Source organism: Nothobranchius furzeri, chromosome 17, assembly GCF_043380555.1.
Source record: "Nothobranchius furzeri strain GRZ-AD chromosome 17, NfurGRZ-RIMD1, whole genome shotgun sequence".
Lineage (NCBI taxonomy): Eukaryota > Metazoa > Chordata > Actinopteri > Cyprinodontiformes > Nothobranchiidae > Nothobranchius > Nothobranchius furzeri.
This window is the reverse complement of record NC_091757.1, coordinates 58,586,086-58,658,174: the sequence shown is the minus strand read 5'-3', so window position 1 is coordinate 58,658,174 and position 72,089 is coordinate 58,586,086. Positions and strand designations below refer to the sequence as shown.

General features: G+C 43.2%; 1 protein-coding gene across 3 annotated transcripts; it reads right to left on the bottom strand.

Moving 5' to 3' along the window:
- Positions 1 to 40,713: 40,713 nt before the first annotated feature.
- LOC139063712 (uncharacterized) lies at positions 40,714 to 68,291 on the bottom strand. Of its 3 annotated transcripts, XM_070546398.1 has the most exons (17): positions 67,993 to 68,131; positions 62,908 to 62,926; positions 53,979 to 54,095; positions 53,748 to 53,851; positions 53,000 to 53,272; positions 52,821 to 52,914; positions 52,631 to 52,698; positions 52,320 to 52,538; positions 52,152 to 52,217; positions 51,953 to 52,084; positions 51,754 to 51,816; positions 51,514 to 51,666; positions 51,337 to 51,402; positions 51,142 to 51,258; positions 50,958 to 51,008; positions 50,817 to 50,879; positions 40,714 to 50,731 (listed from the first exon to the last, which is right to left on the bottom strand). In XM_070546398.1, exons 3-17 carry the CDS (start codon positions 54,085 to 54,087, stop codon positions 42,593 to 42,595), a joined length of 9,717 nt encoding a protein of 3,238 aa, XP_070402499.1. In that variant the 5' UTR covers positions 54,088 to 54,095; positions 62,908 to 62,926; positions 67,993 to 68,131; the 3' UTR covers positions 40,714 to 42,592. The 3 variants fall into 3 exon arrangements, with proteins under 3 accessions (XP_070402499.1, XP_070402498.1, XP_070402500.1); XM_070546397.1 differs by lacking the exon at positions 62,908 to 62,926 and having other exon boundaries at positions 67,993 to 68,291; XM_070546399.1 differs by lacking the exons at positions 52,631 to 52,698; positions 52,821 to 52,914; positions 53,000 to 53,272; ... (2 more) ...; positions 62,908 to 62,926; positions 67,993 to 68,131 and having other exon boundaries at positions 51,953 to 52,028; positions 52,320 to 52,391.
- Between the last annotated feature and the right edge of the window lie 3,798 nt (positions 68,292 to 72,089).

Sequence of the window (72,089 nt, the reverse complement as noted above, 5' to 3'; positions counted from 1 at the left end):
ACACCATGGAAATACGTTTGCCTCTCCTTTCTTCAGTTATCGTGATATCACTACGAAACTTCTGGTGAGTGATCCTAGTCTGACCCCCAAGAGAAATATACAGCTGAAGTTTGTGGGTGTGGCCTATTCTCTTAAATAGCGCCCCCTAGAGCCATTAAAACTGTCAGCCCCAAGCCATGCTTTGACTGAGGATTACGAAATTTGGTACACTAATGTGGTGTCTCAGGAACTACAAAAAAGTCTCTTGGAGCCAAGTGCAAAGTTGCACAGGAAGTCGGCCATTTTGGTCCAAATACTCGATTTAGTGGTTTTCGCACACACTGTTTGGACAGTGATGCTCCATCGTCCTTTTCACCAATCTCCTTCAAACTTCTGCTATATACTCTTAAGACATAGAGGGAAAAATTCAACCGTCGGATTTTTCAAAAGTTGAAAGGTGTGGGCGTGGCTAAGCATCAAACTTTAACCTTTCGCCATTACATTACATGACTTAGTAACTCCCAAGTGCATGATCAGATCTATTTCAAACTTTGTCTGTGTGATCACTGACCACATCTGAAGACAGTGACAATGTGGACAGCTGACATCACCTAAGCCCTGCCCCCTGACAACAGGAAGTCTATTGTTTTATGGTGAAATGCCCATATTTGTCCCCTCTAATTTAGTGAACATGACACTAAGGTCATACACTGTCTTCATGATGTTGTAATGACCATTCAGATCTGATAGCTTTCCAGAAAGGGAGGGGCTTTGATGCCATGGTGAATGCTGGTGTGACGCCATGACCTTACATTTGACTGTAACTTCCAGAAACGGCCTCCGATTTGCCCGGGACTGAACATGGCAATGAACAATCATGCCCTTTAGCCAATGAGGCACAAACGGTTGGTGAATGTTATATAATGTTACCAAAGCTGACCTCAATGGGACTTTTCTGTAGTTGGTCACAGCGCCCCCTAGATAACGTTATCCTTCGATAACTTTAAAAGACATGGTCAGAATAGCATTAAAGGTGGTCACTGTCATCACACCACCAGTGTGGTAAAGATAGAGGATTCCCTAGTGGTGAGACGTAAAATACAATGGTGGGCTCAAAGGGGATGCTGAGTCAGTGTGAGGTGCGGACAAGGTGGCCGTTAGCAGTTTCTGGTGTCGGGGTGGTCGACGTTTCTGTTTCGCAGACGTAGCCTGGTGCCCCGGGCTGCCAGCCAGGCCGGAGCGGCGCGGAGCTGCGAGGGCCGAACGACGCTGCTTGCAGCTTTAATTCTTTCTTTTTTTGTTATTCCGTGCCCCCTTTGAATGGCTTTTTGGGGACCTTAACATACCCCAAAACTCACAATATTTTGCAAACTTGTCAGGCCTGTTGAAAAATTTGATATTTTAAAGGTCCCAAAAAAATCGCAAAGAAAATGGCTGAACAGCGCCCCCTACAATGTGAAAAAAACCCCTCTCCATAAAGCTTAGTTTATCGTACAGTTATGAAATTTGGTACACTTGTAGTACTCAACAGTCCGCACAGAAAAGTCTCTTGCAAGCATGGTCAATATCAAACAGGAAGTCGGCCATTTTGGGTTGAAATGGCGATTTTTAGCCGTTTTTGCAGTTTTTAGGGTCCGTTTCTGATTGGATTGCTCGATCATTTTTCGCACGATCGTCTCAAAGATTGTGTAAAAATGCTCAGAAGGGATGGGCAAACAAAATGAGATGAGGATTCTGAGTTTTCGTATATGTTGAAGGGGCGGGGCCAGGCCTTGAAGTTTGACTACTCGCCAATTTTTTTTTAATTGCTATAACTTCATAACTGAATAGAATAAAGTTACCAAACTTTCTGTGGTCATTCATCATCCACCCACAAAGTAATATGAATGGTTGGATGATGACATCACACAAGCCCCGCCCGCTCAGGACCAAAAAGGTCAAGTTTTACTGTGAAAGGTCCCAAATTGCCCCATTTCACTTAATCACCACAAATTTGTAGCTGGTAACTCAAGACAAGTGGGGGTTGCTTGGCGTCACTTTATGGGAGTTTTCGGCAGAGGGCGGGGCTGTGGCGGCGCGGCGAAGTCAGACGTACCGCCGTGGCCTTACGTTTGCCTCCCATTTCGTCATTTCTAAAGATATCGTCACGAAACTTTTTGTGAGTAATCCTAGTCTGGCCCCTCAAACAATCTGATGTCAACATCCGGTGGGCGTGGCCTATTTTCTGAATTAGCGCCCCCTAGGACCATTAAAACTGTCAGCCCCAAGCCATGCTTTGACTGAGGATTACGAAATTTGGTACACTAATGTGGTGTCTCAGGACCTACAAAAAAGTCTCTTGGAGCCTAGTGCAAAGTCGCACAGGAAGTCGGCCATTTTGGTCCAAGTACGCGATTTAGTGGTTTTCGCACACGTTGTTTGGAGAGTGATGCTCCGTCTATGTACTCGTAAGACATAGGGAAAAAAATTCAACCGTCGGATTTTTCAAAAGTTGAAAGGTGTGGGCGTGGCTAAGCCTCAAACTTTGACCTGCCGCCACACCACTCTTTTTTTCACAGCTCCCTACTGGACTCCTTTTACCCAATCACCAGGATTCTGTGGGAAACAGCAGTAGACAACTTGAGGTTACTTGGTCTCCAGTACTGGCAGGTTTTGAAAAAAGGCGGGGCTTTGGGAGCATGGCGAAAATCGCCATCACGCCATGGAAATACGTTTGCCTCTCATTTCTTCAGTTATCGTGATATCGCTCCGACACTTCTGGTGAGTGATCCTAGTCTGACCCCCAAGAGAAATAGACAGCTGAAGTTTGTGGGCGTGGCCTATTCTCTTAAATAGCGCCCCCTAGGACCATTTAAACTAATAGCCCCAAGCCAAGCTTTGACTGAGGATTGCGAAATTTGGTACACTAATGTGGTGTCTCAGGACCTACAAAAAAGTCTCTTGGAGCCAAGTGCAAAGTCGCACAGGAAGTCGGCCATTTTGGTCCAAGTACGCGATTTAGTGGTTTTCGCACACGTTGTTTGGAGAGTGATGCTCCGTCGCCCTTTTCACCAATCTCCTTCAAACTTCTGCTATATACTCTTAAGACATAGGGGAAAAAATTCAACCGTCGGATTTTTCAAAAGTTGAAAGGTGTGGGCGTGGCTAAGCCTCAAACTTTGACCTGTCGCCACGCCACTCTTTTTTTCACAGCTCCCTACTGGACTCCTTTTACCCAATCACCAGGATTCTGTGGGAAACAGCAGTAGACAACTTGAGGTTACTTAGTCTCCAGTACTGGCAGGTTTTGAAAAAAGGCGGGGCTTTGGGAGCATGGCGAAAATCGCCATCACGCCATGGAAATACGTTTGCCTCTCATTTCTTCAGTTATCGTGATATCGCTACGAAACTTCTGGTGAGTGATCCTAGTCTGACCCCCAAGAGAAATAGACAGCTGAAGTTTGTGGGCGTGGCCTATTCTCTTAAATAGCGCCCCCTAGGACCATTTAAACTAATAGCCCCAAGCCAAGCTTTGACTGAGGATTACGAAATTTGGTACACTAATGTGGTGTCTCAGGACCTACAAAAAAGTCTCTTGGAGCCAAGGACAAAGTCGCACAGGAAGTCGGCCATTTTGGTCCAAGTACGCGATTTAGTGGTTTTCGCACACGTTGTTTGGAGAGTGATGCTCCGTCGCCCTTTTCACCAATCACTTTCAAACTTCTGCTGTATACTCCTACGACGTAGGGGAAAAAATTCAACCGTCGGATTTTTCAAAAGTTGAAAGGTGTGGGCGTGGCTAAGCCTCAAACTTTGACCTTTCGCCATTACTTTACTTGACTTAATAACTCCCATGTGCATGATCAGATCTTTTTCAAACTTTGTCTGTGTGATCATTGACCATATCTGTAAAAAATGACAATGTGGACAGCTGACATCACCTAAGCCCCGCCCCCTGACTACAGGAAGTCTATTTTTTATGCTGAAATACCCATATTTGTCCCCTCTAATTTAGTGAACATGACACTAAGGTCATACACTGTCTTCATGATGTTGTAATGACCATTCAGATCTGATAGCTTTCCAGAAAGGGAGGGGCTTTTATGCCATGGCGAATTCTGGCGTAACGCCGTAACCTTACAATTCAATTTAATGGTGAGCTCAGAGGGGATGCTGAGTCAGGGTGAGGTGCGGACTAGGAGGCCATTTGCGGATTCTGGCGTCGGGGTGGTTGACGATTCTGTTCTGCCAGACGTGCCCTGGTGCCCCGGGCTGCTGGCCAGGCCGGAGCGGCGCAGAGCTGCGAGGGCCGAACGACGCTGCTTGCAGCTTTAATTAGGCCCGAGCAGTGAAGCTGCGAAGGCCTATTGTATCTGCTCCGTTTATTATTACGCTTTCTTTCTTTCTTTTTTCTTCCGCGTCTTTGACTGGCCTTTAGGGGGTCTTAGCATATCCAAAAAGTCACCAAATTCTGGCCCAATATTGAAAGTGCGTGAAATTTACGTATTTCACTGGCAATGTGAAAGTTCATAAAAGAATGGCTGAACAGCGCCCCCTAGAAAGTGAAAAATACCCCTCTCCATAAAGCTTAGTTTATCGTACAGTTATGAAATTTGGTACACTTGTAGAACTCAACAATACGCACAGAAAAGCCTCTTGCATCCATGGTCAATATCAAACAGGAAGTCGGCCATTTTGGACTAAAGTGGCCATTTTGACCCTGTTTCGGCCATTTCTTGGGTCTATATTTGGTTGAACAGTTTGGTCATTTTTCGCACGATCGTCTCAAAAATAGTGTGCGATCGAACAGAAGCGACGGACGATTAAAATGAGACAATAAAATTGACTTTTCGTAAATACTGAAGGGGCGGGACCAGGCCTCAAAGTTCGAGCACTCGCCAAAAAAATTCAAATTGCTATAATTTCATAAATGAAAGAATTACAGTTAAAGTAACTTTCTATGGACAATCATCATCGCCCCCCGAAGACAAATGAATGGTCAATTGATGATGTCACATAAGCCCCGCCCCTTCAGGACTTAAAAGGTCAAGTTTTACTGGGAAATTTTCCAAAATTTGCCCTTTCAAATAATCATCCCAAATTTGTATCAGGTAACTGAAGACAAGTTGGGGTTGCTTGGCGTCACTTTATGGGAGTTTTCTGCAGAAGGCGGGGCTGTGGCGGCGCGGCGAACTCAGGCGTACCACTTAGGCCTTACGTTTGCCTCCCATTTCGTCATTTCTAGAGATATCGCCACAAAACTTCTTGTGAGTGATGCTAGTCCGGCCCCCCAAAAAATCTGATGTGACATTCCGGTGGGCGTGGTCTATTTGCTGAAATAGCGCCCCCTAGGACCATTAAAACTGACAGCCCCAAGCCATGCTTTGACTGAGGATTACGAAATGTGGTACACTAATGTGGTGTCTCAGGACCTACAAAAAAGTCTCTTGGAGCCAAGTGCAAAGTCGCACAGGAAGTCGGCCATTTTGGTCCAAGTGCGTGATTTAGTGGTTTTCGCACACGTTGTTTGGAGAGTGATGCTCCGTCGCCCTTTTCACCAATCGCCTTCACACTTCTGCTATATACTCTTAAGACATAGATGAAAAAATTCAACCGTCGGATTTTAAATAAGTATAAAGGTGTGGGCGTGGCTAAGCCTCAAACTCTGACTTGTCGCCACGCCACTCTTTTTTTCACAGCTCCCTATTGGACTCCTTTTATCCAATCACCACCAAACAGTGGCAAATAGCAGCAGACAAGTTGAGGTCACTAGGTCTATAGTACTGGCAGGTTTCGAATAAAGGCGGGGCTTTGGGAGCATGGCGAAATTCGCCATCACGCCATGGAAATACGTTTGTCTCTCATTTCTTCAATCATTGTGACATTGCCACACAATTTCTGATGAGTGATCCTACTCTGACCCCTAATATAATTGGACAGCTGAAGTTTGTGGGCGTGGCCTATTTTCCAAAACAGTGCCCCCTAGGACCATTAAAACAGTCAGCCCCAAGCCATGCTTTGACTGAGGATCACAAAATTTGGCACACTAATGTAGTGTCTCAGGACCTACAAAAAAGTCTCTTGGAGCCAAGCGCAATGTCGCACAGGAGGTCGGCCATTTTGGTGCAATTACTCAATTTAGTGGTTTTCGCACACGTTATAAGGAGAATGATATCTCCTCGCCTTTTCCACCGATCACCTTCAAACTCCTGCTATATACTCTTAAGACATAGAGGAAAAAATTCAACCGTCGGATTTTAAATAAGTATAAAGGTATGGGCGTGGCTAAGCCTCAAACTTTGACCAGTCGCCATTACTTTATTTGACTTAATAACTCCCATGTGCATGATCAGATCAATTTCATACTTTGTCTGTGTGATCACTGACCACATCTGAAGACAGTGACAATGTGGACAGCTGACATCACCTAAGCCCCGCCCCCTGACTAAAGGAAGTCTATTGTTTTATGGTGAACTGCCCATATTTGTCCCCTCTAATTTAGTCAAGATGACACTAAGGTCATGCACTGTCTTCATGATGTTGTAATGACCATTCAGATCTGATAGCTTTTCAGAAAGTGAGGGGCTTTGATGCCATGGCGATTTCTGGCGTGACGCTGTGACCTTACGTTTGACTGTAACTTCCACAAACAGCCTCCGATTTGCCCGAGACTGAACATCACATCACCAGTGTGGTAAAGATAGAGTATCTCCTAGGGGTGAGACATGTAATGGTGGGCTCAGAAGGGATGCTGAGTCAGGGTGAGGTGTGGACGAGGAGGCCTTTCACGGTTTCCGGTGTTGGGGTGGCTGACTTTCTGTTCCGACAGGCATGCCCTGATGCCCTCGGCTGCCGGCCAGGATGGAGAAGCGCGGAGCCGGGTTTGGAGAGCGTCGGGGATGGAGCGGAGGGGGTGCTGAAGGAGGGTGAGCAGCTTCGCTGCGAGGGCCGAACGACGCTGCTTGCAGCTTTAATTATTATTCTTTTTTCTTCGGCGTCTTTGAATGGCCTTTAGGGGGTCTTAGCATATCCAAAAAGTCACCAAATTCTGGCCCAATATAGAAAGTGCGTGAAATTTACGTATTTCACTGGCGATGTGAAAGTTCGTCAAAAAGTGACTGAACAGCGCCCCCTAGAAAGTGAAAAATACCCCTCTCCATAAAGCTTAGTTTATCGTACAGTTATGAAATTTGGTATACTTGTAGTACTCAACAGTCCGCACAGAAAAGTCTCTTGCAACCATGGTCAATATCAAACAGGAAGTCGGCCATTTTGGAGTAAAGTGGCCATTTTGACCCCGTTTTGGCCATTTCTAGGGTCTATATTTGGTTGAACAGTTTGGTCATTTTTCACACCATCGTCTCAAAAATTGTGCGAGATCGAACAGAAGCGATGGACGATTCAAATGAGACAGTAAAATTGACTTTTCGTAAATACTGAAGGGGCGGGGCCAGGCCTCAAAGTTCGAGCACTCGCCAAAAAAATTCAAATTGCTATAATTTCATAAATGAAAGAATTACAGTTAAAGAAATGTTCTGTGGACAATTGTCATCGCCCTCCGAAGACAAATGAATGGTCGATTGATGATGTCACATAAGCCCCGCCCCCTCAGGACTTAAAAGGTCAAGTTTTACTGGGAAATTTTCCAAAATTCGCCCTTTCCAATAATCACCCCAAATTTGTAGCGGGAAACTGAAGACAAGTTGGGGTTGCTTGGCTTCACTTTATGGGAGTTTTCTGCAGAAGGCGGGGCTGTGGCGGCGCGGCGAATTCAGGCGTACCGCTTAGGCCTTACGTTTGCCTCCCATTTCGTCATTTCTAGAGATATCGCCACGAAGCTTCTTGTGAGTGATCCTAGTCTGGCCCCCCAAAAGATCTGATGTGAAATTCCGGTGGGCCCAGTCTATTTTCTGAAATAGCGCCCCCTAGGACCATTAAAACTGACAGCCCCAAGCCATGCTTTGACTGAGGATTACGAAATTTGGTACACTAATGTGGTGTCTAAGGACCTACAAAAAAGTCTCTTGGAGCCAAGTGCATTGTCGCACAGGAAGTCGGCCATTTTGGTCCAAGTGCGCAATTTAGTGGTTTTCGCACACGTTGTTTGGAGAGTGATGCTCCGTCGCCCTTTTCACCAATTGCCTTCACACTTCGGCTACATACTCTTAAGACATAGATGAAAAAATTCAACCGTCGGATTTTAAATAAGTATAAAGGTGTGGGCGTGGCTAAGCCTCAAACTTTGACCTGTCGCCACGCCACTCTTTTTTTTCACAGCTCCCTATTGGACTCCTTTTAACCAATCACCACCAAACAGTGGCGAATAGCAGCAGACAAGTTGAGGTCACTTGGTCTATAGTACTGGCAGGTTTCGAATAAAGGCGGGGCTTTGGGAGAATGGCAAAATTCGCCATCACGACATGGAAATACGTTTGTCTCTCATTTCTTCAGTCATTGTGACATCGCCATACAAGTTCTGATGAGTGATCCTACTCTGACCCCTAATAGAATTGGACAGCTGAAGTTTGTGGGCGTGGCCTATTTTCTGAAACAGCGCCCCCTAGGACCATTAAAACAGTCAGCCCCAAGCCATGCTTTGACTGAGGATCACAAAATTTGGCACACTAATGTAGTGTACCAGGACCTACAAAAAAGTCTCTTGGAGCCAAGCACAATGTCGCACAGGAGGTCGGCCATTTTGGTCCAAGTACTCAATTTAGTGGTTTTCGCACACGTTATTAGGAGAATGATATCTCCTCGCCCTTTCCACCGATCACCTTCAAACCTCTGCTATATACTCTTAAGACATAGAGGAAAAAATTCAACTGTCGGATTTTAAATAAGTATAAAGGTGTGGGCGTGGCTAAGCCTCAAACTTTGACCAGTCGCCATTACGTTACTTGACTTAATAACTCCCATGTGCATGATCAGATCAATTTCAAACTTTGTCTGTGTGATCACTGACCACATCTGAAGACAGTGACAATGTGGACAGCTGGCATCACCTAAGCCCCGCCCCCTGACTACAGGAAGTCTACTGTTTTATGGTGAAATGCCCATATTTGTCCCCTCTAATTTAGTCAACATGACACTAAGGTCATGCACTGTCTTCATGATGTTGTAATGACTATTCAGATCTGATAGCTTTTCAGAAAGGGAGGAGCTTTGATGCCATGGCGATTTCTGGCGTGACGCTGTGACCTTACGTTTGACTGTAACTTCCACAAACAGCCTCCGATTTGCCCGAGACTGAACATCACATCACCAGTGTGGTAAAGATAGAGTATCTCCTAGTGGTGAGACGTGTAATGCTGGGCTCAGAGGGGATGCTGAATCAGGGTGAGGTGTGGACGAGGAGGCCGTTCACGGTTTCTGGTGTCGGGGCGGTTGACTTTCTGTTCTGCCAGACGTGCCCTGGTGCCCCCGGCTGCCGGCCAGGATGGACAAGCGCGGAGCTGGGTTTGGAGAGCGTCGGGGATGGAGCGGAGGGGGTGCGGAAGGAGGGCGAGCAGCTTCGCTGCGAGGGCCGAACGACGCTGCTTGCAGCTTTAATTAGGCCCGAGCAGCGAAGCGCTGCGAAGGCCTATTGTATCTGCTCCGTTTCTTTTTCTTTCTTTTTTTTTTTTCTTTTTTTTTCTTCCGCGTCTTTGGATGGCCTTTAGGGGGTCTTAGCATATCCAAAAACTCACAAAATTCTGGCCCAATATAGAAAGTGCGTGAAATTTACGTATTTCACTGGCAACGTGAAAGTTGGTAAAAAAATGTTTCGACAGCGCCCCCTGGAAAATTTAAAATACCCCTCCGCTTTGACCTTTTTTCATAGTAGAGTGATGAAATTTGGTACACTTGTAGAACTCAACAATACGCACAGAAAAGCCTCTTGCACCCATGGTCAATATCAAACAGGAAGTCGGCCATTTTGGACTGAAGTGGCCATTTTGACCCCGTTTTGGCCATTTCTAGGGTCTATATTTGGTTGAACAGTTTGGTCATTTTTCGCACGATTGTCTCAAAAATAGTGTGCGATCGAAGAGAAGCGATGGACGAATCAAATGAGCAAACAAAATTGACTTTTCGTAAATACTGAAGGGGCGGGGCCAGGCCTCAAAGTCCGAGCACTCGCCAAAAAAATTCAAATTGCTTTAATTTCATAAATGAAAGTATTACAGCTAAAGTAATTTTCTATGGACAATCGTCATCGCCCCCCGAAGACAAATGAATGGTCGATTGATGATGTCACATAAGCCCCGCCCCCTCAGGCCTTAAAAGGTCAAGTTTTACTGGGAAATTTTCCAAATTTCGCCCTTTCAAATAATCAGCCCAAATTTGTAGCAGGTAACTGAAGACAAGTTGGGGTTGCTTGGCGTCACTTTATGGGAGTTTTCTGCAGAAGGTGGGGCTGTGGTGGCGCGGCGAAGTCAGGCGTACCGACGTGGCCTTACGTTTGCCTCCCATTTCGTCAATTCTAGAGATATCGCCACAAAACCTCTTGGGAGTGATCCTAGTTCAGCCCCCCACAAAATGTGATGTGAACATCCGGTGGGCGTGGCCTATTTTCTGAAATAGCGCCCCCTAGGACCATTAAAACTGTCAGCCCCAAGTCATGCTTTGACTGAGGATTATGAAATTTGGCACACTAATGTGGTGTCTCAGGACCTACAAAAAAGTATCTTGGAGCCAAGTGCAAAGTCGCACAGGAAGTCGGCCATTTTGGTCCAAGTACTCGATTTAGTGGTTTTCGCACACGTTGTTTGGAGAGTGATGCTCCATCGCCCTTTTCACCAATCGCCTTCAAACTTCTGCTATAGACTCTTAAGACATAAAGGAAAAAATTCAACCGTCGGATTTTAAATAAGTATAAAGGTGTGGGCGTGGCTAAGCCTCAAACTTTAACCTGTCACCACGCCACTCTTTTTTTCACAGCTACCTATTGGACTCCTTTTACCCAATCGCCAGCAATCTCTGGCGAATAGCAGCAGACAAGTTGAGGTCACTTAGTCTCCAGTACTGGCAGGTTTTGAAAAAAGGCGGGGCTTTGGGAGCATGGCAAAATTCACCATCACGCCATGGCAATACGTTTGCCTCTCATTTCTTCAATTATCGTGCCATCGCCACAAAATGTCTGGTGAGTTATCCTAGTCTGACCCCAAATAGATTTGGACAGCTGTAGTTTGTGGGCGTGGCCTATTTTCTGAAATGGCGCCCCCTAGGACCATTAAAACTGTCAGCCCCTAGCCATGCTTTGACTGAGGAGTACGAAATCTGGTACACTAATGTGGTGTCTCCGGACCTACAAAAAAGTCTCTTGGAGCCAAGTGCAAAGTCACACAGGAAGTCGGCCATTTTGGTCCAAGTACTCGATTTAGTGGTTTTCGCACACATTGTTTGGAGAGTGATACACCATTGCCCTTTTCACCAATCACCTTCAAACTTCTGCTATAGACTCTTAAGACAAAGGGGAAAAAATTCAACCTACGGATTTTAAATAAGTATAAAGGTGTGGGCGTGGCTAAGCCTCAAACTTTGACCTGTCGCCACGCCACTCTTTTTTTCACAGCTCCCTATTGGACTCCTTTTAACCAATCACCAGCAATCACTGGCAAATAGCAGCAGACAAGTTGAGGTCACTTGGTCTATAGTACTGGCAGGTTTTGAATAAAGGCGGGGCTTTGGGAGCATGGCGAAATTCGCCATCACGCCATGGAAATACGTTTGTCTCTCATTTCTTCAATCATTGTGACATCGCCACACAATTTCTGATGAGTGATCCTACTCTGACCCCTAATAGAATTGGACAGCTGAAGTTTGTGGGCGTGGCCTATTTTCTGAAATAGCGCCCCCTAGGACCATTAAAACTGTCAGCCCCAAGCCATGCTTTGACTGAGGATCACGAAATTTGGCACACTAATGTAGTGTCTCAGGACCTACAAAAAAGTCTCTTGGAGCCAAGCGCAATGTCGCACAGGAGGTCGGCCATTTTGGTCCAAGTACTCGATTTAGTGGTTTTCGCACACGTTATTAGGAGAATGATGTCTCGTCGCCCTTTCCACCGATCACCTTCAAACTCCTGCTATATACTCTTAAGACATAGAGGAAAACTTCAACCGTCGGATTTTAAATAAGTATAAAGGTGTGGGCGTGGCTAAGCCTCAAACTTTGACCAGTCGCCATTCCGTTACTTGACTCAATAACTCCCTTGTGCATGATCAGATCGATTTCAAACTTTGTCCGTGTGATCACTGACCACATCTGAAGACAGTGACAATGTGGACAGCTGGCATCACCTAAGCCCCGCCCCCTGACTACAGGAAGTCTACTGTTTTATGGTGAAATGCCCATATTTGTCCCCTCTAATTTAGTCAACATGACACTAAGGTCATGCACTGTCTTCATGATGTTGTAATGACTATTCAGATCTGATAGCTTTTCAGAAAGGGAGGAGCTTTGATGCCATGGCGATTTCTGGCGTGACGCTGTGACCTTACGTTTAAATGTAACTTCCACAAACAGCCTCCGATTTGCCAGAGACTGAACATCACATCACCAGTGTGGTAAAGATAGAGTATCTCCTAGTGGTGAGACGTGTAATGCTGGGCTCAGAGGGGATGCTGAATCAGGGTTAGGTGTGGACGAGGAGGCCGTTCACGGTTTCTGGTGTCGCGGTGGTTGACTTTCTGTTCTGCCCGACGTGCCCTGGTGCCCCCGGCTGCCGGCCAGGATGGAGATGCGCGGAGCCGGGTTTGGAGAACGTCGGGGATGGAGCGGAGGGGGTGCGGAAGGAGGGCGAGCAGCTTCGCTGCGAGGGCCGAACGACGCTGCTTGCAGCTTTAATTAGGCCCGAGCAGCGAAAGCGCTGCGAAGGCCTCTTGTTTTTGCTCTGTTTATTCTTTCTTTTTTATTATTCTCGTGCCCCTTTGAACGGCTTTTTGGGGACCTTAACATACCCCAAAACTCACAATATTTTGCAAACTTGTCAGGCCTGGTGAAAAATTTGATATTTTAAAGGTCCCAAAAAAATCGCAAAGAAAATGGCTGAACAGCGCCCCCTAGAAAGTGAAAAAAAACCCTCTCCATAAAGCTTAGTTTATCGTACAGTTATGAAATTTGGTACACATGTAGTACTCAACAGTCCGCAGAGAAAAGTCTCTTGCAAGCATGGTCAATATCAAACAGGAAGTCGGCCATTTTGGGTTGAAATGGCGATTTTTAGCCGTTTTTGCCGTTTTTAGGGTCCTTTTCTGATTGGATTGCTCGATCATTTTTCGGACAATCGTCTCAAAAATTGTGTAAAATTGCTCAGAAGGGATGGGCGAACAAAATGAGACGAGGATTCTGAGTTTTCGTATATGTTGAAGGGGCGGGGCCAGGCCTCAAAGTTTGACTACTCGCCAAAAATATTTAAATTGCTATAACTTCAAAACTGAAAGGAATAGAGTTACCAAACTTTCTGTGGTCATTCATCATCCACCCAAAAAGTAAGTTGAATGGTCGGATGATGACATCACACAAGCCCCGCCCCCTCAGGACCAAAAAGATCAAGTTTTACTGTGAAAGGTCCCAAATTGCCCCATTTCACTTAATCACCACGAATTTGTAGCTGGTAACTCAAGACAAGTGGGAATTGCTTGGCGTCACTTTATGGGAGTTTTCGGCAGAGGGCGGGGCTGTGGCGGCGCGGCGAAGTCAGGCGTACCGCCATGGCCTTACGTTTGCCTCCAATTTCGTCATTTCTAAAGATATCGTCACGAAACTTCTTGTGAGGGATCCTAGTCCGGCCCCCCAAAAGATCTGATGTGAACATCCGGTGGGCGTGGCCTATTTTCTGAAATAGCGCCCCCTAGGACCATTAAAACTGTCAGCCCCAAGCCATGCTTTGACTGAGGATTACGAAATTTGGTACACTAATGTGGTGTCTCAGGACCTACAAAAAAGTCTCTTGGAGCCAAGTGCAAAGTTGCACAGGAAGTCGGCCATTTTGGTCCAAGTACTCAATTTAGTGGTTTTCGCACACGCTGTTTGGAGAGTGATGCTCCGTCGCCATTTTCACCAATCTCCTTCAAACTTCTGCCATCTGCTCTTAAGACAAAGAGGAAAAGATTCAACTGTCGGATTTTTCAAAAGTTGAAAGGTGTGGGCGTGGCTAAGCCTCAAACTTTGACCTGTTGCCGCGCCACTCTTTTTTTCACAGCTCCCTACTGGACTCCTTTTACCCAATCAGCAGGAGTCTCTGGCAAATAGCAGTAGACAACTTGAGGTCACTTGGTATCCAGTACTGGAAGGTTTCAAAAAAAGGCAGGGCTTTGGGAGCATGGCGAAAATCGCCATCACGCCATGGAAATACGTTTGCCTCTCATTTCTTCATTTATCGTGATATCGTTACGAAACTTCTGGTGAGTGATCCTAGTCTGACCCCAAAGAGACATAGACAGCTGAAATATGTGGGCGTGGCCTAATTTCTGAAATAGCGCCCCCTAGGACCATTTAAACTAATAGCCCCAAGCCATGCTTTGACTGAGGATTATGAAATTTGGTACACTAATGTGGTGTCCCAGGACCTACAAAAAAGTCTCTTGGAGCCAAGCACAAAATTGCACAGGAAGTCGGCCATTTTGGTCCAAGTACGCGATTTAGTGGTTTTCGCACACGTTGTTTGGAGAGTGATGCTCTGTCGCCCTTTTCACCAATCGCCTTCAAACTTCTGCTATATACTCTTAAGGCATAGGGGAAAAAAATTCAACCGTCGGATTTTTCAAAAGTTGAAAGGTGTGGGCGTGGCTAAGCCTCAAACTTTGACCTTTCGCCATTACTTGACTTAATAACTCCCATGTGCATGATCAGATCTTTTTCGAACTTTGTCTGTGTGATCATTGACCATATCTGTAAACAATGACAATGTGGACAGCTGACATCATCTAAGCCCCGCCCCCTGACTAAAGGAAGTTATTATTTTATGCTGAAATGCCCATATTTGTCCCCTCTAATTTAGTCAACATGACACCTAGGTCATGCACTGTCTTCATGATGCTGTAATGGCCATTCAAATCTGATAGCTTTCCAGAAAGGGAGGGGCTTTGATGCCATGGCGAATTCTGGCGTAACGCCGTAACCTTACAATTCAATTTAATGGTGAGCTCAGAGGGGATGCTTAGTCAGGGTGAGGTGCGGACTAGGAGGCCATTTGCTGTTTCCGGTGACGGGATGATTGACGTTTCTGTTCTGCCAGACATGCCCTGGTGCCCCGGGCTGCCGGCCAGGCCGGAGCGGCGCGGAGCTGCGGGGGCCGAACGACGCTGCTTGCAGCTTTAATTAGGCCCGAGCAGCGAAAGCGCTGCGAAGGCCTCTTGTTTTTGCTCTGTTTATTAGGCCCGAGCAGCGAAAGCGCTGCGAAGGCCTCTTGTTTTTGCTCTGTTTATTATTATTTTTCTTTATTTATTATTCCGGTGCCGCTTTGAATGGCTTTTTGGGGACCTTAACATACCCCAAAACTCACAATATTTTGCACACTTGTCAAGCCTGGTGAAAAATTTAATATTTTAAAGGTCCCAAAAAAATCGCAAAGAAAATGGCTGAACAGCGCCCCCTACAAAATGAAAAAAAACCCTCTCCATAAAGCTTAGTTTACCGTACAGTTTGGAAATTTGGTACACTTATAGTACTCAACAGTCCGCACAGAAAAGTCTCTTGCAAGCATGGTCAATATCAAACAGGAAGTCGGCCATTTTGGGTTGAAATGGCGATTTTTTGCCGTTTTTGCCGTTTTTAGGGTCCGTTTCTGATTGGATTGCTCGATCATTTTTTGCACAATCCTCTTAAAAATGGTATAAAATTGCTCAGAAGAGATGGGCGAACAAAATGAGACAATAAAATTGACTTTTCGTAAATGCTGAATGGGCGGGGCCAGGCCTCGAAGTTTGACTACTCGCCAAAAAAAATTAAATTGCTATAACTTCATAAATGAATGGAATAGAGTTACCAAACTTTCTGTGGTCATTCGTCATCCACTCACAAAGTAAATTGAATGGTCGGATGATGACATCACACAAGCCCCGCCCCCTCAGGACCAAAAAGATCAAGTTTTACTGTGAAAGGTCCCAAATTGCCCCATTTCACTTAATCACCACAAATTTGTAGCTGGTAACTCAAGACAAGTGGGGGTTGCTTGGCGTCACTTTATGGGAGTTTTCGGCAGAGGGCGGGGCTGTGGCGGCGCGGCGAATTCAGGCGTACCGCCGTGGCCTTACGTTTGCCTCCCATTTCGTCATTTCCAAAGATATCGTCATGAAACTTCTTGTGAGTGATCCTAGTCCAGCCCCCCAAAAGATCTGATGTGAACATCTGGTGGGCGTGGCCTATTTTCTGAAATAGCGCCCCCTAGGACCATTAAAACTGTCAGCCCCAAGCCATGCTTTGACTGAGGATTACGAAATTTGGTACACTAATGTGGTGTCTCAGGACCTACAAAAAAGTCTCTTGGAGCCAAGTGCAAAGTCGCACAGGAAGTCGGCCATTTTGGTCCAAGTGCGCGATTTAGTGGTTTTCACACACGTTGTTTGGAGAGTGATACTCCGTCGCCCTTTTCACCAATCACTTTCAAACTTCTGCTATATAGTCTTAAGACATAGAGGAAAAAATTCAACCGTCGGATTTTAAATAAGTATAAAGGTGTGGGCGTGGCTAAGCCTCAAACTTTGACCTTTCGCCACGCCACTCTTTTTTTCACAGCTCCCTATTGGACTCCTTTTACCCAATCACCAGGAATCTCTGGTAAATAGCAGCAGGCAAGTTGAGGTCACTTGGTCTCCAGTACTGGAAGGTTTTGAAAAAAGGCGGGGCTTTGGGAGCATGGCGAAATTCGCCATCACGCCATGGAAATACGTTTGCCTCTCATTTCTTCATTTATCGTGATATCACCTCGACCATTGTTGTGAGTGATCCTAGTCTGACCCCCAATAGAAAAGGTCAGCTTAAGTTTGTGGGCGTGGCCTATTTTCTGTATTAGTGCCCCCTAGGACCATTAAAACTGTCAGCCCCAAGCCATGCTTTGACTGAGGATTACAAAATTTGGTACACTAATGTGGTGTCTCAGGACCTACAAAAAAGTCTCTTGGAGCCAAGTGCAAAGTCGCACAGGAAGTCGGCCATTTTGGTCCAAGTGCGCGATTTAGTGGTTTTCACACACGTTGTTTGGAGAGTGATGCTCCGTCGCCCTTTTCACCAATCGCCTTCAAGCTTCTGCTATATACTCTTAAGACATAGAGGAAAAAATTCAACCGTCGGATTTTAAATAAGTATAAAGGTGTGGGCGTGGCTAAGCCTCAAACTTTGACCTTTCGCCACGCCACTCTTTTTTTCACAGCTCCCTATTGGACTCCTTTTACCCAATCACCTGGAATATCTTGTAAATAGCAGCTGACAAGTTGAGGTCACTTGGTCTACAGTACTGGCAGGTTTTGAAAAAAGGCGGGGCTTTGGGAGCATGGCGAAATTCTCCATCACGCCATGGCAATACGTTTGCCTCTCATTTCTTCAATTATCGTGACATCGCCACAAAATGTCTGGTGAGTGATCCTAGTCTGACCCCCAATAGAAATGGGCATCTGAGATTTGTGGGCGTGGCCTATATTCTGAAATAGCGCCCCCTAGGACCATTAAAACTGTCAGCCCCAAGACAAGGTTTGACTGAGGATTACGAAAATTGGTACACTCATGTAGGGTCTCCGGACCTACAAAAAAGTATCTTGGAGCCAAGCGCAATTTCGCACAGGAGGTCGGCCATTTTGGTCCAAGTTCTCGATTTAGTGGTTTTCGCACACGTTGTTTGGACATTGATGGCCCGTTGCCCTTTACATCGATCACCTTCAAACTTATGCTATGTACTTTTAAGTCAAAGGGGAAAAAATTCAACCGTCGGATTTTAAATAAGTATAAAGGTGTGGGCGTGGCTAAGCCTCAAACTTTGACCTTTCGCCATGACATTACTTGACTTAATAACTCCCATGTGCATGATCAGATCTAATTCAAACTTTGTCTGTGTGATCACTGACCACATCTCAAGACAACGACAATGTGGACAGCTGACATCACCTAAGCCCCGCCCCCTGACAACAGGAAGTCTATTGTTTTATGGTGAAATGCCCATATTTGTCCCCTCTAATTTAGTGAAAATGACACTCAGGTCATACAGTGTCTTCATGATGTTTTAAAGACCATTCAGATCTGATAGCTTTCCAGAAAGGGAGGGGCTTTGATGCCATGGTGAATGCTGGCGTGATGCCATGACCTTACATTTGACTGTAACTTCCACAAACGGCCTCCGATTTGCCCGAAACTGAATATGGCAATGAACAATCATGCCCTTTAGCCAATGAGGCACAAACGGTTGGTGAATGTTATATAATGTCACCAAAGCTGACCTCAATGGGACTTTTCTGTAGTTGGTCACAGCGCCACCTAGATAACGTTATCCTTCGATAACTTTAAAAAACATGGTCAGAATAGCATTAAAGTTGGTCACTGTCATCACACCACCAGTGTGGTAAAGATAGAGGATTCCCTAGTGGTGAGACATAAAATATAATGGTGGGCTCAAAGGGGATGCTGAGTCAGGGTGAGTTGCGGACAAGGTGGCCGTTAGCAGTTTCTGGTGTTGGGGTGGTCGACGTTTGTGTTCTGCGGACGTGCCCTGGTGCCCCGGGCTGCCGGCCAGGCAGGAGCGGTGCAGAGCTGCGAGGGCCGAACGACGCTGCTTGCAGCTTTAATATTATTAGGCCCGAGCAGCGAAAGCGCTGCGAAGGCCTCTTGTTTTTGCTCTGATTATTATTAGGCCCGAGCAGCGAAGCGCTGCGAAGGCCTATTGTATCTGCTCCGTTTATTATTTTTTTATTTTTTCTTTCTTTTTTTTTCTTTTTTCTTTTTTTTTCTTCCGCGTCTTTGGACAGCATTTAGGGGGTCTTAGCATATCCAAAAACTCACCAAATTCTGGCCCAATATAGAAAGTGCGAGAAATTTACGTATTTCACTGGCAACGTGAAAGTTGGTATAAAAATGTTGCAACAGCGCCCCCTGGAAAATTAAAAATACCCCTCCGCATTGACCTTTTTTCATAGTAGAGTGATGAAATTTGGTACACCTGTAGAACTCAACAATACGCACAGAAAAGCCTCTTGCACCCATGGTCAATATCAAACAGGAAGTCGGCCATTTTGGACTAAAGTGGCCATTTTTACCCCGTTTTGGCCATTTCTAGGCTCTATATTTGGTTGAACAGTTTGGTCATTTTTCGCACGATTGTCTCAAAAATAGTGTGCGATCGAACAGAAGCGTTCGACGAATCAAATGAGAAAATAAAATTGACTTTTCGTAAATGCTGAAGGGGCGGGGCCAGGCCTCAAAGTTCGAGCACTCGCCAAAAAAATTCAAATTGCTATAATTTCATAAATGAAAGAATTACAGTTAAAGTAATTTTCTATGGACAATCGTCATCACCCCCCGAAGACAAATGAATGGTTGATTGATGATGTCACATAAGCCCCGCCCCCTCAGGCCTTAAAAGGTCAAGTTTTACTGGGAAATTGTCCAAAATTCGCCCTTTCAACTAATCACCCCATATTTGTAGCAGGTAACTGAAGACAAGTTGGGATTGCTTGGCGTCACTTTATGGGAGTTTTCTCCAGAAGGCGGGGCTGTGGCGGCGCGGCGAAGTCAGGCGTACCGATGTGGCCTTACGTTTGCCTCCCATTTCATCATTTCTTGAGATATCGCCACAAAACCTCTTGGGAGTGATCCTAGTCCGGCCCCCCAAAAAATGTGATGTGAACATCCGGTGGGCGTGGCCTATTTTATGAAATAGCGCCACCTAGGATCATTAAAACTGTCAGCCCCAAGCCATGCTTTGACTGAGGATTACGAAATTTGGTACACTAATGTGGTGTCTCAGGACCTACAAAAAAGTCTCTTGGAGCCTAGTGCAAAGTTGCACAGGAAGTCGGCCATTTTGGTCCAAGTACGCTATTTACTGGTTTTCGCACACGTTGTTTGGACAGTGATGCTCCATCGCCCTTTTCACCAATTGCCTTCAAACTTCTGCTATATACTCTTAAGACATAAAGTAAAAAATTCAACCGTCGGATTTTAAATAAGTATAAAGGTGTGGGCGTGGCTAAGCCTCAAACTTTGACCTGTCGCCACGCCACTCTTTTTTTCACAGCTCCCTATTGGACTCCTTTTACCCAATCACCAGCAATCTCTGGCAAATAGCAGCTGAAGAGTTGAGGTCACTTGGTCTACAGTACTGGCAGGTTTTGAAAAAAGGCGGGGCTTTGGGAGCATGGCGAAATTCGCCATCACGCCATGGCAATACGTTTGCCTCTCATTTCTTCAATTATCGTGACATCGCCACAAAATGTCTGGTGAGTGATCCTAGTCTGACCCCCAATAGAATTGGGCAGCTGAGATTTGTGGGCGTGGCCTATATTCTGAAATGGCGCCCCCTAGGACCATTAAAACTGTCAGCCCCAAGACAAGGTTTGACTGAGGATTACGAAAATTGGTACACTCATGTAGGGTCTGTGGACCTACAAAAAAGTCTCTTGGAGCCAAGCGCAATTTCGCACAGGAGGTCGGCCATTTTGGTCCAAGTACTCGATTTAGTGGTTTTCGCACACGTTGTTTGGACATTGATGGCCCGTCACCCTTTACACCGATCACCTTCAAACTTATGCTATGTACTTTTAAGTCAAAGGGGAAAAAATTCAACCGTCGGATTTTAAATAAGTATAAAGGTGTGGGCGTGGCTAAGCCTCAAACTTTGACCTTTCGCCATGACATTACTTGACTTAATAACTCCCATGTGCATGATCAGATCTAATTCAAACTTTGTCTGTGTGATCACTGACCACATCTCAAGACAACGACAATGTGGACAGCTTACATCACCTAAGCCCCGCCCCCTGACAAAGGGAAGTCTATTGTTTTATGGTGAAATGCCCATATTTGTCCCCTCTAATTTAGTGAAAATGACACTCAGGTCATACAGTGTCTTCATGATGTTTTAATGACCATTCAGATCTGATAGCTTTCCAGAAAGGGAGGGGCTTTGATGCCATGGTGAATGCTGGCGTGACGCCATGACCTTACATTTGACTGTAACTTCCACAAACGGCCTCCGATTTGCCCGAAACTGAATATGGCAATGAACAATCATGCCCTTTAGCCAATGAGGCACAAACGGTTGGTGAATGTTATATAATGTCACCAAAGCTGACCTCAATGGGACTTTTCTGTAGTTGGTCACAGCGCCACCTAGATAACGTTATCCTTCGATAACTTTAAAAAACATGGTCAGAATAGCATTAAAGTTGGTCACTGTCATCACACCACCAGTGTGGTAAAGATAGAGGATTCCCTAGTGGTGAGACATAAAATATAATGGTGAGCTCAAAGGGGATGCTGAGTCAGGGTGAGGTGCGGACAAGGTGGCCGTTAGCCGTTTCTGGTGTTGGGGTGGTCGACGTTTGTGTTCTGCGGACGTGCCCTGGTGCCCAGGGCTGCCGGTCAGGCCGGAGCGGCGCGGAGCTGCGAGGGCCGAACGACGCTGCTTGCAGCTTTAATTAGGCCCGAGCAGTGAAGCTGCGAAGGCCTATTGTATCTGCTCCGTTTATTTTTTTTTTTTTCTTTCTTTTTTTTTCTTCCGCGTCTTTGGATGGCCTTTAGGGGGTCTTAGCATATCCAAAAACTCACCAAATTCTGGCCCAATATAGAAAGTGCCTGAAATTTACGTATTTCACTGGCAACGTGAAAGTTGGTAAAAAATTGTTTCAACAGCGCCCCCTGGAAAATTAAAAATACCCCTCCGCTTTGACCTTTTTTCATAGTAGAGTGATGAAATTTGGTACACGTGTAGAACTCAACAATACGCACAGAAAAGGCTCTTGCACCCATGGTCAATATCAAACAGGAAGTCTGCCATTTTGGACTAAAGTGGCCATTTTGCGCCATTTTGGCCATTTCTAGGGTCTATATTTGGTTGAACAGTTTGGTCATTTTTCGCACGATCGTCTCAAAAATAGTGTGCGATCGAACAGAAGCGATGGACGATTAAAATGAGACAATAAAATTGACTTTTCGTAAATACTGAAGGGGCGGGACCAGGCCTCAAAGTTCGAGCACTCGCCAAAAAAATTCAAATTGCTATAGATTCATAAATGAAAGAATTACAGTTAAAGAAATGTTCTATGGACAATTGTCGTCGCCCTCCGAAGACAAATGAATGGTCGATTGATGATGTCACATAAGCCCCGCCCCCTCAGGACTTAAAAGGTCAAGTTTTACTAGGAAATTTCCCAAAATTCGCCCTTTCAAATAATCACCCCAAATTTGTAGCAGGTAACTGAAGACAAGTTGGGGTTGCTTGGCGTCACTTTATGGGAGTTTTCTGCAGAAGGCGGGGCTGTGGCGGCGCGGCGAAGTCAGGCGTACCGACGTGGACTTACGTTTGCCTCCCATTTCGTCATTTCTAGAGATATCGCCACGAAACGTCTTGGGAGTGATCCTAGTCCGGCCCCCCCAAAAATGTGATGTGAACAGCCGGTGGGCGTGGCCTATTTTCTGAAATAGCGCCCTCTAGGACCATTAAAACTGCCAGCCCCAAGCCATGCTTTGACTGACGAGTAGAAAATTTGGTACACTAATGTGGTGTCTCAGGACCTACAAAAAAGTCTCTTGGAGCCAAGTGCAATGTCGCACAGGAAGTCGGCCATTTTGGTCCAAGTGCGTGATTTAGTGGTTTTCGCACACGTTGTTTGGAGAGTGATGCTCCGTCGCCCTTTTCACCAATTGCCTTCACACTTCTGCTATATACTCTTAAGACATAGATGAAAAAATTCAGCCGTCGGATTTTAAATAAGTATAAAGGTGTGGGCGTGGCTAAGCCTCAAACTTTGACCTGTCGCCACGCCACTCTTTTTTTCACAGCTCCCTATTGGACTCCTTTTAACCAATCACCACCAAACAGTGGCAAATAGCAGCAGACAAGTTGAGGTCACTTAGTCTATAGTACTGGCAGGTTTCGAATAAAGGCGGGGCTTTGGGAGCATGGCAAAATTCGCCATCACGACATGGAAATACGTTTGTCTCTCATTTCTTCAATCATTGTGACATCGCCACACAAGTTCTGATGAGTGATCCTACTCTGACCCCTAATAGAATTGGACAGCTGAAGTTTGTGGGCGTGGCCTATTTTCTGAAACAGCGCCCCCTAGGACCATTAAAACAGTCAGCCCCAAGCCATGCTTTGACTGAGGTTCACAAAATTTGGCACACTAATGTAGTGTATCAGGACCTACAAAAAAGTCTCTTGGAGCCAAGCGCAATGTCGCACAGGAGGTCGGCCATTTTGGTCCAAGTACTCAATTTAGTGGTTTTCGCACACGTTATTAGGAGAATGATATCTCCTCGCCCTTTCCACCGATCACCTTCAAACTTCTGCTATATACTCTTAAGACATAGAGGAAAAAATTCAACCGTCGGATTTTAAATAAGTATAAAGGTGTGGGCGTGGCTAAGCCTCAAACTTTGACCAGTCGCCATTACCTTATTTGACTTAACAACTCCCATGTGCATGATCAGATCAATTTCATACTTTGACTGTGTGATCACTGACCACATCTGAAGACAGTGACAATGTGGACAGCTGACATCACCTAAGCCCCGCCCCCTGACTACAGGAAGTCTATTGTTTTATGGTGAACTGCCCATATTTGTCCCCTCTAATTTAGTCAAGATGACACTAAGGTCATGCACTGTCTTCATGATGCTGTAATGACCAATCAGATCTGATAGCTTTTCAGAAAGGGAGGGGCTTTGATGCCACGGCGAATTCTGTTCTGGTGGACGTTTCTGCTCCGCGGACGTGCTCTGGTGTCCCGGGCTGCCGGCCAGGAAGGGGCGCGGAGCTGGGTTTGGAGAGCGTCGGGGATGGAGCGAAGGGGGTACGGACGGAGGACGAGCAGCTTCACTGCGAGGGCCGAACGACGCTGCTTGCAGCTTTAATTAGGCCCGAGCAGCGAAAGCGCTGCGAAGGCCTCTTGTTTTTGCTCTGTTTATTTTTTTTTTTTTATTTATTATTCCGGTGCCGCTTTGAATGGCTTTTTGGGGACCTTAACATACCCCAAAACTCACAATATTTTGCATACTTGTCAGGCCTGGTGAAAAATTTGATATTTTAAAGGTCCCAAAAAAATCGCAAAGAAATTGGCTGAACAGCGCCCCCTAGAAAATGAAAAAAAACCCTCTCCATAAAGCTTAGTTTATCGTACAGTTATGAAATTTGGTACACTTATAGTACTCAATAGTCCGCACAGAAAAGTCTCTTGCAAGCATGGTCAATATCAAACAGGAAGTCGGCCATTTTGGGTTGAAATGGCGATTTTTTGCCGTTTTGGCCGTTTTTAGGGTCCGTTTCTGATTGGATTGCTCGATCATTTTTTGCACGATCATCTCAAAAATTCTGTAAAATTGCTCAGAAGAGATGGGCGAACAAAATGAGACAATAAAATTGACTTTTCGTAAATACTGAAGGGGCGGGGCCAGGCCTCGAAGTTTGACTACTCGCCAAAAATTTTTAAATTGCTATAACTTCATAACTGAATGGAATAGAGTTACCAAACTTTCTGTGGTCATTCGTCATCACCTCACAAAGTAAATTGAATGGTCGCATGATGACATCACACAAGCCCCGCCCCCTCAGGACCAAAAAGGTTAAGTTTTACTGTGAAAGGTCCCAAATTGCCCCATTTCACTAAATCACCACAAATTTGTAGCTGGTAACTCAAGACAAGTGGGGGTTGCTTGGTGTCACATTATGTGCGTTTTCGGCAGAGGGCGGGGCTGTGGCGGCGCGGCGAAGTCAGGCGTACCGCCGTGGCCTTACGTTTGCCTCCCATTTCGTCATTTCTAAAGATATCATCACGAAACTTCTTGTGAGTGATCCTAGTCTGGCCCCCCAAAAGATCTGATGTGAACATCCGGTGGGCGTGGCCTATTTTCTGAAATAGCGCCCCCTAGGACCATTAAAACTGTCAGCCCCAAGCCATGCTTTGACTGAGGATTACGAAATTTGGTACACTAATGTGGTGTCTCAGGACCTACAAAAAAGTCTCTTGGACCCAAGTGCAAAGTCGCACAGGAAGTCGGCCATTTTGGTCCAAGTACGCGATTTACTTGTTTTCGCACACCTTGTTTGGAGAGTGATGCTCCGTCGCCCTTTTCACCAATCTCCTTGAAACGTCTGCTATATACTCTTAAGACAAAGAGGAAAAAATTCAACCGTCGGATTTTTCAAAAGTTTAACGGTGTGGGCGTGGCTAAGCCTCAAACTTTGACCTGTCGCCACGCCACTCATTTTTTCACAGCTCCCTACTGGACTCCTTTTACCCAATCAGCAGGAATCTCTGGCAAACAGCAGTAGACAACTTGAGGTCACTTGGTATCCAGTACTGGCAGGTTTCAAAAAAAGGCAGGGCTTCAGGAGCATGGCGAAAATCGCCATCACGCCATGGAAGTATGTTTGCCTCTCATTTCTTCAGTTATCGTGATATTGCTACGAAACTTCTGGTGCGTGATCCTAGTCTGACCCCCAAGCGACATAGATATCTGAATTTAGTGGGCGTGGCCTATTTTCTTAAATAGCGCCCCCTAGGACCATTTAAACTAATAGCCCCAAGCTATGCTTTGACTGAGGATTACGAAATTTGGTACACTAATGTGGTGACTCAGGACCTACAAAAAAGTCTCTTGGAGCCAAGCGCAAAGTCGCACAGGAAGTCGGCCATTTTGGTCCAAGTGCGCGATTTAGTGGTTTTCGCACACGTTGTTTGGAGAGTGATGCTCCGTCGCCCTTTTCACCAATCTCCTTCAAACTTCTGCTATATACTCTTAAGACATAGGGGAAAAAATTCAACCGTCGGATTTTTCAAAAGTTGAAAGATGTGGGCGTGGCTAAGCCTCAAACTTTGACCTGTCGCCACGCCACTCTTTTTTTCACAGCTCCCTACTGGACTCCTTTTACCCAAACACCAGGATTCTGTGGCAAACAGCAGTAGACAAGTTGAGGTTACTTTGTCTCCAGTACTGGCAGGTTTTGAAAAAAGGCGGGGCTTTGGGAGCATGGCGAAAATCGCCATCACGCCATGGAAATACGTTTGCCTCTCATTTCTTAAGTTATCGAGATATCACCTCGAAATTTGTTGTGAGTGATCCTAGTCTGACCCCCAATAGAAATGGACAGCTAAAATTTGTGGGCGTGGCCTATTGTCTGAAATAGCGCCCCCTAGGACCATTAAAACTGTCAGCCCCTAGCCATTCTTTGACTGAGGATTACGAAATTTGGTACACTAATGAGGTGTCTCCGGACCTACAAAAAAGTCTCTTGGAGCCAAGTGCAAAGTCGCACAGGAAGTCGGGCATTTTGGTCCAAGTACGCGATTTAGTTGTTTTGGCACACGTTGTTTGGAGAGTGATGCTCCGTTGCCCTTTTCACCAATCGCCTTCAAACTTCTGCTATTTACTCTTAAGACATAGGAGAAAAAATTCAACCGTCGGATTTTTCAAAAGTTGAAAGGTGTGGGCGTGGCTAAGTCTCAAACTTTGACCTTTCGCCATTACTTTACTTGACTTAATAACTCCCATGTGCATGATCAGATCTTTTTCGAACTTTGTCTGTGTGATCATTGACCATATCTTTAAACAATGACAATGTGGACAGCTGACATCACCTAAGCCCCGCCCCCTGAATACAGGAAGTCTATTGTTTTATGCTGAAATGCCCATATTTGTCCCCTCTAATTTAGTCAACATGACACTAAGGTCATGCACGGTCTTCATGATGCTGTAATGACCATTCAGATCTGATAGCTTTCCAGATAGGGAGGGGCTTTGATGCCATGGCGAATTCTGGCGTAACGCCGTAACCTTACAATTCAATTTAATGGTGAGCTCAGAGGGGATGCTGAGTCAGGGTGAGGTGCGGACGAGGAGGCCATTTGCGGTTTCTGGTGTCGGGGTGGTTGACGTTTCTGTTCTGCCAGACGTGCCCTGGTGCCCCGGGCTGCCGGCCAGGCCGGAGCGGCGCGGAGCTGCGAGGGCCGAACGACGCTGCTTGCAGCTTTAATTAGGCCCGAGCAGCGAAAGCGCTGCGAAGGCCTCTTGTTTTTGCTCTGTTTATTATTTTTTATTATTCCGTGTCCGCTTTGAACGGCTTTTTGGGGACCTTAACATACCCCAAAACTCACAATATTTTGCACACTTGTCAGGCCTGGTGAAAAATTTGATATTTTAAAGGTCCCAAAAAAATCGCAAAGAAAATGGCTGAACAGCGCCCCCTAGAAAGTGAAAAAAAAACCCTCTCCATAAAGCTTAGTTTATTGTACAGTTATGAAATTTGGTACACTTGTAGTACTCAACAGTCCGCACAGAAAAGTCTCTTGCAAGCATGGTCAATATCAAACAAGAAGTCGGCCATTTTGGGTTGAAATGGCGATTTTTTGGCGTTTTGGCCGTTTTTAGGGTCCGTTTCTGATTGGATTGCTTGATCATTTTTCGCACGATCGTCTCAAAAATGGTGTACAATTGCTCAGAAGGGATGGGCGAACAAAATGAGACAATAAAATTGACTTTTTGTAAATACTGAAGGGGCGGGGCCAGGCCTCGAAGTTTGACTACTCGCCATAAAAATTTAAACTGCTATAACTTCATAACTGAATTGAATAGAGTTACCAAACTTTCTGTGGTCATTCGTCATCCACCCACAAAGTAGATTGAATGGTCGGATGATGACATCACACAAGCCCCGCCCCCTCAGGACCAAGAAGATCAAGTTTTACTGTGAGAGGTCCCAAATTGCCCCATTTCACTTAATCGCCACGCATTTGTAGCTGGTAACTCAAGACAAGTGGGGGTTGCTTGGCATCACTTTATGGGAGTTTTCGGCAGAAGGCGGGGCTGTGGCGGCGCGGCGAAGTCAGGCGTACCGCCGTGGCCTTACGTTTGCCTCCCATTTCGTCATTTCTAAAGAAATCGTCACGAAACTTCTTGTGAGTGATCCTAGTCCGGCCCCCCAAAAGACCTGATGTGAACATCCGGTGGGCGTGGCCTATTTTCTGAAATAGCGCCCCCTAGGACCATTAAAACTGTCAGCCCCAAGCCAGGCTTTGACTGAGGATTACGAAATTTGGTACACTAATGTGGTGTCTCAGGACCTACAAAAAAGTCTCTTGGAGCCAAGTGCAAAGTCGCACAGGAAGTCGGCCATTTTGGTCCAAGTACGTGATTTAGTGGTTTTCGCACACGTTGTTTGGAGAGTGATGCTCTGTCGTCCTTTTCACCAATCGCCTTCAAACTTCTGCTATATACTCTTAAGACATAGAGGAAAAAATTCAACCGTCGGATTTTAAATAAGTATAAAGGTGTGGGCGTGGCTAAGCCTCAAACTTTGACCTTTCGCCAGGCCACTCTTTTTTTCACAGCTCCCTATTGGACTCCTTTTACCCAATCAGCAAGAATCTCTGGCAAATAGCAGTAGACAACGTGAGGTAGCCTGGTATCCAGCACTGGCAGGTTTAAAAAAAAAGGAGGGGCTTTGGGAGCATGGCAGAAATCCCCATCACGCCATGGAAATACGTTTGCCTCTCATTTCTTCAGTTATCATGATATCGCTACAACAGTTCTGGTGAGTGATCCTAGTCTGACCCCCAAGAGAAATAGATAGCTGAAGTTAGTGGGCGTGGCCTATTTTTTGAAATAGCGCCCCCTAGAGAATTTAATACTGTCCGCCCCACGCGATGGTTTGACTGAGAATTACGAAATTCGGAAGACTTATGTAGTGTCCCAGGGCCTACAAAAAAGTCTCTTGGAGCCAAGTGCTAAGTAGCACAGGAAGTCGGCCATTTTGGTCCAAGTGCGCGATTTAGTGGTTTTCACACACATTGTTTGGAGAGTGATGCTCCGTCGCCCTTTTCACCAATCGCCTTCAAACTGCTGCTATATACTCTTAAGACATAGAGGAAAAAATTCAACCGTCGGATTTTAAATAAGTATAAAGGTGTGGGCGTGGCTAAGCCTCAAACTTTGACCTTTCGCCACGCTTCTCTTTTTCCCACAGCTCCCTATTGGACTCATTTTACCCAATCACCAGGAATCTCTGGTAAATAGCAGCAGACAAGTTGAGGTGACTTGGTCTCCAGTACTGGAAGGTTTTGAAAAAAGGCGGGGCTTTGGGAGCATGGCGAAATTCGCCATCACGCCATGGAAATACGTTTGCCTCTCATTTCTTCATTTATCGTGATATCACCTCGAAATTTGTTGTGAGTGATCCTAGTCTGACCCCCAATAGAAATGGCCAGCTTAAGTTTGTGGACAAGGCCTATTTTCTGAAATAGCGCCCCCTAGGACCATTAAAACTGTCAGCCCCTAGCCATGCTTTGACTGAGGATTACGGAATTTGGTACACTAATGTGGGGTCTCAGGACATACAAAAAAGTCTCTTGGAGCCAAGTGCAAAGTCACACAGGAAGTCGGCCATTTTGGTCCAAGTGCGCGATTTAGTGGTTTTCACACACGTTGTTCTGAGAGTGATGCTCCGTCGCCCTTTTCACCAATCGCCTTCAGACATCTGCTATATACTCTTAAGACATAGAGGAAAAAATTCAACCGTCGGATTTTAAATAAGTGTAAAGGTGTGGGCGTGGCTAAGCCTCAAACTTTGACCTTTTGCCACACCACTCTTTTTTCACAGCTCCCTATTGGACTCCTTTTACACAATCATCAGGAATCTCTGGTAAGTAGCAGCAGACAAGTTGAGGTCACTTGGTCTCCAGTACTGGAAGGTTTTGAAAAAAGGCGGGGCTTTGGGAGGATGGCGAAATTCGCCATCACGCCATGGAAATACGTTTGCCTCTCATTTCTTCATTTATAGTGATATCACCTCGAAATTTGTTCTGATTGATCCTAGTTTGACCCCCAATAGAAATGAATGGCTGAAGTTTGTGGGCGTGGCCTATTTTCTGAAATAGCGCCCCCTATGGCCATTAAAACCTTCAGCCCCAAGCCATGCTTTGACTGAGTATTGCAAAATTTGGTACACTAATGTGGTGTCTCAGGACCTACAAAAAAGTCTCTTGGAGCCTAGTGCAAAGTCGAACAGGAAGTCGGCCATTTTGGTCCAAGTACTCGATTTAGTGGTTTTCGCACACGTTGTTTGGACAATGATACCCCGTCGCCCTTTTCACCGATCACCTTCAAACTTCTGTTATATTTTCTTAAGACAAAGGGGAAAAAATTCAACCGTCGGATTTTAAATAAGTATAATGTTGTGGACGTGGCTAAGCCTCAAACTTTGACCTTTCGCCATTACATTACTTGACTTAACAACTCCAATGTGCATGATCAAATCTATATCAAACTTTGTCTGTGTGATCAATGACCACATCTCAAGACGTCATTGTGGACAGGTGACATCACCTAAGCCATGCCCCCTGACAACAGGAAGTCTATTGTTTTATGGTGAAATGCCCATATTTGTCCCCTCTAATTTAGTCAACATGACACTAAGGTCAGGCACTGTCTTCATGATGTTGCAATGGCCATTCAGATCTGATAGCTTTCCAGATAGGGAGCGGCTTTGATGCCATGGCGATTTCTGGCATGACGCCATGACCTTACGTTTGATCGTAACTTCCACAAACAGCCTCCCATCTGCACGAGACTGAACATGGCAATCAACAATCATGCCCTTTAGCCAATGAGATACAAATGGTTGGTGAAATTCATATAATAACACCACAGCGCCCCCTACACACCATTAAAACTGTAATAACTCCTACAGACGAGGTCGTAACTGCACCAAAAACTGTGAGTGCTCAGAGGGGATGCTCAGTCAGGTTGAGGTGCGGACGAGGTGACGATTAGCTGTTTCTGGTGTCGGGGTGGTCAACATTTCTTTTCCGCAGACGTGCCCTGGTGCCCCGGGCTGCCGGGCAGGCCGGAGCGGCGCGGAGCTGCGAGGGCCGAACGACGCTGCTTGCAGCTTTAATTAGGCCCGAGCAGCGAAAGCGCTGCGAAGGCCTCTTGTTTTTGCTCTGTTTATTATTTTTTATTATTCCGTGTCCGCTTTGAACGGCTTTTTGGGGACCTTAACATACCCCAAAACTCACAATATTTTGCACACTTGTCAGGCCTGGTGAAAAATTTGATATTTTAAAGGTCCCAAAAAAATCGCAAAGAAAATGGCTGAACAGCGCCCCCTAGAAAGTGAAAAAAAACCCTCTCCGTAAAGCTTAGTTTATCGTACAGTTATGAAATTTGGTACACTTGTAGTACTCAACAGTCCGCACAGAAAAGTCTCTTGCAAGCATGGTCAATATCAAACAGGAAGTCGGCCATTTTGGGTTGAAATGTCGATTTTTTGCCATTTTTGCCGTTTTCAGGGTCCGTTTCTGATTGGATTGCTCGATCATTTTTCGCACAATCGTCTCAAAAATTGTGTAAAATTGCTCAGAAGGGATGGGTGAAAAAAATGAGACAAGGATTCTGACTTTTCGTATATGTTGAAGGGGCGGGGCCAGGCCTCGAAGTTTGACTGCTCGCCAAAAAAATTTAAATTGCTATATCTTCATATCTGTATGGAATAGAGTTACCAAACTTTCTGTGGTCATTTGTCATCCACCCACAAAGTAAATTGAATGGTCGGATGATGACGTCACACAAGCCCCGCCCCCTCAGGACCAAAAAGGTCAAGTTTTACTGTGAAAGGTCCCAAATGGCCCCATTTCACTCAATCACCACAAATTTGTAGCTGGTAACTCAAGACAAGTGGGGGTTGCTTTGCGTCACTTTATGGGAGTTTTCGGCAGAGGGCGGGGCTGTGGCGGCGCAACGAATTCAGGCGTACCGCCGTGGCCTTACGTTTGCCTCCCATTTCGTCATTTCTAAAGATATCGTCACGAAGCTTCTTGTGAGTGATCCTAGTCCGGCCCCCCAAAAGATCTGATTGGAAGATCCGGTGGGCGTGGCCTATTTTCTGAAATAGCGCCCCCTAGGACCATTAAAACTGTCAGCCCCAAGCCATGCTTTGACTGAGGATTACGAAATTTGGTACACTAATGTGGTGTCTCAGGACCTACAAAAAAGTCTCTTGGAGCCAAGTGCAAAGTCGCACAGGAAGTCGGCCATTTTGGTCCAAGTGCGCGATTTAGTGGTTTTCACACACGTTGTTTGGAGAGTGATGCTCCGTCGCCCTTTTCACCAATCGCTTTCAAACTTCTGCTATATACTCTTAAGACATAGAGGAAAAAATTCAACCGTCGGATTTTAAATAAGTTTAAAGGTGTGGGCGTGGCTAAGCCTCAAACTTTGACCTTTCGCCACGCCACTCTTTTTTTCACAGCTCCCTATTGGACTCCTTTTACCCAATCACCAGGAATCTCTGGTAAAAGGCAGCAGACAAGTTGAGGTCACTTGGTCTTCAGTACTGGAAGGTTTTGAAAAAAGGCGGGGCTTTGGGAGCATGGTGAAATTCGCCATCACGCCATGGAAATACGTTTGCCTCTCATTTCTTCATTTATCGTGATATCACCTCGAAATTTGTTGTGAGTGATCCTAGTCTGACCCCCAATAGAAATGGTCAGCTTAAGTTTGTGGGCGTGGCCTATTTTTTGAATTAGCGCCCCCTAGGACCATTAAAACTGTCAGCCCCAAGCCATGCTTTGACTGAGGATTACGAAATTTGGTACACTAATGTGGTGTCTCAGGACCTACAAAAAAGTCTCTTGGAGCCAAGTGCAAAGTCGCTCAGGAAGTCGGCCATTTTGGTCCAAGTACTCGATTTAGTGGTTTTCGCACACGTTGTTTGGAGAGTGATGCTCCATCGCCCTTTTCACCAATCACCTTCAAATTTCTGCTATATACTCTTAAGACATAGAGGAAAAAATTCAACCGTCGGATTTTAAATAAGTATAAAGATGTGGGCGTGGCTAAGCCTCAAAGTTTGACCTTTCGCCATTACATTACTTGACTTAATAACTCCCATGTGCACAATCAGATCTATTTCAAACTTTGTCTGTGTGATCACTGACCACATCTCAAGGCAACATTATTGTGGACAGCTGACATCACCTAAGCCCCGCCCCCTGACAACAGGAAGTCTATTGTTTTATGGTGAAATGCCCATATTTGTCACCTGTAACTTAGTGAACATGACACTAAGGTCATACACTGTCTTCATAATGTTGTAATTACCATTAAGACTTGAAAGATTTCCAGAAAGGGAGGGGCTTTGATGCAATGGCGAATGCTGCCATGACGCCATGACCTTACGTTTGACTGTAACTTCCACAAACAGCCTCCAATTTGCCCGAGACTGAACATGGCAATGAACAATCATGCCCTTTAGCCAGTGAGGCACAAACGGTTGGTGAATGTTATATAATGTCACCAAAGCTGACCTCAATGGGACTTTTCTGTAGTTGGTCACAGCGCCGCCTAGTTAACTTTAACCTTCGGTAACTTTAAAAAACATGGTCAAAATAGCATTAAAGTTGGTCACTGTTATCACACCACCAGTGTGGCAAAGATGGGGTATGCCCTAGTGGTGAGACGTGTAATATAATGGTGGGCTCAGAGGGGATGCTGAGTCAGGGTGAGGTGCAGACGAGGTGACCGTTAGCGGTTTCATGTGTCGGGGTGGTCGACGTTTCTGTTCCGGGGATGTGCCCTGGTGCCCCTGGCTGCCGGCCGGGCCGGAGCGGCGCGGAGCTGCGAGGGCCGAACGACGCTGCTTGCAGCTTTAATTTTTATTTATTATTCTTAGCCCGCTTTGAATGGCTTTTTGGGGACCTTATCATACCCCAAAACTCACAATATTTTGCAAAGATGTCAGGGCTGGTGAAAAATTTGATATTTTAAAGGTCCCAAAAAAATCGCAAAGAAAATGGCTGAACAGCGCCCCCTAGAAAGTGAAAAAAAACCCTCTCCATAAAGCTTAGTTTATCGTACAGTTATGAAATTTGGTACACTTGTAGTACTCAACAGTCCGCACAGAAAAGTCTCTTGCAAGCATGGTCAATATCAAACAGGAAGTCGGCCATTTTGGGTTGAAATGGCGATTTTTAGCCATTTTTGCCGTTTTTAGGGTCCGTTTCTGATTGGATTGCTCGATCATTTTTTGAACCATCATCTCACAAATTGTGTAGAATTGCTCAGAAGGGATGGGCGAACAAAATGAGACAAGGATTCTGAGTTTTCGTATATGATGAAGGGGCGGGGCCAGGCCTCAAAGTTTGACTACTCGCCAAAAATATTTAAATTGCTATAACTTCATAACTGAATGGAATAGAGTTACCAAACTTTCTGTGGTCATTCGTCATCCACCCACAAAGTAAATTGAATGGTCGGATGATGACATCACACAAGCCCCTCCCCCTCAGGACCAAAAAGATCAAATTTTACTGTGAAAGGTCCCAAATTGCCCCATTTCACTTAATCACCACGAATTTGTAGCTGGTAAGTCAAGACAAGTGGGGGTTGCTTGGCGTCACTTTATGGGAGTTTTCGGCAGAGGGCGGGGCTGCGGCGGCGCGGCGAAGTCAGGCGTACCGCCGTGGCCTTACGTTTGCCTCCCATTTCGTCATTTCTAAAGATATCGTCATGAAACTTCTTGTGAGTGATCCTAGTCCGGCTCCCCAAAAAATCTGATGATAACATCCGGTGGGCGTGGCCTATTTTCTGAAATAGCGCCCCCTAGGTCCATTAAAACTGTCAGCCCCAAGCCATGCTTTGACTGAGGATTACGAAATTTGGTACAGTAATGTGGTGTCTCAGGACCTACAAAAAAGTCTCTTGGAGCCAAGTGCAAAGTCGCACAGGAAGTCGGCCATTTTGGTCCAAGTACGCGATTTAGTGGTTTTCACACATGTTGTTTGGAGAGTGATGCTCCGTCGCCCTTTTCTCCAATCGCCTTCAAACTTCTGCTATATACTCTTAAGACGTAGAGGAAAAAATTCAACCGTCGGATTTTAAATAAGTATAAAGGTGTGGGCGTGGCTAAGCCTCAAACTTTGACCTGTCGCCACGCCACTCTTTTTTTCACAGCTCCCTATTGGACTCCTTTTACCCAATCACCAGGAATCTCTGGCAAATATCAGCACACAAGTTGAGGTCACTTGATCTCCAGTACTGGCAGGTTTTGAAAAAAGGCGGGGCTTTGGGAGCATGGCGAAATTCGCCATCACGCCATGAAAATGCGTTTGCCTCTCATTTCTTCATTTATCGTGATATCACCTCGAAATTCGTTGTGAGTGATCCTAGTCTGACCACCGATAGAAATAGATAGCTGAAGTTTGTGGGCGTGGCCGACATTTTGAAATAGCGCCCCCTAGGACCATTTAAACTGTCAGCCCCAAGCCATGCTTTGACTGAGGATTACGAAATTTGGTACACTAATGTGGTGTCTCAGGACCTACAAAAAAGTCTCTTGGAGCCAAGTGCAAAGTCATACAGGAAGTCGGCCATTTTGGTCCAAGTACTCGATTTAGTGGTTTTCGCACAAGTTGTTTGGAGAGTGATGCTCCGTCGCCCTTTTCACCAATCGCCTTCAAACTTCTGCTATGTACTCTTAAGACAAAGGGGAAAAAATTCAACCGTCGGATTTTAAATAAGTATAAAGGTGTGGGCGTGGCTAAGCCTCAAACTTTGACCTTTCGCCAATACATTACTTGACTTAATAACTCCCATGTGCATTATCAGATCTACATCAAACTTTGTCTGTGTGATCACTGACCACATCTCAACACAATGACAATGTGGACAGCTGACATCACCTAAGCCCCGCCCCCTGAATACAGGAAGTCTATTGTTTTATGCTGAAATGCCCATATTCGTCCCCTCTAATTTAGTGAACATGACACTAAGGTCATACACTGACTTCATGACGTTGTAATGACCATTCAGATCTGATAGCTTTCCAAAAAGGGAGGGGCTTTGATGCCATGGTGAATGCTGGCGTGACGCCATGACCTTTCATTTGACTGTAATTTCCACAAACGGCCTCCGATTTGCCCTAAACTGAACATGGCAATGAACAATCATGCCCTTTAGCCAAGGAGGCACAAATGGTTGGTGAATGTTATATAATGTCACCAAAGCTGACCTCAATGGGACTTTTCTGTAGTTGGTCACAGCGCCCCCTAGATAGTTACCCTTCGATAACTTTAAAAAACATGGTCAGAATAGCATTAAAGTATGTCACTATCATCACACCACCAGTGTGGTAAAGATAGAGGATTCCCTAGTGGTGAGACATAAAATATAATGGTGGGCTCAAGGGGATGCTGAGTCAGGGTGAGGTGAGGCAGAGGTGACCGTTAGCAGTTTCTGGTGTCGGGGTGGTCGACGTTTCTGTTTCGCAGATGTAGCCTGGTGCCCCGGGCTGCCGGCCAGGCCGGAGCGGCACGGAGCTGCGAGGGCCGAACGACGCTGCTTGCAGCTTTAATTAGGCCCGAGCAGCGAAAGCGCTGCGAAGGCCTCTTGTTTTTGCTCTGATTATTATTATTTTTTGTTATTCCGTGCCCCCTTTGAACAGCTTTTTGGGGACCTTAACATACCCCAAAACTCACAATATTTTGCACACTTGTCAGGCCTGGTGAAAAATTTGATATTTTAAAGGTCCCAAAAAAATCGCAAAGAAAATGGCTGAACAGCGCCCCCTACAAAGTGAAAAAAACCCCTCTCCATAAAGCTTAGTTTATCGTACAGTTATGAAATTTGGTATACTTGTAGTACTCAACAGTCCGCACAGAAAAGTCTCTTGCAACCATGGTCAATATCAAACAGGAAGTCGGCCATTTTGGGTTGAAATGGCGATTTTTTGCCTTTTTTGCCGTTTTTAGGGTCCGTCTCTGATTGGATTGCTCGATCATTTTTCGCACGATCGTCTCAAAAATTGTGTAAAATTGCTCAGAAGGGATGGGCGAACAAAATGAGATAAGGATTCTGAGTTTTCGTATATGTTGAAGGGGCGGAGCCAGGCCTCGAAGTTTGACTACTCGCCAAAAAAATTTAAATTGCTATAACTTCATAATTGAACGGAATAGAGTTACCAAACTTTCTGTGGTAATTTGTCATTGACCCACAAAGTAAATTGAATGGTCGGTTGATGACATCACACAAGCCCCGCCCCCTCAGGACCAAAAAGGTCAAGTTTTACTGTGAAAGGTCCCAAATTGCCCCATTTCACTTAATCACCACAAATTTGGAGCTGGTAACTCAAGGCAAGTGGGGGTTGCTTGGCGTCACTTTATGGGAGTTTTCGGCAGAGGGCGGGGCTGTGGCGGCGCGGCGAAGTAAGGCGTACTGCCGTGGCCTTACGTTTGCCTCCCATTTCTTTATTTCTAAAGATGTCGTCACGAAACTTCTTGTGAGTGATCCTAGTCTGGCCCCCCAAAAAATCTGACGTGAACATTTCTTGGGCGTGGCCAATTTTCTGAAATAGCGCCCCCTAGGACCATTAAAACTGTCAGCCCCAAGCCATGCTTTGACTGAGGATTACGAAATTTGGTACACTAATGTGGTGTCTCAGGACCTACAAAAAAGTCTCTTGGAGCCAAGTGCAAAGTCGCACAGGAAGTCGGCCATTTTGGTCCAAGTACGCGATTTAGTGGTTTTCGCACACGTTGTTTGGAGAGTGATGCTCCGTCGCCCTTTTCACCGATCTCCTTCAAACTTCTGCTTTATACTGTTAAGACATAGGGGAAAAAATTCAACCGTCGGATTTTTCAAAAGTTGAAAGGTGTGGGCGTGGCTAAGCCTCAAACTTTGACCTGTCGCCACGCCACTCTTTTTTTCACAGCTCCCTATTGGACTCCTTTTACCCAATTACCAGGAATCTCTGGCAAATACGAGTAGACAACTTGAGGTCACTTGGTATCCAGTCCTGTTAGGTTTTGAAAAAAGGTGGGGCTTTGAGAGCATGGCGAAATTCGCCATCACGCCATGGAAATACGTTTGCCTCTCATTTCTTCAGTTATCGTGACATCGCTACGAAACTTCTGGTGAGTGATCCTAGTCTGACCCCCAATAGAAATTGAGAGATGCAGTTTGTGGGCGGGGCCTATTTTCTGAAATAGCGCCCCCTAGGACTATTAAAACTAACAGCCCCAAGCCATGCTTTGACTGAGGATTACGAAATTTGGTAACCTAATGTGTTGTCTCAGGACCTACAAAAAAGTCTCTTGGAGCCAAGCGCAAAGTCGCACAGGAAGTCGGCCATTTTGGTCCAAGTACGCAATTTAGTGGTTTTCGCACACGTTGTTTGGAGAGTGATGCTCCGTTGCTCTTTTCACCAATCGCTTTCACACTTCTGCTATATACTCTTAAGACATAGGGGAAAAAATTCAACCGTCGGATTTTTCAAAAGTTGAAAGGTGTGGGCGTGGCTAAGCCTCAAACTTTCACCTTTCGCCACGCCACTCTTGTTTTCACAGCTCCGTATTGGACTCCTTTTACCCAATCACCAGGAATCTCTGGCAAGTAGCAGTAGACAAGTTGAGGTTACTTGGTATCCAATACAGGTAGGTTTTCTTAAAAAGGCGGGGCTTTGGGATCATGGCAAAAATCGCCATCACGCCAAGGAAATACGTTTAACTCTCATTTCTTCAGTTATCGTGATATCGCTACGAAACTTCTGGTGAGTGATCCTAGTCTCACCCCCAATAGAAATAGCCACCTGAAGATTGTGGGCGTGGCCTATTTTCTTAACTAGCGCCCCCTAGAGCCATTAAAACTGTCAGCCCCAAGCCATGCTTTGACTGAGGATTACGAAATTCTGTACACTAATGTAGTGTGTCATGACCTACAAAAAAGTTTCTTGGAGCCAAGTGCAAAGTCAAACAGGTCGGCCATTTTGGTCCAAGTACTCAATTTAGTGGTTTTCGCACACATTGCTTGGAGAATGATGCCCCGTCGTCCTTTTCACCAATTGCCTTCAATCTTCTGCTATATACTCTTCAGACATAGGGGGAAAAAGTCAACCGTCGGATTTTTCAAAAGTTGAAAGGTGTGGGCGTGGCTAAGCCTCAAACTTTGACCTTTCGCCATTACATTACTTGACTTAATAACTCCCATGTGCATGATCAGATCTATATCAAACTTTGTCTGTGTGATTACTGACCACATCTGAAGACAAGGACAATGTGGACAGCTGACATCACCTAAGCCCCGCCCCCTGACTACAGTAAGCCTATTGTTTTATGGTTAACTGCCCATATTTGTCCCCTCTAATTTAGTCAACATGACACTAAGGTCATGCACTGTCTTCATGATGCTGTAATGACCATTCAGATCTGATAGCTTTCCAGATAGGGAGGGGCTTTGATGCCATGGTGAATTCTGGCATGACGCCGTGACCTTACATTTGATCATAACTTCCACAAACAGCCTCCCATCTGCACGAGACTGAACATGGCAATCAACAATCATGCCCTTTAGCCAATGAGACACAAACGGGTGGTGAGATTTGTATAATGTCACCACAGTGCCCCCTACACACCATTTAAACAGCAATAACTCCTACAGATGAGGTCGTAACTGCACCAAACTTGCTATGTGTCATCACACAAAGGCACTCAACACAATCCTGAGGTAATTGGTTAATATCACTTTAGCTCCGCCCCCTGACAGATATTAGGCCCTGAATAATACATGCATAATGCAATTCACACCAAACTGCATGCAAATTGTTGTTGTCAACCTACAAACTGCTCCATGGGATATTTTCCTAAATTTGGGACAGCGCCCTCTAGATGCAATAAAACCTTTGTAACTTCTAGAAAAAAAGCTCTAAGCTATATCAAACATGGTGGGAGTCATCACACAACTGCAATCAACACATGTATGTGCTCACTCATTCAAATCACTTTAACTCCACCCACTTACAACGTTTTGTCTCTAGATGACCCATGCAATGTTTGATTGATGCCAAATTAACAGAAAACCATCTTTCATGAGCAAAGATAACCTCAATGGGATTTTTATGTAATTGGTCACAGCACCCCCTAGATAAGACTAAAAGTTAATAACTTCCTAATACAAGGTCAGAATGGCACTAAACTTGGCTTGTGTCATCACGTGACTGCACCGAACACATTGATGTGGTTGTTGAATCAAACCCCTTTAGCTCCACTTCCTTTCAGCTCCCTGGTTCTAGGTAATACAAACGTCTGATTGATCCCAAATTAACAGAAAACCATCTTTGTCAACCAAAGATGCCCTAAATGGGAAATGAATGTAATCGGTTACAGCAGCCAAACCTAACATCATTCTTCAATACATTCAAAGATAAAGGCCATAATTGAATTAAACTTGGTTTGTGTCATCACTTCACTGTAACAGTTATAGGTCATCGTTGATTCAAAGACCTTTAGATCTTCCACCTTTTAGGCCTTTAGCTCTACATACCACACGAAACATCTGATTTACGCCAAACTAACACAAAGCCATCATTGCCTACCTTAGACGACATCAGTACTGCAATGTGGTGCTGCTATGGGATGAGCAAGCATGCGAGCGAGACATGTAGTTGAGGCAGCAACAGACGGAGCAGTATCTAAGACAGCTGCAACAAAATCACTAAGTCATAGCTACTGCCAATTATTATTCCAGCTGACCTGATCATATTCAATGGTGGCAGAGGACAAATAGTTGTTCCCCAGATAAAGGGACAAGACACACGTATTGCAGGATGCAGCCAAAAAGCAGCAAACTAAAGTTTATTTCTGTCTAATATTTGTGAGGGAATGAGGGAGTCACATAAGAGGAAAATTAAGCCCCTTCCACTGTGCCATCTTCTCTACACAACAAATTATTACAGACCATCAACATTAAACTCCCAATTGTCAACCATTCTCCCATTCTCTCTAGCAATCATACGTGACTTAATGTGTCAATATGCATTTTCTGGGGGACATTCAGTCTTTAACGAGAGACAGCCAGTTAATATTATTATGATTGCATGTAACACATTATTAATATATACTTGACAGCTATATTGTAAATACAGACACAAAAAATATACACAAGCACACACCAATATAGTTTCATTTTGGGTTTCGCCCTGAACCTCTTTTGGATAAGCTGCCACTGTTTGTACTTTCTCCATCATGTTCAAGTTCAAGCATTATACATTACACTGTTATTTTATGTAATTTATAGTTGTAACAATTAAAACACTAACAGGTTTTACCTAAATTGTATATGACTAATAGGCTATTTGGAATTTTATGTGTAATGACATATTTAAATAATATAAGGTTTGTCTTCTTGTAAAATCATACTTGATAAAGTAGTCTGCACTATCAGCAGGGCAACACAGGGAGTCGAACCCCGTCCCAACAAGTGGGAGTACCTGTACCATTGCCTTTGCTTTTTTTGTGCAATATGACCAGGTAAAGCAAACCCTGCATTAAGAACAGCATCACAGTAAGCCGCTGAAGCTTTAACCACTACACTTTATTAGTTGTGAAAAAATTTAATGACAGTCCAATTGCAATTCAATTTGTGTTAAAATATGTGTTCAATACGTTTACGTATATTATCTAACTTGTTATGTTATGCAATGCTGTCTTATTGCAAGTAACGAAACCATAAACAATATTTTTTTTGGTTTTTTTGGTTTTTTTTTTTTTTTTTTTTTTACATTTCAGAACATATGGTACATGTTTGTATAATGTATATGAATACAGTATACAACAACTATATATATACACAACACACAGTAAAAAGCACTATATGATTTAAAAATCCCTACAGCCATTTAACACCACACATGATGCCCAGATTACCTATAAAAATCACTACGGCCATTTAACACCACGCATGATGCCCAGATTACCTATAAAAATCACTACAGCCATTTAACACCACACATGATACCCAGATTACCTATAAAAATCACTACGGCCATTTAACACCACGCATGATGCCCAGATTACCTATAAAAATCCCTACGGCCATTTAACACCACGCATGATGCCCAGATTACCTATAAAAATCCCTACAGCCATTCAACACCACACGATGCCCAGATTACCTATAAAAATCCCTACAGCCATTCAACACCACACATGATGCCCAGATTACCTATAAAAATCCCTACAGCCATTCAACACCACACATGATGCCCAGATTACCTATAAAAATCCCTACAGCCATTCAACACCACACATGATGCCCAGATTACCTATAAAAATCCCTACAGCCATTCAACACCACACATGATGCCCAGATTACCTATATAAATCCCTACAGCCATTTAACACCACACATGATGCCCAGATTACCTATAAAAATCCCTACAGCCATTCAACACCACACATGATGCCCAGATTACCTATAAAAATCCCTACAGCCATTTAACACCACACATGATTCCAAGATTACCTATAAAAATCCCTACAGCCATTTAACACCACACATGATTCCCAGTTTACCTATAAAAGTCACTACAGCCATTTCCAATGACACATAACTATTATCACCACAAAGTACTAAAACCATTTTACGACATACATGATGACCCGATCAGGAAAAAAAGCTACAACTGTTTAAATCCACAAAAAATTCCCTGATGGTCACTAAAATATGTTGGCATAACAACTGCCTCCATTTCATAAACCTTTGATTTTATATAAACGTGATCTATTAAAGTGCCCCTTTCTGTGGTTGGATCTGTGACTATTTGGGCATAGCCTCTGTCAGTCACAATTTTCAACACCACAGATGACTTTAAAATGTCATCATTAAAATCCCCCATCAGCAATACGTTCTCACTTTGAGGCTCCAACCAATCAAGCAACTTTACTAAATTTGCTTGGAATACAGATAGAGGATACAAAGGGGGCCGATAAATTACAGCCATTAGTAGGTTTAAACTAACAAATTTGTAAGTTAAACACTCCAAGTTCACGTCTTGAAGCTTTAAAAGTTCAAAGGCCACTCCTTGTGCAGTATAGATGCCAACACCACCACGTTGTTGGTCTTGCAACGCCGCCAATGCCGCTTGATTACTAGTATACGATAAATGTCGTGGACAGTTGTAAAAACTGTACCCATCAATCTTTACCGTATCTGAACAGGCTGTAGTCAGCCATGTTTCTGTGACAGCAATACAACTTGGTTGCAAATGCCGTGTGCAGAAAGCCAAGTCTTTAACATGTCTATTCAAACTTTGGACATTCATTAAAAAGAAAGTAAAGACAGATGTGTTAAATCTGTCCCACTGTGTATGTCCACTCAGAAGTGGCGCCATCCTACTGACAGCAACCGTGATGTCATCTTTACAGTAGATTCTTTTTGCATCAAACTTCTGAATCGTGAGCCCAGAAAGAGTCGTGACACGACTAAGGGCAACATACGCTTGGCCAGGCGCAAATATTTTACTGAGACTGACCACAGCTGTGTTAACAGTCAAGCCCTGTACTTTGTGGACAGTACATGCCCATGCCAGTTTGAGAGGAAATTGACGTCGTAATCCACCTTTAACAGTGGCTTTTTCCTCTTCTGGTTCAATAGGTGTGGAACCAGCTAAATTTGATGACAAAGACTGGGAGGTTTTCCTCCTCTGCAAGCCTACACGATGGTCATCAAATTGAACATAAACCTTTTTAGGAAAGGTGTCATTTTCCTGCATTATAATCTCCGTCACAATACCACAGACCCCGTTTACCAAACCATCGGCAACATCCACATTTTTGCACAACATCACACGCGCACCCTTACCCAACAACAACTCTTCAGCCAAATTTGTGTTCGAAGCTCTAGCATGATTACCTTCCAACAACTTCAGTTTGCCAGTTTTTTTATCATTAACATAATCTTTGGCTTTAAATGATATATAATCAGGACAAGTCTGACATAATTGAATAATATTGTGCTCATTTACTTGTTTATTCGTCGCAAATATGTGCAAGGCTGAGCTCACCTCACCTGTTTCACAAGTTTTTAGAATCTTTAAATCCTCAGGTAACAGCGGTTGACCTTTGGAATGAGTCCTAATCCTATTTAACAGCTGGGAAAACACTGCATCTTTTTGTCTAACTATCTCTGTTAATTCAACAACCTTAAATAGATCAGTCCATATGCTGCTACCTACACCATCAGAATAGAGTGGTTTCCCTTTAACAGGAGGTAGCTGGAAAAAATCTCCAACAGCCACAACACTGACGTTTCCATAAGGTGAAAAGTTCCCCGTTTGTTTAATCTGCCGCAATCTACCATGGACATAGGATAAGAGGTTGTGATCTACCATTGATATTTCATCTATAATGAGAAGCTGGAGATCGCAAAATCGAGAACGCAAAGAATTGAGCTTCTCTTCACCCAAAGGAGTGTACGGTAAGCGTACATCCTTTCCTATAGAAAATGTTGAGTGGATTGTTGTGGCCTCCAAATTATATGCTGCTATACCTGTGGGAGCTGTTAAGAGCACACACGTGTTGTCGGGATGTTTACAAGTAGGTGAGAGTAATCTTTTAACTTCATACTCTATCGCGCGAATCAAGTGACTTTTCCCTGTGCCCGCACCGCCAGTAACAAAAATATGCAGTGGTTCAGGATTAACGCCATTAACTTTATCTATACACCACTGCCGGATCTGATTAAAAACAGAAAACTGTTTCTCATTCAAAGATCTAATTAATGCCAGGCCTTCAGTTCTACTCATGACGTTTCTCTTCTCTAATCGTCCAATGTCTTTAGATGACGGAGCTAAATCTGGGATGATTTCTGGGTCATCGTTTACCGTTTGTGAGCTCTCTTTTAATATTTCCACACATTCCAAACGCTCAACCTCCAACTCTGGACACAACTCACACCAAGCATTCTCTAACATTGCATCACCAACAATATTGTCCACAGCCTCCAAACGATCAGATTCCATTTCATATTTACCCCGATTTAAATCTACAACAGACTTTACAGAACGGTTTGCTCCATCAACAAATCTAATAAAACCGGTTCGGTAAAACTCCTCAAATGTTTCACAGGTTGAAGGCTTAAGTTCAGTATCAAAGCGATGTGGCAGAAACAACTGCAACATGCTTTGATAAAACTTCTCTGGTTCTCTGGTTTCAGAAAAACGGGCGTAACGAACAACGGCTGGCTTAGTCCGAGTTCTTTTTGCGACAAATCCGAAATCACTACTCAACTGTACGGGGTTTTTACATTTCTCGTTTTTACTCAAAACACGATATTCTGAAGCAAACGTCGCAAGGCACATGTCATTAAATGTATCATCATTAGGTCTGTTCTTATAACGGTCAGCTATGCCGCACATCCACATGTCGTCGGTACTGAGATCCTGTGACATTGCCTTTTGTCTCAAAACAGCAATGGGTAGACTCATTTTCACTACATTATCACCAGTGGGAACAAAAACTACTTTTCTAGAACACTCTTTTAGATGCATGTTGGTTAGTCTGTACACAGCTTCCTGTGCACAAACATCTCGGTTATGAAGATAAACATTTCCGAGTGTCTTCAAAGCCTCTTTAGCACTAACATTATCTTTAGCTGCTTCTCTTTGAGAATTAGCAAGCAGAAGGCCAATTTCCCGCTCGCTTTTGGACATATAAGATACTATATAAACACAACACGCATAAGCATCTACACAATATTGGATATCAATATTAGCATTCCAAGCTTTTAACAGCAACCTGCTATACTGATTAATCCATATCTCATCAACTTGCCTCTTCAAAACAACATGTGTATTTCTACAAAATCGTTTATAAGCCGTTTCAAATAATTCCTGGCTAATCCCCAGGCCTCTAAACAGATCTTCCACACTGGTATATGGACAGTCGTCACTAGAAATTGCAGTCTTTACTTTAGTTAAAATGGCACTAGCTACATCTTTGTCCATTTCTTGTTTACGTGATTTATCTTGACACAAACAGGGACACTGCACAGTAGAATCGGTTTTATCGCATTTACAAGTCTTTGCTGCATCTTGATACTTTTCACCACGGCTAATAAAAGTTCTAGTAGATGCAGGTCGTGGAAAATTAAAATGACAAACAGTATTTTTCTTTTTACAAGTCTTTGAATGTCGTTTTGAATGTTGCTGCACAGATGAGACTACTTCAGACAGTGAATCTTCTTCAGGAGGGAGTTCACATGTCACATATTTGTCAATGAATGCAGTGACCTCCTCATCTGTGTTCTTGTCTAAAACTGGAGCACCAGAAACCCAAAACAGACAATGACAATGTGGAGAACCACGCTGCTGGAACTCAACACGATAATAGTAATCTACAATCTTACCGATGGGATTGGCAGGAGACATAAGAACTTCTCTTAAGAAGACGTGCCATCGAAAATCAAACATTCGAGCAGCAGTGACAGGATTTCTACGCAGCAGTTCACATTTATCAGCCCACTCCAGCTGTTCCACTGTCTGTGTTCTGCCTTCCTGTCTCAAAATACTGTACAGGAGATTAGTCCATCTCATATCTGCTGACGAAAATGATGCAAACCATGTAGGTTTGCCCAGCATTCTAACACATGCCAGCAGGTCGCGTTGTGCAGTCTGCCAAAATGCAGGTGTGCCCCGAATGGGTTTGAGGAAACGATACCCATCATCAAACTCCAACAGCTTATTTAAGGAATCCTGATCCTTTACCAAATTACGCAAGTCATGGGATTCACCACTTTTACCTTTACGCAGAGCTATAGAAACTTTAGACACAACCTGCTCCAGTTCAGACATGTACTGCGCAAAAAAGATATATTCGACATTATGAGCAAATCGCCCATCAGCGTGAAGAAGTCTAGTGTTAAAATAACGATTCAATGTCAAATTATATTGCCGGCTTTCGTGGTATGTTTTTGATCCTGAAGGAAATAATACAGGGAAACATTTTGCCTCATTTGTAATATCAGATAGCAATTTCACCGGATTATTACCTTCACCAGGAGCTACATTTAACACGTTGTCAACATACTGATCTAATGCTTCTTGTCCTATATCCACTGGCATGAGACAGGTGTCCTGAAACATACAGTGTTGCTGTCGATCATGCAGCAGTTCGTCTTCATCCTCTTCTATGCACGCACCCTCATCTTTATCAGCAACACTATCCTTTTCCGATACAGAATGGTCATCCACACGAGAAAATTCATTAATCCACGCTTCATTGAACTGTACATCTTTGTAATGTAAATTATGATGTTTTAAATACTGAAGAGCTTCCTGGACATGCACTGCGTCAACATACTGATAATCATAATGGCCTTTATATGTTAATTTACGTTTTAACTTTACAGGTAATAAAGACCCCTCCATGTTGGTGCGTGGTAACAAACTGCACGTTTCAACTATATTTGCTGGTACACAAGTTACAGGACCATGAATTCCATTCTGACCACCTTTAGGCAGAGCCAACATTTTCATAAATGGTATATTTAAAGCTATCAAATGTTGCTCTAATGTATTTAATCGTGCCAACTGAGGTGGGATGGGATCAACAGTCAGTTTGTTGATTGAACTCTGTGGAGGTATTTGACATTTGTTAATTTTATAATGGCAGGTGTAACAGATATACAATGAATTTCTAGATGTATTGAAAAACTCACATGGTGACTTGCAGGCACTGGTGCATCTATGCACATAATCTTCACTTATACATTTATCTGCTATAAGTGACATTTCTTTGGTTTTTTTATAATACTCTTTGCGACAATTTAAGACCTGATGTTTAAATAACAATCGAGAGCACACACAACACACAAAATCAGGTCCATCTTTTACCTTCTCCAAAAATTGCTCAGTGACAAAATCAAAGTGTTGTGACTTTAATTTAATCAGCTCTCGTTTGTGCTTTGTACTTTCTATTAATCGGGTTTTATGTTCAACTTTAAGATACTGCCTTCTACTCAACTCTCTTACTTTTTGTTGATGAGATAAATTATGGTGGTATTCATGAATACTCCTCCGTTTAACTCTTTCTTGATGAGGCAAATTATGGTGGTATTCATGAATACTCCTCTGTTTAAGTCTTTCTTGATAAAGCAAATTATGGTGGTATTCATGAATACTCCTCTGTTTAACGTTTTCTCTGTAAGACAATTTATGACGATAGTTATATGAACTCATCTGTTTAACTTTCTGTTTATGTGCAGAAACAAATTTGTATTTAAATTTGCTGGAGTTGATTTTTGTCATCCTGTATTCAAAACTTGTCTTATATAATTGTTGGTACTGAGTTTTAACTTTTTCATTAAATGTATTGTCATTTCTATATAGAAAGGCTTTTGTGAAATACCTTTTTTGTTTTTTATATTTAGACAAAACTTTATTCATTTTGATACTTTTAATGTTTGGGTCAGCATTTAACTGCTTTTTTGTTGATCTTCTGCACCTGTTTACAGTGTCTGACAAAGACTCAACTCTACAAAAACCCAAACATGTTTCTTTGTCACCCTGCTTAGTGCAAATAATAGGTTTAAAAATATTATTATAGTTTGACAAATAAAGTCCCTCAATGATGAAATTACTGGATTTAGGGCTATATTTGATCCACTCAGTGCCATTATTAATAAATATGTGCACGCCTAACATATTAGCTGCAGCCCTAAATTCTACTTCTGTAGCACAGTGACCTACATACTTCATCTGGGAGTTTTCAATATATTGTGACACAGAAGCATGTTTTCCCAGGAACTGTTGACACTGTTCAGTATTTTTTAACATGTATGAAACAACAGAAAGTCGGACCTTACGATGGCCTTTCTGTGACCCACTAATTGAATGAGCTACAGCTCTGAAAAAACTATTACCATCTTCTACAATATCCTCTGTCTTACACACATTTCCTAAAGTCCCACATGGTGTAGAGTCTTGGGATGTGTGTTTGTCATAATCTATTTTCAACATGTTACAAAGAGTTTTACAAACATCTGCAGACAGAGGAGTAAAAGCATTGGCATGATCAAAGACACGGGCATCATGTGCTTCTATAGAAGCAGACACAGGTTTTATGGTCTCTAACCGATCCTTTAAAGGTTCAGTTGCAGCTTGTCGAGTGTTATATTTTCCAGAATCATCATCTACAGTCTTGCAATACCCATAACATGTTTCCATGTTAGGCTGTTTAACACAAACGACGGTCTCATAATGGTTACCATTACAATTTTGTAAATAAACACCTTGATTAGATATGCTGCTGTAGGAGCTGTATTCAAGCCATTTATCATTACAGTAAGTGAAAATGTTAATGCCAAAATAATCAGCGGCAGCTTGAATTTCTACCTCAGTTGCCCAGTTTCCTACATATTGCATCCTAGACGAGTTAAGATAGTGTGGAACCGAGGAATACTCACTTCTTAAAATACTTTGATATGTTTGAGGATTCCTTTTTAACTGGTTTACCACAGCGAGCCGAAATTTTCTATGATGTTTCTGGGTGCCAGTAACAGCTCGACTTACTGCCCTGAAAAAACAGTTTCCATCACCCACTATTTCCTCATTCACACATGGTACACCCAACTCACCAACACCACAACAAGCATAATCACACTTTTCATACTCCACATTCAACCGTTTACACAGAACCTCTGACACATCACTAGAGATGGGATCAAACTGCAAAACCTTTGTCGCAACATCACTAACAAAAACAACAGAGTCCATATCCTTAACATCATCAATCTTCGTCCTTTTGCATGCTGTGGATGTGGATGACCTTTTGCGCTTCTCCCCTTTGGCCTTCGTGGGAACTGCGCTTGTTTGTTCAGATACATTTTTAAATGTGTCCATCTGAACAATATCCACTCCAGTGATCTCAAATGACTTCTGAGATCCCACTAGTTTACTAGCAAACCTCTGAAAATGTTGAAAAACATTATCAAGGTTTGCAAAGTACACAACTACACTCTGTCCTGTCGGGTCTACCATGCCGTCTGCAGAGCGTGCATGGGAATCTACTACAGCATAACGTCCATTATCACAAATGATAGCGCAAGTATTGCCACTTAATGTCATAATGCAAGTTTCATGCTGTGTGCACATCTTCTGCAATCCATCCAGGAGAGGAGTGTACACACCAGCATCTATTAACTCGCCTTCAACTACATCTACATCTCCTGAAACAAAATCCCCGTAAACAAGCTTAAAACGCTGTTCTTCTATGTCAATTTCCTTTGGCAAGTCTGGAACAGAGAGAAACTCATGTCCACCTCTAATCTTTTTGTTGTCGCGCAAATCTGTGTACAGCTCATTTCCTAACTCAACAACGTTATCCAACACGGCAAAGTCCCAAGAAAAAACACTCTTCTGTTTGTGCTTTGTTAAAGCAACAACAGTAATAGCTGCACACTGAACTCCCCCATATTTAAAACGCCTATCGCCCTGGTGAAATGATCCTAGGATAGAGTCTAAACGTGTATCATCCTTGTGTAAGATTGTATCATCTTCATCAAAATTATTTACAACAGAACTGCTTGAAGGTTCCTGAACAGTTGTCTCTGGAACTAGAGATGAAAGCAAAATCTGTGAACGCATGCAAGAAGGGGTGTTAGTGGACTGACCTCTGGGTGATGCATGCACGTGATGGCAATCACCCTTCTGGCCAGAAGGAGGCATCACAGCATGAGCAGCACCAGACCCAGAGACAGACCCAGGACAACCAGATGCCTCCTGATGGTGGGGTAAAGGCAGCTGGTCACAGTCCAACACCTATATAAAAGAAATTAAAGGGCAATACATCCTAAACACCATCAAGATTTGTTTAGTTTTTATGTTTGAAACACACACTTCTTACCTCCTTCCTAAAATGAACAGACTCCACGTCTGCAAGAGGATTTATGCAAGGTGGGAATGCAACCTATAATTCAAGAACAACAACAGTTAACAAAAATAACACCACAATGTATTTGTATGGCAGATAATTTAATGAATCAACCTCCTGCTGGACACGCCTAGCTGCTTTCTTAAAATGTCGCACAGACGTAGTCTACAAACAGAAAATAATACGTTTAAGTACAATACTTTCAAATATACCATACAGACAGCCCATATTACAAACATCAGGAAGTACATTACACTTAACATTAGAAGATAATAATAAACATTTACTTTGAAGTTACCTGTATGTCTGTGGGACCATCTGAACCAGCCGATGGAGCAAGTGTGTCCATGGCAACCACATTGTCAGGTGAGAACTGTGGGATGGAACACTCCGTCACAGCCACTGGAGTGCCAATCTATTGAACAAGAATGACCAGATATTACCATCTATATGGAAATAATCTAAAAAAATGTAATCAAAAACATTCACTAACTTCACCAAGAACCACTCCTTTCTTGGGGGAATCAGAAGCGTGTTCAGACTCCCCTGAATGGTTCCTCTGTAATGATTAAAAATAATAATAATAATAAGCACATTGAAAGGCATTACTAGCAGTGTCACCTAAAGTCATACACTTTTAAGAATATTTATACTTTACAAAGTATCTTACCATCCCATCAGGTCTCACGGGTGTCCATTGGGAAGGGGGTGGAGGTGTAGTGGTTTCCACAACCTTCGCAACAACGCGTGGCACATTACTTGCCGTAACTGGATGAGACACCTGGCGCTGCACCAGTGGCTTTGGTGAGGATGTCTCCAAGAACTGAAGTAATTCACAACAGTTGTATGATCACTGACACCATAATGTATTTGTGTGCAAGAGTCTTTAATTAATCAAACAATTATTTACCCGCTGCTTTACTGGCCTGGGCTTCAAGACAGCAGGCTTCTTGCGATGTCCCACAGACGTAGTCTACAAACACAAAAGTATTATTTTTTAGTTTAGTGTAATACTTTTAAAAATGACATACCGACAGCCCATATTACAACCATCAGGAACACCATTACACTGTACATTAAGAGATAATAAACCCTTTGTCTAAAGATACCTGGATGTCTGTGGGGACATCACCAAGAGCCGATGGAGCTAGCGTGTCCATGGCAGCCAGAATTGTAGGTGAGAACCTAACGGGATTCAGGGGGATGAAACACTCCTTGAAGGCCACTGAAGTGTCATCAGTCTATTGAAGACATATTATCATCTAATCAAAATTCTTTGAAAAAGATAAATCAAAAACATTCACAAACCTCAGAAAGAACCACTCGTTTCTTGGGGGAATTAGAAGCCTTTTCAAATTCCCCTGAATGGTTCCTCTGCAATGGTAAATAAAAGAAAACACATTTAGAAGCATTAGTGGCACAGCTGCTTAAAATTATAAACATTTTACAATATTTATACTTTATAAAGTGTCTCACCTTCCCGCTAGGTCTCACGAACGTCCATTCGGAAGGGCGTGGAGGTGGAATGCGTTCCACACCCTTCACAACCACACGGGGCACAATACTCGCTTTCAGCGGACGAGACACCTGGTGCTGCACCAGTGGCTTTGGTGCGGGTGTCTCCAAGAACTGATAGGAAGCATTCCACATCAGTTGCGTGAGTATAGGCATCCCGTGGTCATCACTGAGGTGGATCTGCAACCACAAACACAAACAAAAGAAAATACAAATTTATTACCTCAAATTTAAGAATCTTTACCTCGTTTTCTTCCAAGCAATATACTTACACCATCACGGCACCACAGTTCGCGACGGTACCTGGGTAGGTCATCGTGGATCGGCACGTAACTTACACCTTCGAAGCAGAAGGAAAAAATTTATGTAAAGTTATAAAATGTGATTGTTTGATGCCTAAGAGTATATAGCAATATCACTTGTCGTCAATACTACCTTTTATCTAATTATGTTGCAACTTACGTAGCTTAGCCGATCTGCGGTGGTACTCCTGCTGAAACAGGTCTTGACGCTCCCAGGATCCAACTAAACGGGGAATCATGGCGGTACAGAAAACCTAAAAAAATAAGGAAATAATTTTTTTTAATGTACGTTTACAGTCGCTTCCTATACCTCCAAAATTACACAAATCAGCTCCTCACCTTAGGCCAGCGACTGAGAATAGCCAAAAGGTACCGCTCAAAAGCATCCCCTGCCTCTTCAACTGTTCTGCTGGCCGTAAGGTTGTTAGAAGGAGCCATGACGCAAACAGCATCAGGCTCCCGAGGTAACACAGCCTGTGAAACCTCAAGGCGCAGAAGATCTGCACAAGCTCCTGGAGTGGACATCACTCCAAAAGCGAGGCCGCCATCCGGCATAGGGACTATGCCGTCTGCCACGGACCTCAAGTGGGAGTCCCCAACAAGTAGGACGAACTAAATTAGAAAAAGAAATAAATACATTTTCATATAAAACAATCTGTATTAAATGACATTTCATACAAAAGACAATGTAATAAGCTTTTCAGGAAGAATGAGATAACAACAGTCAAAGTTTACAAACAATAAAACATGAAATGGTAAAACCAATTACAAAATACACCAACATAATGACATGTAAATAAAAATAAAGACATGTAAAAATAACTGAGCAGTTTAAGTTCTAAATCACAGATTGAGAAGCACTGAATAAAAAGGAAGATGGTTACAACTAGGTTTTCTATTAAGATTCAAAAGTTGGTAGACTTGGGGCACAAGTCTAAAAGAAGCCGATTCAATCCGTTTGCAGCACTGTAACTGACAGCAGCTTCAACACCATCTGACTGTTTCCCTAGGATCCCATAGTACTGCTACATAGTATTGGAAGGAAATCTATATTTACATTTTAAATATTTGTGAACATTACACTCACTTTCTTGTCAGGAATCCCACCCGGAAGGACCAACTTGTGAGATTTGTTGGACACTGCACTAGTTGGCCAACGACGAACTCTATGGCGCCAGCCGGTACCAGAGACTTTAAAGAAAAAAACAAAACAAATTTCAATCTTTTTTTGTCCAATAATTTTTTCACCTTACATAAATACAGTATAAATTAAATGAATTGCATAACACTACAATAATTTGTTCTACTAAATACATACGATGAACGTCGTCACTGCTAGGCGTTGGAATCCCAATACGCAGGGGCGGAGGTGGACGTTTGCTGCGCTTGGCAGCATCCGCCTTGCGTTTGGACACTTTGCCAGGCATGGTGAATGCTGTTTGAAACAAATAAAGTAAGTTAATTATTTAGAAGGCAACCCCACATTAGCTCCAAGCACTACACAACTGACTGTCACACAAGTTGCCTGTCACTTGTTAAACATTAAAGAGCAAGTCACCCCCAACTAAACTATTTTTTGCTGATAAACTAAATAAACGAGTGTCTAATCGTGAGGCAGACACGTGTAGTCAATAACTTGGCACTTCAGTGCATCTTAGTTCAAATTTAAATATTCTGCCTAAAACTGGCAGTGTTGTGCCGTTGTCAGGTAAAAACTCTGCACTGTATTTTAATTTAAATCTGCCACCGCTATTGGCTAAGAGGTATGCTATGATGTAAACTGGTACATTATGATGTCACAATGATGTTGTGAGCCTGTGTGTGTATTTGTTAGCAGCTCCGCCTTCCCGGTCTGCCAGGCAACAGCATTTGTTGCATTTTTCAAACATGAAGTGAGAGTGGGGTTAGACTCTGGTAGGGGTTGACTTGCTCTTTAAGTAAAGTTGTAAACATACAAAATAACCAGTTTTGTACCTTAAAAGGGAAACAATGCAGTTCCTGCTTGCTTTTAGCACCCCCTAAAGTTTGTAAGTAATTGACTGTTTAACAAGCAGAAATGCTACTTAACTTCTTGCTGTGCGTTTGTCTTTTTAACACCTTCATCTAACTGCAAAAATGTGTCCTCAGCCTTCATTAGTTTGTACAGGAGCAGTTTCACTATATCAAACAAATGAACTGTGTTCAACATTGAAGACATGTAGGCAACATGCAATGGAAGCAGACTCAAGCTCCATCATGTCAGCTACACTTTACTGAGATGAACAGGGACCAGCCTGAATACTCTGAAGTTGCATAGCTCAGGGATTACTTTTCACAAGTACATTTGATCATGTTTGTTGTTTCTATTTAGTAAATATAACATTGCTATACTACATTTATGTTCACCAGCAGCACCTCCTAGTCAGCCAACATTAGCTACATGCTCACTGCTAGTTGCCCTGAAAGCAAATGCAAAATGAGACTTTATTAATCATTTATTCCAAAACACCAACTTCTATTATGGCTGAGCTGATACAACAATGCTGCTGTAGAAATTAAACAAATCTTCATATGTCTCATGTGTCAGACTCTCCTCTCTGACTGCTAACAAGCTGCCATGCCAACCTGCTGAAAAAGGCATTTTTCTGGTTCTACCCTTTGAAGAGTGTAATAATAATTAAAAGAATGCAATTTCGGGTTTAAGACAAATTCTAATACTCGTCTTCATTACAAGGTATCTGCAGATTTAAGGGAGCCAAATTTAAGACTTTTTAAGACCTTTTTTAAGGCCACTTTGACCAAATGTAAGCTATTTTTAAAATTAAATTTAAGCTATAATTTCCAGCTATTGCCTGGAACCGGTGTTAACCACGTCACGAACGTGGGATTAGCCATCCAGTTACCATAAAACTTGCACTTCTCCATGGCGCAAGCTCCCACTAGCTTAACCAACTAATGCGGCAGGGTTTTTCCTGCATTCCAATTTGTGTGGCGGCTGCCTCCAGCTAATTTTGTGCCGCCCCAGCCTGATTTCACTCTGCCCCCAGCTATATTGATGTTATTTTAACAGCAGATGCAGCATTGCGCCACTAGGGCGTTGTATGAGCAGCGGTTCACCGAAAAGCGCCAAAACCGCAGCAGACAAAGATGAAAACTTGCTTTTCTCACTAGTTGGTACATATCTATGGTTGGTGCTATTGACGTCCTGATTTCACCCAGGCTCTTCCATAGCAGAGCTGTACAGTGCGACGACAAAAACTGTCTGTGCGTGTCTGTCTATTTTTAAACAAAGCACTGGTGCAACATCTTTGAATTTCTATTTTCCCCAGAACGTTATTGAACAAAAGTAAGTTATGTGTAAGAAAAATGCTTTTTGCTGGCACACAGTGTGGAAATCTGGATGCAGTGGAGGAAAATAAAGGAACCAGCAAAGGTACAAAGGCAGAACCGGTCCAAAGTTTGGGATCAAAAGTGCAGCTACACGCAGACTGGCTAATGCTAAAGCTAACAGGTAGCAGTCTCATTATCAAGTGGCACACAGAAAAATACATGATGATCGTAAAATTAAGAAAGACTAAACTCTACAAGCGGATGAAAAGTCCCCACCATCTTGTTTATTCTGCATCCTGCAGCAGTACATATCAGAACCGCTGCAGATACGAGTCACATTACTGCTACAAGTCTACGGCAAGCCATTGTAGTATATAATTCACAAACGCTTCCATCTTTGAACATAATTTGAACTGGATTATTCACAAGCCGTACATAACAGACACGCCACTGTTACATTGTTAGCAGCAGAAATTAAATGTTATTACCATTTCCAATACAAATGCATGTTAATGATATTTTACTGTATATATTTATGTGTCATTTAGACTGAGATGAGTGTTTTTAATACAAACCTAAAATGTTACTGAAATGTAGGTCAAATATTTAAAAATATTTTAACTATAAATATCAGATGGGAAAAAAGGAACTAAACACCAATCTAGTGCATATTATTGGGCCTTTCATAATAAAAGTCCATTATTTCAGCCTGACAATTTTGTTTGTTTTATTTCATATTTTTTTAGCAGCAAACCTGTTTTGTTTCACTTGAAATGTTGTCAAATGGAATATTCAATTAATCAACAGAAGCTTAGATTAGAACACTTAACGAAAAAATATTTGGCCTTTCAAAAAGTGATGCTGTTGAATGCACAGAGTATGCATGTGTTGGCGCGTGGTCAAGATGGTTCCACCTCTGCCTCAATTTGAGCCAGGTAAAACCCTGAATATGCTAATCTAAAAATAGCCCCCTTTCACAACAGAGTGAATGTGTACGGTTCCGCTTATGCCAATATCATACACAAAAAATGCTGAACACCAACTAGAAATTCATGGAATTTTTATAGAAATAAAATAGTCTTGTTTATTGGGTCCTTGGTAATTTAAGACCTTTGGAAACTGTATTTAAGGATTATTTGTAATTTTTAAGGATTTTTAAGGCCTTAAATTTGGAAAAGCTCATTTAAGCCTTTTTAAGACTTTAAGAACCCGCGAATACCCTGCATTATCATCAACCTTCATTTATGGAGCCTCTTACAAGCATGAGGCATGCCACCAATGTGCTGCACAGTAAAGTAATGTTACAGGTCCCAGGTATGTGACCATGCAACAGGTGATTCTGTTAAAAACAGTCAAATGAGCAGACAGGACATCAGTATGGTGTTGCTGCGTTAGCTCTTCATTGCAGAATTTTATTAACACTTTCAACCATGTCAAGCAGCACATTTTCTACCATTCACCTTGTTTAAGCAGTTCCCTTTTGACAAATTCTGAATAGTCAGACACTTATTTTACCGCATTTGACATTTTCTTGCAATACTGGTTCATCACTACATGTTCATAATATAATAAGACACTCATGGAACAAACTTAATATTTCTACCCCACTTGAGCTTTAAAATAATATAAATGCAAACCAGTTTAAATAACTCTTTCTCATCAACTACCTTGCTTATTTTCACTATTTCACCTACATGAACAAAATAACACTTCTTTCTCAGCAATGCCATTCATTTTACATGGAGCACACAGGATAAAATCCAAGTAAACATGAAGCCGTTATTGTGCCGCCATATCAACTTCACCATCGGGGGGCGCCAGGCGTACAGCACATTTAAACCACACATTAAGAACAAAACTTCCTCCCAAACCGATTAACAGGTGCTTGACAAACACATCTTGACACGGTTTTCTCCCATTTTCACCTGTTTATCGCTCTTATATGAGGACACTAACCTGTTAAAAACAGTCAAATGAGCAGACAGGACATCAGTATGGTGTTGCTGCGTTAGCTCTTCATTGCAGAATGAGGAAAAGCTAACGGCTGCGCCAATGTCCGCACCAAACTGTCCCGGTCAGCTGCCAAGTATCATACTGCCCTCTACTGGCATTAAGGTGCATTACCTTTACAGAACAGTTTACAAAGACAATGTCCTTAGAGACTCTAAGTTTTTTTTCTTTTCCTTTTAGCCTGAATCCATTAAATATATATTTTTTTTTCACACAGGAATAAATTACATCAGATGGTTAAAGCATCAATACGAAAAATGTGACCACATCTTTCTGTGTGTGTCACAGTAAGACTGAGAGACTAAAAATAAAAACTATCATTTAAAAGCAGAATAAACTCATGTAAATATATATATATATAAACATCTAACCTGCAGAATTAAAAGCAAAACCATAAAAGTGGGTCTTTAGCTTTGTTTTAAACGCCGCTACTGTACGAGGTCCTGTTACAGAACGTCACATAATGCCCGAGTGTTTATGGTGTTGGGCCCTCCTGAAATGTAATGACTGCTTTCAGTGTGAATTTCTCTCCTTGAAGTAGCAGAGTGGATGGGAATTCAATAAGCAAAACCTTTTTTGGACTGTGTAAACGGTGCCCCAAAGTTTCTGTTGAGCATTTTCCAAGGTCTGTGTCAATCCATACAAGCTCTCTCAGGCTGTAACTGTGACAAACCGTCCCTGTGCAAAGTTGCTTTCCAGATGAATCTGTTTTAAATGCTGTTGGAGATGGATCAGGACTTTTGATTGGTCTTTGACATGGTAATTCTAGAAGGTTTAGCCCTTGTTCAACAGCAGACTGAAGGTGAGCTATGCCAGTAGCATTTGACTTAAAAGCTACAGTTCACATATTAGGTTAATGTTTTAACAACCATTACCATTTTACCACATACTCTGCTGGTAGCACTCTAGATGGAGTAAGGTAATGTTAAGAAACATGGTAGTCAGTGATCCACAACCAACTTATTGGCTCAAAATACCTAATACACACCTACTGGCATGCCCCTTTAAATGCCATCATGAATGTTATTTAATGTTATTATTACGGCAGCACGGTGGTTAGCACTGTTACAGGGCTGCCAGCCAACACTGTCTTTAAACAAGCCGCCATTTTATTTCAGCCTGTCATCCCAGTTAGGGCCAGATTAACACTTTGTTGTACCCTGGGCAACAATATTCAAGGGCCCCATCATCACGACCCAAGGATCACCACAATATGGTCACATACAGAATATTTTACTGTAATATGCAGTAAATATACTCAATACTTGAATGCCTGACATCACGTAACCCGCTCAGGGTAACCTTTGACCCACCTCGTGTGGACTGACCAATGAGGAGAGGGTCTTAACTTGAGGCCCTCTCTTCATTGGTCAGTCTGCATGAGACTGACTCTCAACTGACGTTCAAAGTCATAGGCAGCGAAGCGTCTCTGTGCAGCGCAAAAGCCCAGGTGGAGAGTTAGTTGAATATAGGGTGACCATATTTCCATTTCCAAACAAGAGGACAGGGGATCTGTGCCTATGACATCACACTATGGCAACGCCACACAAACCACGTTGGGACCCATTTTTTGTAAGAACTAAATTAATATCAAATTCTGCCAATAAAAGGGCTCCAAAACAATTCATATGTAAATATTTAGCATATTTATTGCAAAATCTAATTTTTCTGCTTTAGTGCTGCGACAAGGTTTTATTAATAATAAATTATTATACCTTTTGTTTTACTACAGCAACGGTAAGCTTCCTGTGCACAGATTATTAAGGATGCTTGTTTCAGCTGTGAGATTAGACGATAGGATCAATGAAAAAATAAGTTGTCCCACACTCCACGGAAACTTTCAGAGAATCCACAAATAGTGGCTTTCAAATGGTTTTGTTACTTTTTGCAGGTTCAGAAAAGCAGCAGATGAGACAGCGTGTCTGATAATTTAGTTTTTCATCTGATAACATGTCAGCGATGTCTGAGGAGCTTTTATAAACACTGTATAACTAACACTCCTAGAGAGGGTATGAATTACACAGAGGCTTCTGGGGAGCCCAGTTATGGGGGGTGGGGGTGGGGGTGGGCGGGGTCATTTTGCCTTGGCCCCCAAAATGTCTTGAAACGGCCCTGGGTGTGTGACTGAGTTTTGAAGGTGATCTGAATTGTATCAGATGTATAAATATGACATGTGTAGAACTTATTGTTTTGTACAGGTAAAAACGTGTAGTGGAGATAAATCTACCTACATTTTACTTTTCAACACTTTGTTTTGTTTTCTTGTCTTTATTTAACTATTTTCTTGTCCTATCTGCCCGGACAGAGTGAAAAGTGGACATGTCCGGGGAAAACCGGACGTACGGTCACCCTAGTTTAATATAAAGCGGGAGATTACACATAGGCCTACACTATTTTGCTCGTGCCCTTGCTGTTCTGGGCCCTTTAGAGATCGTGCGCCCTGGGCAGAGGTGGAAAGACTACTAAAATTTCCTACTTAATGACGAGTACCAATACTTTGATAATTTTTTACTCAATTACAAGTAAAAGCACTTGCCTAAATTTTTACTCAAGTAAAAGTAAAAAGTATCGTAAACAAAATGTACTCAAAGTAAAAGTTACTTAGTTACATTTTTGTAAGCGTAAAAATGGCTACATCTAAGTAGTGCTAAATCACAACGCCAGTTCACAATGCGCTCGTGTGTGCGCTCACACACACACTCAAACCCGCAAGGCTTGAAGGAGGGATTTCTATTCAATCAGTGAGAACAGGACGTGCACACTGACTGGACGAGGTTTTTCTAGGATGGTTAGTTTCAATTGTGATTAACATTATTCTTTATTTTGAGAAAAAAATATATTTTTTAGATGCCATCAGTATGTGAGCTATCTCAATGTTTTCATGACAAAACTCTAACATGAGACTGTGCTCTAACCTGTCACATAACAAGCTAAATGAAAGTCAAATATTTCAGATGGACCGTATGACAGCTGTTAACGTTGGCTCTGCCCTACTTTACCTCTACATTACAGTTCCTTTATCCATGTCCATCCTAGAGCTCCTCTCTGACCTTCATGCTTATTTAGAGTAGCTGATTTTTAAAGTTAGCAGAGTTCATCCTTGGTAGTGGGTTCACTCACTCATTTAACCCTTCACCACTGAAATCAGTTTGTTCATTCCAGTCCTCCTAAATAATCATCCAATCAACCAACTGGAATCCTTAAGGGTCCCGTAACGTCCATCCTGTCAGAACAGGCCTTGGGAGCCCAGGTGTTACTAGAACTAATGGTGTCTCCTCACCAGCGTGAGCCAGTCTGTGAAAGTTGGACTCCAAACATGAACTTTAAATTAATGCATTCATCTCCTCTTGTAGCACATTAACATGTTTTAAAAGGCATGTATCATGATATGTTACACCTCCCAGACCAAAGATAAGATAAAACATTATCATAAACACTATTAAGATGTCATTATTTATGAAATATAAGTTATTTTCCTGAGCCATTACTTCAGCCAAGATATAAGATGCATGGATTTGATGAAACCACGCTGTCTCATGCAGTTCTATATGTGTAACACACACACACACACATGCACGCGCGCACACGCAAGCGCGCACACACACACACTGCATTCATCTCCTCTTGTAGCACATTAACATGTTTTAAAAGGCATGTATCATGATAAGTTACACCTCCCAGACCAAAGATAAGATAAAACATTATCATAGACACTATTAAGATGTCATTATTTATGAAATATAAGTTATTTTCCTGAGCCATTACTTCACCCAAGATATAAGATGCATTTAATGAAACCACGCTGTCTCAAGCAGTTCTACATGTGTAACACACACACACACACACACATGCACGCCCGCACATGCACACGCAAGCGCGCGCGCACACACACACACACTGCAGCATGTTCGAATCATTTGAATGACTAATTTAACTACACTGAACTGCTTTTGTAATAATTTAATCTCTTATTCTGGACTAAAATAAAGAAACAAGCTAAATCATCACATATCTGTGGCATCAAGAAGCATCTTCTGAGTTCAAACACAGCGATGGAGCACAATGTTTACACCTGAACAATATCAGGATTAACTCACAGAGGCCTGCAGGTCTTCTGTTTTATGAGCAGAGCGCTGATAATCCGCTTGTTATGAGCGCTAAACGTTATTTTGCCGCTGCCGTGCGGAGCGGTAGGGAAACACATTTCAAACACGGAACCGAGTCCGGCTACCGAACCGAGCAGAATTCCGATGACGTCACACCGGTGCGCGAAAGTGCGGGTTCCAACCCACAGGAGGGAGAGAGGAGGTGAACAGCAAGTTGATCGACTGAACTTATGTCTTTGAGCAAAAGTGTACACCCACACACCCCCAACGGTTTAGACGTGGCGCTCATGCAGGTGTCTCTTTCCGTTCCGACGCTGCTTCACGTAATATTTGTAATTTATTTAGCCTATAATTTATTTTTACTCAGTAACGGATATGATTTAAAATGTAGCGAATTACAATTCTTTTTTAAAAACTTACTCAAGGAAAAGTAAAAGTACAGCTTTTAAAAACGACTTAAAAAGTATAAATATACAAAAAAGCTACTCAATTACAGTAACGTGAGTAAATGTAATTCATTACTTTCCACCTCTGGCCCTGGGCAATTGCCCACTTGCCCATATGTTTAATCCGGCCTTGATCCCAGTCACCGAACATTGCTAAACCAGACCTCCGCAGCTTCCAAAGAATGCTTTCCCTGACAATTACAGCAAAACTAGCGGTCTAATTTACAAGCCTACACAAACACCCCACTGAAATAAATTTGCACACACAGGCTATTAACATGGATTTAGAGCCAGCAGAATAGCAGAGAAGCTAACTTACAACAGCCAAATCTTATCATGTTTAAACACCGCCAAAAAACAAGCAAATTTGACTCACCTCAACAGAAGACGATGCGCTGCGTTAAATGCAAACAGAGGAACAGAGGTGAAGGAAGCTCTCCAAATATGGTTGATACCAACTTGGAAAACGAGGGTTAGGGAGAACTCTGAATATACACGAGGTACACTCAAAGCGGGTCTGTAAAAGACTGAAGCGTTTTGGGCGCCTATTTCAGTTAAAGGTTGTCTCAACCAATCAGTGGGGCGGAAGACGGTTTTTGAAACCAAACAACCAATAGAACTCCGGGACTTGACGTCACTTTACTTTTTTCACAATTAGTAACGCTACAAACCGGTTTCACCTTGTTCAATAAAGTTTTGAAAAAAAAACACTACAAATCGAAAATCAGCACGTAGAAACGTCTCCCATAGCATAGGTGCTACTTACCACATCGCCAGATTTATGGTGTTCTTTTTTCCTGTCGAATAAACAATTATAAGTTCGCTGAACTTGCAGCCATTTTCCTACTGGTTTTACCGAATACTTTGACATCATGTTTCAATTCAAACACTGTAATGATTAACTGAGCATTAAACATAAATTTGATTTTTTTCCCCATCTCTTTGTGTTGTCTTGCTTAATCTCATAATAAGCAAACGAGGCGTGAAAACTCCTTTTCCAGATCTTTATTTAGCACTAGCCACCACTACTGTATCATCCATGCAGTTTCCCTCCTAATCTACTCCCCTGCCTTCTGGGTAATTGAGTTCTTTCTGAACTATCTCATAACATCACATCTTTCTCCCTATAGAACAATAATAATTAACTCTCTCATAACATCACAGCTTTCTCCCTATGGAACAATAATAATTATCTGTTAGGATGCAACCTTCCTGACGAACATCATAACCTTACTGACAAAATGACTCCTCCACCTGGAACAAATAAGCATTCAGCTTCTCTCTACATTTTTTTTTTTTTTTTTTTAGAACACCTTGCCACATTTACTCTAACAACTCTCAATTAGTCTCTTAGGTGGCTGAACATGTCTCTTTGGTCTCACCAGTCTTTCACCCTGTGGTGATGTCATAGTTTTCAAAAGTCTCTCAGCAGCAGGTGACGCAGAATCCTGTGACGGGCCACTTCTAGCGTCTTCTGACCCTCTGTTTGCTGACTCTGTAGATTTCTCCTTGTCCTGCTGCACTGTCTCCTGAGATTCTGTGTCTTTTCCTTCTGGATGTAGCTGAAGGTCTACTCGATTTCTCCTCAGGGACACTCCACCCTCCATCTGGATCTTGTATGAACGTGGCGCCACCTCCTCCTTCACCTGACCTTGATGTCTCCAGGTCCCTGTAGTAATGTCTCTGAGACGCACCTTGTCTCCTGGCTTCAAGGAAGGCAGGTGTCTCGCCTTGCGATCATGCAGCTGTTTTTGTTTCACCTTTTGTCCATCCTTTGCTTCCTTAACTTTATGTGCAGTTTTTGGCGTCAGCAGGTCCTCATTGACTGGCAGGTTGGAACGAATACGTCTCCCCATCAGCATCTGAGCTGGTGACATTCCATTCTGCAACGGTGTGCTTCTATAGATCAGTAGGCTCTTCTGAAAATCCTCTCTGTCCTGAGCTTTTTTCATTAATGTTTTTATTATCTTGACAGAGCTTTCCGCTAAGCCGTTGGACTTTGGATATATGGGGCTTGATGTTGAGTGTTGAAACCCCCATTCCTTAGCAAAGGTGGCAAACTCACAGCTGGAAAACTGGGGCCCATTATCGGAGAAAAGTTCACATGGGACACCATGCCTGGCAAAGACAGTCTTTAGATAAGCAATTACTGCTTTACTTGAAGTTGTCTGCAGTTGCCCAACTTCTGGATAGTTTGAAAAGTAATCTGTCACCACTATGTAACTTTTCCCATCAAAATCAAACAGGTCTGTTCCTACCTTATAGTAAGGTCTGTGTGGTGCTGGGTGAGCCAGCAGTGGCTCCGCCTGCTGTTTGGGCCTGTAGATGCGGCACTGTTCACATGAAGCTGTGGTCTGGCTGATGTCTTGGTTGATTCTTGGCCAGTACATTACTTCTCTTGCCCTGCGTTTACACTTGACCTCTCCGAGGTGACCTTCGTGGATCTTTTGGAGCATCTGTTTGCGTAACGAGTATGGTATGACATATTTGCTCCCTTTCATCACTATGTCATCCACCACAGTTAGTTCTCCTCTGCAGTTCCAGTAGTCCTGGATTTTCGCTGAGCACTCTTTCTTGTTTTCTGGCCATCCTTTCATTATTGTACTCTTAAGTTCATTCATGACTTCATCTGCATTTGTCTCTATTTTTATCTGTTCTGATCTGTCAGCAGATACTGGCAGAGATGTCATCACCATGTCAACATACGCTTGTATGTCCAGACTTTTCTCAAGGTCTTCATGCTCTTCCTTATCCACTGCTCTTGACAATGTATCAGCTGTGTACATATACTTTCCTTTGGTGTAGATCATGTGAACGTCGTATTTCTGTAGCCTGATTAGCATGCGCTGTATCCGTACTGGACAGTCATTCAGTGGTTTGGACATGATGGACACCAGTGGTTTGTGGTCAGTTTCCACTTCAAAAGTTTGGCCATAGACATACTGATGGAAACGTTCACATGCATACATGCTCGCTAACAGCTCCTTTTCAATTTGAGCATATCGTGTCTCTGCACTCGTCAAAGCTCTGGATGCGTAGGCTACCGGCAACCACTGTTCCTCATGTTGCTGCAACAGCACTGCACCCAGTCCGTGTTGTGATGCATCTGCTGAGATCCTGGTGCTTCTCTCTGGGTCATAAAACTTTAGCACTGGCTCTTGTGTGAGAATCTCTTTCAACTTTAGAAAACATTGCTCTTGCTCATGGGACCAGATCCATTCATTCTTTTGTTCAAGCAAACTTCTGAGAGGTGCTGACAATGTTGACAGTTGTGGGACAAACTTTGCCAGATAGGTGACCATTCCTAGAAACCTTCTGACGTCGTCTTTGTTGTTTGGTCTTTCCATGTTACATATTGCTGACGTTTTCTTTGGGTCTGGCTTCACCCCATTCTCACTGACAACATCTCCCACAAATGTAAGTTTTTTCACTCCAAACTCACATTTATCTTTGTTTAGTTTCAGATTGACTTCTCTTGTCTTGTCTAGTACTTGTCTCAGTCTTTGGTCATGTTCTTCTCTAGTGGTTCCCCAAACTATGATGTCATCCATCATGGTCTCCACTCCTGGAATGTGCTCAAAAATCATATGAATGGTCTTGTGGTAGACTTCAGGAGCTGACAAGATGCCGTATGGCAGACGAAGAAACCTGTATCTGCCCTCAGGTGTGTTGAACGTACAAAGTCTAGAGCTCTCCTCGTCCAGCCTCAGCTGCCAGAAACCTGATGAGGCATCTAGTTTACTGAACCACTTAGCTCCGGCAAACTGTGCCATGATTTCTTCTCTGGTTGGCAGCTTGAAATGTTCTCTTTTAATTGCTTTATTTAAATCCCGTGGATCCAAGCATGTTCTGAGAGCACCTGTTTTCTTTTGTAGAACCACCAGTGAGCTGACCCATTCAGTTGGCTCATCTATTTTCTTGATGACCTCTAGTTTTTCCATGCGTGCCAGTTCGTCTTTTAGTTTTTCCCGCAGTGCAAATGGGATTTTCCTACAGGGATGCACAACAGGTGGCACATTTTTATCCACACATATTTTATGTTGTCCTGGGAGACATCCAAGTCCTTCGAAACAGTCTTTATATTCTTCCATGAGGGAATCCTGATCATTCGAGGCTTCTGGTGTGGAGACTATGTACACCCTTTTAACCAGGTTGAGCTTTACGCATGCACTGAGTCCTAGGACTGGTTGTACACTCTTATCCACGATCAGCAGCTGTGCTCTTATCTGGTGTTTTTTGTATCTGAATGTCGCAACACATCCACCTTTAACAGGAACTCTCTCTCCTGTGTATCCAGTGACTTTTATTTTCACCGGATGCATTTTGCTCTTTTTTGTCATAGCTTTGTAATGTTCCCATGATACCAAATTAACCTGGGCCCCTGTGTCCAACTTGAATGGAATTATTGTCTCATTAACTTCAACTGGCACCACCCATTCCTCTTTCTCTGATGTAGAGGTGTGTACTTCATCTACAATGAACTCCTCCTCATCCTCTGCTTCTTCATCGACTGTGTGAACTTTCTGTTTTGGAGCTGCTTTACAACATTTGGCATAGTGATTCATTTTCCCACAATTGTTACAGGATTTCCCAAATGCTGGGCACGATTTTGGTCTGTGACTGCTTCCGCATTTACCACATCTGAACTCTGTAGCTTTCCCTTTTTGGTACTTTTGTTTGGTAAATGTTTTCTTTATTACTCCATCTTTGCTTAGAGCATGCACTGACGTCTCACCTCTCCGGAGCTCCTTTGCTTGTGCTCGTGTGGTTTCCGCTGCTCTGCACATGCTGACACACTTATCCAGTGTAAGTCCAGTCTCTCTGAGCAGCCTCTCTCTCAGTGCATTATCCACAGTTCCACAGACAATCCTGTCTCTTACTAGCGAGTCTCTCAAAGTCCCAAATTCACACGATTTGCTTAATGTGTGAAGCTCTGCTAAATATTGATCAAAAGGTATTCCCTGCTTCTGATCATGGGTAAAAAATTTGTACCTCTCATAGGTCACATTCTGTTTAGGTACGAAGTACTCTTCAAATTTATTCATCACGTCAGCCAAAGTCAAATCAGCTTCATCCAGCTGAAAGCTATTATATATATCCAATGCATCTTCCCCTATAACATGCAAAAGGATGTGAGCTTTCAGTTTTTCATCATCTCCCCCTGCTCCGCTTGCAGTCAAATATATATTAAACCTCTGCTTAAAGCGCTTCCAGTTTTCAGCAAGGTTACCAGTCACTTGCATGGATGAGGGCGGGCTTAGCTTATCCATGGCAGCACGTCGGGGTATCTCAATCACTGCAGCTCTTTACTGTTGTCTATCTGCTCTCACAGGCACCGATTCCTCTTCTGTTTGCTCTAAGTGACCACACACGATCAGCTTCACTTTTACCCTCGCTCCCGGGCGTCACACGATGCAGCACCGGTCTTTAGCATGTAGCTCTGTAGCGCGCCATTACTCACGCTCTCCATAGACTCTCCCTCTACATCCGTCTTTCGCGGCTCCCCCGTGGCAAATCTGTCCTTCGTCTTGCTCACGGCCACTTCTGACACCATGTGTTGTCTTGCTTAATCTCATAATAAGCAAACGAGGCGTGAAAACTCCTTTTCCAGATCTTTATTTAGCACTAGCCACCACTACTGTATCATCCATGCAGTTTCCCTCCTAATCTACTCCCCTGCCTTCTGGGTAATTGAGTTCTTTCTGAACTATCTCATAACATCACACTCTTTAAATTACAATGCTGTGTATGTTTTACACGTGATTTTTTACTAGAAAAAGGAATCAGCTGCACAAATGATCATATCAGCACGCTGCAGGTTCCTACCCCATTTGCACATGCTAAAATATGTGACAGTTATTTTATGTGAGTAATTTTATACTAGGATATCAGTCTACTGTGCTTTGCCTCTTCTTGCAAGAACGCTTAATATATAGTCATTTCATTCTCCATGATAGAGCCTGACATTCAGCTTTTACAACATTCTACAGTACTCTCATATCTTGCATTAGAGTTTAATTATTTATACCGTTTTTAACGTACATCACATATAAAGGAGTTGATCCTTGCATATGACATTACCTTTAAAATGAAAAATGTACTAATATCAGTAATATATACACATTAAATAATACCAGAAGAATAACACACATGTCAAAATGTAGTCTGTAACCCATGTGAACTTTTCATTTTGTCCTGTAGGCTGTTGGATGGTAATTCCACACAGGGGGCTGGCCCACCTATCAGATAGGAGGAATAAAGGAATCAGATCAACAGCTCCTCACCACCAGATTGTATTCCTAAGGGGTAGCATCCAGTCAGTTTATCTTTTTGAAACTTTACCTCTTCATCTGCCTTTGTTCATTCCGTAGGATTGCAAAACTCCAGCAACTCATGACGCCTTAATAGCTACCATCCTCTCCTCCAGAACCACGTTTGAATCTGTTCCCTGGCTCCATGGATGGCCTCCCTTACTTAAATCATCTGGTCTTCAGTGCATGTCCTGTCCACACTCCAAATAAACACTGTAAGCTGTTTCCTACATGCATCATCACCATTCTCTTATAGACTGTTGCTCATGTACACTTCCTGATTCCATATGGATCTTCTCACCTGCCCACAACTTTGCTTTCTCCACACTGAAATACATAATTTTTGCTACATGTAATAATGAAGACCCCAATGACAACAAGAAAATAAGGAACATTTGCATTACATAACCCTTTTGAAAACAAACATTTGTCAAATAACTTCTGTTAGCTATTATTTAATGAAGATTGTAGCCATGTTACACCTACTGAATATGATTTGATTTTCATGTTTCTGTTCAATTTCTGTAAATTACACAAAATGTCAACTGTAATTACATCACAATACATCATTGATGTCAAATTACAGTGCTGTAAAATTAACATTTGTCTTTCTAACATTTTTAACCATTTAACCATCCTTTGTCTATGGAATTACGAGCCTCACTTATGGTAATAACCATCACGATTAAACCCAGGTTTGTGTTGGTACCTGAGAATATCTCAAACAACAAGGACTCAATCACTACCAGAAATCACAACATTTATTCAGTTACAAACTAGGCTACACACAGGGAACACTAAGGACACAACAAGCTCATCCAGATTTGTCATGTAGGGCTGCAGTCTTTTAACCCACATGAAAGAATCACACACGGAGAGAGAGGTGAGTAAAATTATACATGTTTTATTATAAAGAAAAATAATAACAAAAAGCGCTGATCCAAACTGGGCCAGGGGGAGTATTCCAATCCTAAAATAGAAGATAACAAAATGAATACTGACAACCAGGCAAACACCGGAGTAATGGTGGCATAGTCTTACTGTGTGAAGTGGGATTTTGAGCAGGAGAGGGAGGCAAGTCAGGTCTGAGCTGGAGATGGTCTGGTGGAGAGGAGTAGCAGGCAGTGAAGTAATCCAGGACAGGTGAGAGGTGGAGAGCGGGAGACCAGAGGAGTTGAGCGGCGTTGGGTGAAAAATCCACTTCAGACAGCAGGAAGCTGAGGTAAGAATCCAGGGCTGGTACTGCAGCAGACAAGGAGAATAAAACTAAGCACGGGGGAGAAAAAACACGAGGCTAGATTTAAACAGGAACGAGGAGAGCTACAGTACCCAACAATAGAGTATCAACTGGCGCTGAAGTGTGGCAACACTGCTCCTTATATCCTCTGGCCTGGCTGATGGTCATCAGCTGCAGCTGGGGCTCTCCAACCTGCTCACCTGCAAACACTTACCCCTTCTTTCCACTGGAGCCGTCAGCAGCACGTTACTGCAGCAGCACGTCAAGCTGCTGCTTGGCCCTTCCCACGAGACGCGAAGCAGCAGGGGAGCAGCTGTCACCGACCGAGCACGAAGTCACACGAGTGACTTCGTCAGTAAACACAACAACAAGCAGGAGAAAACTACAACATGGTTTGTGTTTTATGTTCTGTCCGTTTTATAATCGCCAATACGGACCTGAAAGACAAAGGAGACCGCTAGCTAGGTGATAACTTCTCACGGGGCTGCAGTTAGTAACCTTTTTTAAAAGTAAAGCAACCAGAAGGCAGTACGTTTCTTTATTCTGAAAATCTCGGGAGCTTCTCTCCATTTCCGCGTCCGATTTCCTGTCTTTCCTTCCCCAAAAATGTCGAACTTGACCCATTTCAGAGGCGTCGCGCGTAGAAAATAGAACCGGAGCGTAAAGGCCGCGACATGCTGCTCCTGAGACGCGGCCGACTCGCACTGCTGACGGCTCCGGTGGAAAAGGTTCTGTTGACCACAGCGGCTCCTATCAGCAGCTATGACGTGCTGCTGCAGTAACGTGCTGCTGACGGCTCCTGTGGAAAGAAGGGGTTAAGAGCACAGCAGCAGAGGAAAAGCAGAGCCATGACAAGATCACAGTAAATCAACAGGTGTAAAAGGCCTCCACACCAAGCCTGAACAAGAGCACTGCAGCGCTGCAAACTCACTGTACACAGAAACCACAAGACAGTACAGATGCTTGGGTCAGAGGCTGAAAACAGGGCAGATGAACAGTTTAATACCATGATGCAGTTCTTCTGTGAACTGACAGACAGGCAGTCTAAAAACACACAGCTCACCTGGACAAAGCAGCCAACCAGCAGAAGCATGGAGGGTGTTTTGACTGCAGTGAACACCTTAGCAGATAAAAGTTAACTTGTGACTCCACGTGCATATCACACATGTGAAGTTATTTTTACACTGAAATACTTGAGTTTGTAGCAGGCATGCTTTTAATAAATGACTTTAAGAGTCAGAAGTACTTTGTCTCTGAGTGATGTCAGGTAGATGCAGTTTACTCACATTAAATATAAACTACTGGCTCTCATCCTCAGGTGTGTAATCTACTCCAGTTACTCAGGTGTGTAATGTACTACAGCTACTTAGGTGTGTAATCTACTCCAGTTACTCAGCTCTATAAAAGTCCACATTACAGCAGGAAGTGGATCACATTTAACAAAGGTCACACACTCAAAAATGTTGGGCAGCTTAAAGCACACACACCACTTTCTACATTTTAACCTCACATGTGACACATTTTAGAAACTCTCACATGTTTTCTAACCCATCAGTCACATATAGCACTTGCAATGAAGCTCTGTCACCTTAGAGGCTTGCAGCAGATTTCATAGTGACTTGAATGTTCACACCAAGCTTAGTCAGGTAATGGGATATGTATTTAGCATGTAAACATCACTTTACTTCCAAAGGAACATTTTACCTTTAATAGTGTGAATTCATATCAACACATATGTTCTCTCTGATAAACATCCAACATAGCTGTGGATGTTGGCTGTTTTCACTCTTCTCTGGACGCTCACTGAGGTTAGGAAGCACACAGCAGCTGTTTTTAAACTACAGCAGAAAAACAATAGAATACAGTTAAAATGTATAATCATACAAATGCATACAATCAACGTGTTTAATAGGGTGAACTTACACGTCGTGTTTTGTTTCTCTGCCGCGCTATTTTTCTTCCTTCCTACATAACGGACCATCTCCTGCTGGATTCTTCATCTCCCGACTC

Bases quoted from the DNA above. Each gene is read 5' to 3' on its own strand.
- LOC139063712 (XM_070546397.1), bottom strand. From the start codon at position 68,107: ATGAGATTAAGCAAGACAACACATGGTGTCAGAAGTGGCCGTGAGCAA. The intron at 52,539-52,630 runs GTAAGTATATTG...TTGTGGTTGCAG, and splicing joins AACTGTGGTGCCGTGATGGT to ATCCACCTCAGTGATGACCA. The intron at 51,009-51,141 runs GTAACTTCAAAG...TTCTGTTTGTAG, and splicing joins ATGGTCCCACAGACATACAG to ACTACGTCTGTGCGACATTT.